Source organism: Humulus lupulus, chromosome 6 (assembly GCF_963169125.1).
Source record: "Humulus lupulus chromosome 6, drHumLupu1.1, whole genome shotgun sequence".
Taxonomy (NCBI): Eukaryota; Viridiplantae; Streptophyta; class Magnoliopsida; order Rosales; family Cannabaceae; genus Humulus; species Humulus lupulus.
The window spans coordinates 32,415,421-32,487,509 of record NC_084798.1 but is presented as its reverse complement, the minus strand read 5'-3'; the positions used below and the strand labels follow the sequence as shown (position 1 = coordinate 32,487,509).

General features: G+C 37.5%; 2 protein-coding genes and 1 non-coding gene across 3 annotated transcripts; 1 reads left to right on the top strand and 2 right to left on the bottom strand.

Annotated features, from left to right (window-relative positions):
- The first annotated feature begins 43,076 nt into the window (after positions 1-43,076).
- On the top strand, positions 43,077-44,157 carry LOC133784939 (uncharacterized). Its single transcript, XM_062224203.1, has 3 exons — positions 43,077-43,137; positions 43,417-43,529; positions 43,684-44,157. Exons 1-3 carry the CDS (start codon positions 43,077-43,079, stop codon positions 44,155-44,157), a joined length of 648 nt encoding a protein of 215 aa, XP_062080187.1.
- A 12,046-nt stretch (positions 44,158-56,203) lies between these two features.
- LOC133787210 (U4 spliceosomal RNA) lies at positions 56,204-56,354 on the bottom strand. The gene has a single exon (XR_009872244.1). It is a non-coding gene; the product is annotated as a U4 spliceosomal RNA (small nuclear RNA).
- Positions 56,355-56,798: 444 nt separating this feature from the next.
- LOC133782014 (L-2-hydroxyglutarate dehydrogenase, mitochondrial) lies at positions 56,799-60,327 on the bottom strand. Its single transcript, XM_062221154.1, has 5 exons — positions 59,981-60,327; positions 59,445-59,726; positions 58,865-59,298; positions 57,962-58,121; positions 56,799-57,163 (listed from the first exon to the last, which is right to left on the bottom strand). The coding sequence occupies exons 1-5, from the start codon at positions 60,245-60,247 to the stop codon at positions 57,053-57,055; spliced, it is 1,254 nt and encodes a 417-aa protein (XP_062077138.1). The 5' UTR covers positions 60,248-60,327; the 3' UTR covers positions 56,799-57,052.
- Positions 60,328-72,089: the final 11,762 nt, after the last annotated feature.

The following is a 72,089-nucleotide window of genomic DNA, read 5'->3' as shown; positions in this document are numbered from 1 at the left end:
TAGGCAATACCATACCAAACCCCACAGAAAAAAACTTACAAGGTCTACACAACCCATCTATAATCCTACTAGTAACAAAGCAGTGCGTAGCACCCAAATCAATAAGAATAGTGTAAAAGTTTCCAGCACTAGAAAGCTGGCCTATAACCACCGAGGGACTAGCCTCGGCCTCTGTCTGGGTCAAAGTGAACACCTGAGCTGGCGTTAGGTTGTCCATTTTCTTCGACTCTTCCTTTCTGGTTCTCGGGTAGTCTTTCTTCAGGTGCCCCGTACTACCACAAACAAAACAGGCCTTCGCCCGACACTCCCCAACATGGTGCCTCCTGCACCTAGGACACTCTGGAAATGCCCTCCATGTCTCACTGCCACCCTGACGGCCCATCTGAATACCCCTGTGGCCTCTTATCTGGCCCTGGAACTGAAACTGTGTCTGGGGTCTTCCTCTTTTGATCACTGGGGCCTCCACCCCTACCAAAACCTGGAAATGGAGGTCCCGACCTCCTAGAATCTCCTCTGGATGCATTATCACGCTAGATCTTGTTCTCAGTGCTCTCAGCTGTAAGCGCCTTCTCTACAACCTGTGCATAGGTAGTCACTGTAACGCCCTGGTTACCCCAAGACAGTTATTGTGAACTTTGAACCGTGCTTAACTCCCTAATCGAGTTCTTTGGTTAAAAACGTGCATCTAGGCGTTATTAAATAGGTTAAGGTGGAAAACCAATCAAAAGGAAATAATATATTTTATTTAAAACATAAAACTGTTCATGAGCCCATAAAAATATTTTCAAGTTATTTACAATCCAAAATGGTCATTATAGTTTGAAATGTACAACCCCCCAACCTAATCGGCAAAAATAGGGTAAACCCCCTAGTTCCTCTGAGAACTCCTTGGCTGTGGTGGTCAAGCGGCCGCATATGTACACATCGCCACCTAAGCTCTTCACTCAAGTCAGGGTGAGCTTTTCTTTCCCTTTACCTACACCACATAGCACCCATTAGCCAAAGCCCAGCAAGAAAACTCAATACTGCATATATATAAAATCAAACGATGACCATGATAATCATCCAAGACTTATAGTCCCAAACTGATGAGTGACAGATGTATAAGTCACTAACATGGGTTCCGTACCTTTTACAATTGAGTGATCGAGTCACTAGCTTAACAGAATAAGTGACTGATGAGTGAGTCACACATGTAAACCAAGTGAGTGACCATGGAGTCACTACTGTGGGTTCCGTACCCTTAGCCATGTGACGATGGGTTCACCTGGGCCTTCTGGCCCTGGCTCTGAGTAACTAGTCATAGAACTAGGCAAGCGCTTTTAGTTTTCATCGAACTTGGGGTCGGTCCGGCATTAATGCTCATGATGAGTCATTCAATGCAAATGTCAGTTAGATCTAATATTTATCGACTTGCATTAAACATGGTAAAACCATCCTTGACTCATAAGTCAATGCCATACGACCAGTGCTCAAAACTACTGTCAAACTTGACTAGTAAGTCACAGCTTCACAGCTAATTCTGACACCATTGCCGATTCTGACTAGTAAGTTAGTGCCATTCACAAGTAAGCAAGATTTGCTAAGCATTTGATATGCAATCCATGTCCATATTTAAACACTCAACATGCCTCAATAATAACCGTGCATGTCATATATGGGGTGGAGTTTCCTTACCTCTGGTTCGAGCGAGAATTAGTAAAAGAACGACCCTTGAGAACGATCTGTCTTTTAGTTCCTTAGTGGTCACCTAGTCATAACCAATTGGAATCCATTACTAAAGTAAATCAATAAAAGGTTCACAATCTAAAACCTCATTCCCGGGATCAATCCCACATTCTCGGAACTCCCAATCCACCCAAACGGGGTAAAGGACCAATCCCCAAGCCCCCAAAGTCATCCCAAACCCCAAAAATATGTTTGCTGGAAAGTGGACTAGCGCTGGGGTGTTGCTTGGTAGCGCTGGGGTGCTGCCCTAAGTCAGAGAGACCCATCTCCCTGCTCTGCCTAGTGCTGGGGGTGCCAGGAGTGGTGTTGGGGTGCCACTTGCAGGACCATATTTTTCTGGTCTTTTCCTCTGCGACTTCCCCTGAAAACCATGCTTCCAAACCAACACCAAACATCATTCAAACATGCCATTTAACCCCAAAACTTCATCCATACCCCAACCTCATCAAAACCCAAGTAAACTTCCTCAAAATCTTCCATCGATTCCCAACTAATCACTTCAAATTTCTCAACTGAAAACCATTAGAAAAATAGAGTATAACTAAAGTTTCATGGATGAATTCTTACCTCAAGCTGGATTTGAGTCCTCTTCAATGGATGAACTAAAGTTCTAAGCTCCAAACTTTGATTTCCTAGCTTGGTTATTCAAATTGGGGTTCAAAAATTGAAAAGAAGAAGGAGGAATGAGGATCGGATGAAGGAGAAGAGTGCTCTGCTTTGGGTAAGCTTCTACAGTCCAAAGGGTTAATATATATCTTAGGGGTGAAAAGAATATTTTGCCCCTAGGTCATTTAAAGGTTTCTAAAGACTCCCAAGGATAAAATCGTTATTTCCCGCCTATTTCGTTAATCATAATTAACACCTTCCAATTCCCGTTATTCTCGATATTCACAAATACCAATAATTCATATTCTGTTACCCTTTAATTCCTGGCAACGATCTAATCACCAAAATAGCCCGAGACTCACCCCGAGCCTCAAACTTAATCCCATTATGACTGAACCACTAATCTGCACTCAAAGATCGTCTCATGCCGAATGGCTCGAAAAAATCCAAATTATAATGTGGCCTCAACAATAGATCACCGGCATGCATACAAATATACAATTACGCCCTCAATGGGCCAAATTACCAAAATACCCCTGTGATGAAATGTGGACCCACATGCATGTATTTAACATTATATTATTTTACAATTCACATCAACATGCATATAATAATTTAATGGCATAATAAATCAATTATGGCCCTCCCAGCCTACTAATCCAGCCATTAAATCGCATTAGGGATTTTGGGGCATTACAGTCACTCCCGACACAGTAGTAATGCGAACATCCCGGGCTATCATAGGCTGTAGCCCCTGCAGAAATCTCTCTCTTCTGGTCCCATCAGTAAGCACCAGATCCCCGGCAAACTTTGCCAGTCTGTCAAATTTCAGGGCATACTCGGTCACTGACATGTTACCCTGAAGTAACCTGCTGAACTCCTCAGCCTTCGCAGCCTTAACTGCGTCGTTGTAGTATTTCTCATTGAACAATGTTCTGAATTCTTCCCACTCCATTGTGGTAACTGCTCCAGTCTGGGATACCGTCTCCCACCATATTCGGCTATCCTCCCTAAACATATAAGTGGTGCAGGCCACTCTCTCATTACCACCTACCCTCATAAAGTCTAGGATAGTGGTTATCATGGTCATCCACTGCTTTACCTTCAGTGGATCAGAATTGCCCTCAAAGACTGGAGGGTGTTGCTTCCTGAATCTCTCATATAGGGGTTCCCACTTATCTCCCAATGTTTGGGGCTGAACAACTGCCGATACCTCAGGTTGTACCACTGCTGGCACCATGGCCTATTAGTTCCCCGCTGGAACCTGTTGCTATCTCAAGAGGCGTATCTCTTCTTCCTGCCTCTCTAACTTGGCTTGCATATCAGCAAGCACTTGGTGCCAACTTTCTGGAGCTGGCAGTGGGGCCTGGCCCTGGTTATTCCCTTCACTAGCCTGTAACTCTTGGACAGCCAGTCTCTCTGACCTTCGAGGATTCATTCTGACACTCTTTCCACCTTATAGAGATCAAATCGGCCATTAGTTACGTCATAACTATACCACTTGCTGCCTGACGGTCCAAGATCATCAGATAACACACATATGCAATGCTAATAAGCATGCCATCACACAATAAATATACTCATTCATTCATAGTGCTAATAAGCCCCTCCTGATATCCATCAGCAAGTAACAATACACATAGGCATACCAAAGTATTTTTCACAAGTCCAACATAGCTAATAAGCATGTTCTTTTAATTCCTGCCAGTAATAACAATGCTAATTAACATTTTCCCCTGGCCTATATACAAATAATAGCGCTAATAAGCAGTTCCCTTGCATCCACAAGTAGTAATGATGCTAATAAGCATGTTCTTTAACATTCACGCAATAGTCAAGGGCCAGGCCTTATCAGATAATCTCATGCTTCCTAAACAGGCATGCAGATAAGGCATTCACATCATGTTTAAGCATTTAAACATATAAACATATAACAGTTACCGAACCCTGAGTCGAGCTTGTCTTTAGTGGCGAGTGTACATGCCCAGTCAGTCTTCAGGAACCCTTAAACCTTGGCAGCTCTGATACCAAGTTGTAACGCCTTCCTAATCCAGACCGTTACACTGTGTACTTAAAATTGTGTCAGACCTGCTAATCAGGTCATTTGGCTTAAATCGTGTAACTAAGGTTAGTGTCAAGGGTTAAGGTTAAAATTTTTGGTCAAAGAACCATTGAATTTTATTTCAAAAGTGTTATACAACATGGGATCCCAAAATATTACAACACAACTGTTTAAAAGGGTAAATACATAACAAAAAGTTACATAAGTCGGCCTAAGCAGCAAAATTGGGCTATAACCTTAGTTCTTATGAGATAAACCCCGGACGTGATGGTCGGGCAATCACATATGTACGCGCCACCACCGAAGCTCTCCAACTCATGGTTGGTCAGGCTTTCCCTTTCCCTTACCTGCACCACAAAGCACCCGTGAGCCGAGGCTCAGCAAGAAAACAAGACGTACGATAACAGAGAATATAACATAAAATAACCATTCAACAAAATCAGCAACATCAATTCATAACCAATATTATATAAGTTCAATCGAGTGATCATTAGATTAACCTAGGGTCGTCCCCTTATTCAGTTGGCTTTTAGGCCAACTCTCGGGCCTATGCCTTAGCTAAGTGACCATAGATTCACCTGGGGCCTCGCCCTTAGCTCTGTCTCACTAGCCATAGAGCTAGCCCAACCCCCATGGTCCACCTTCAACCTTAGAGTCGATCAACGTAATAATACGTTGCTGGTTTAGGCCAATACCTCTCGACCATCGGACAATGTGCTATTGTCGTCCTTGACTCATAAGTCAAGCCTTGATCCAGGATTTCATACCTTACTTATAAGGAACAGATATGGATAGGCACATCCCTACAATTAAGCACATAATCATGCTAATCACATAATCCCATTGGATAACCATTTCCATAAAACTAAAAAAATTCACTTAACAGGGCCACATGCCTTAACCATAGAATTCATGTAACGAATATAAACACTTTAAGCATTTATCAACGAGCATTTAGAAAAATAGCCTAACATATCAAATCATGGGGCCCAGGCCCTAATCATATTAATATACAACAGACGGCCAAGCCCTAATCACATACAACACGTTCCAGGTGCAATTTTCTTACCTTAAGTCCAAGTAAGTGTAAACGAGAACGACCCTAGAGCACGATCCCAGTTCCGAGCCCTTAGCGATACCCTAAGCCACAACCATAAAATAGGATTCTATTAATATCGAGCGATCAAAGGCTTCCAGACCAAGCCCTAGCCTCCGGGGCCTTGGGTTCCACCAAGCCGGGTAGTGGAAACAATCCCGTGCCCTAAGGAAAAAGTTCTATTTTGAAAACAAACTCCCAAGGAAAAACTTCCCAGGTGGGCCGCGAGTTGCCCCCCTGTGGGTCGTGGTGTGCCCCCTCGACCAGCCTCTTCCTCCTCTCAGTCCCGAGGCACAGGCTGCGACTTGGCCTATCAAGTCGCGGCCCGCCCCCAGGCAGAGGCCTCCCAAGGTGCCTGGTTCAAGCTAAGTCGCGACTTGTCAAGAACAAGGTCGCGACTTGACCCCTCGAACCCATAAATTTCTCCACTTTTTGCAACCAAAACCTATCCAATTTAACCCAAAATCATCCCAGCTACACAACTAAATCATCACAAACACTCTAATATGTTCCTAGAAGAAAAACCCAACAGAAAACTAGACTCAAAACCTCTTCAAAACTTCAATTCAATCTTTGAAACTCAAAGGCTCAAGAACACTAAACCCCATCCATGATAACTCAGAATTAAATGCTAAAACCATAATTTAAATCTTACCTCTGATGAAGATTGAAACCCCCAAGTTGTCACTGAGTTCTTTCCCAAATCCTTACCTCCAATTCTTGTGATCCTAGTCCAAAATGTCCCTTGGTTCTTCAAGGACTTATCTTGGGAATCTTGAGAGAAAAGAGAGAGAGAAGGAGTTGGTCTAGGTAGCAACTTCTAGGATTTCTTTTTGTTTTATCTAACTTAACTAACTTAAGCTAATCCCGAGACTTGGGGTACCAAAAACGTCCCCGAGGGAAAAATGGTAAATTTCCCCAATATTCCCTCCTAAACTTTCTAACTTCAAATATATCTCAAATTATTTATTTTCATAACCCAATAACTCAAATAAATGTCTATTACCCAAAATACCCCTTGACTTGCCCCGAGTCGGGTATCTGGTCCCGTTGTGACTTTCCCGCTAACTTGCTCCCTAGGATTTCCTCGTGCCGAGTAACCCAAAATAACCCACATAATAATGTGATCTCTCACATAAATCACATATATGCACATAAATACAGAATTATGCTCGCAATGGGCCAAATTACCAAAGTCGCCCTTCTAATAAGAAGCGAGCCCACATGCATATTTCATACCCCTTAATATGCACATCTAGTCATATTATCACGTAATTCACATAATTAAAATAGCAATTAAACACATATTTTCACATATTGCCATCCCGGCCCCCTAATCAAGGCCCTAAGCCTTATTAGGTAATTTTGAGACGTTACAGTTTTGTTAGCCTAGGCGATTTCCAGGCTTGTAAACTTCATTATGGGCCGAGCACCCCTAGGGCTTCCTTGACTTGTGTGATTCCAGGCGTACAATTCCCATCATAGGCTGACCACCTCTAGGGTTTCTATAGCCTGTGCAATTTCCAAGCCTACAATTCCCATCATAGGCTGACCACCCCTAGGGTTTCCTTGCCTGTGCAATTTACAGGCTTTCAGATACAGGCATAGGCAATTTCTAGGGTTACAAATCCAGGCATAGACGACTCCCAGGGTTACAAATCCAAGTCTAGACTGCATTTCCCATGTCTTAGGCGATTTCTAGGGTTCACATGTCTGGGTGGTCAGTCCAAATCTTAGCATAGGCCGACCACCATACTCCTTGGGCGATTTCCAGGGATCCAAGATCTAGGGTGGTCGGCCCAACCATAGGTCGACCACCCGGGTGTTGGGAATAGTGCCCTTAAAGAATTTTTAGTTTACTAATCTTATAAACAAAATAAATAATTGAATTGAACTATTATATATATAGACTATGTCCGATATTATGTTGATAATATTAAGTAAATATCAAAAAATTCCAAAGTTTATCTATGTGGTCTTAATCTCATATTGGTATGAGAGGATCGAAATTAAGATAATAAACTTACAATAGTTCACAGAAAAATAAAGTTATGAAATCTTTAGATTAATTATTGCTAGTATGGTTCGCTAGTATTATGAATACAAGTGACCTAAGTAGGACACTTTAGTGAATGTACTTTATATATAGTGATATATAGAACTGGACCAGATGTGATTTGTTAATACTTGTTTAAACACAGTTTCATAGTATTAATCAAACACATCAAACAGTCATCATATACATGATGATCTTAATCTTGATGTTTCTATGAACTCCTATATATGTCATCTGATCCTTTGATTCATGCGTTAAGGTTTGTCAGAATGATCAGGCCAAGAACAATTGTTTTGGGGACTCAATGATATATATGGCTGGGGAAATAGTTTAATAGATATGGAATCTATACATTCTTATAGATTGAATAATAGTTCCCTATTGGGTTGACTTTTGGAACTGAAAAGGTTATGAGCGCTCACGTCGCAAACTTGTTATGACATAACCTTCACTAGTAAAGTCAATGGAACTCTAGGAACAAGATATAGCTAAAATGGTAAAACGGTAATGTTATTCCCTTTCAATTATGGACCATTAAAAGATGATTAATGTTGTATGTAATGATTATATCAATGGACACTTTATTCTTAAATAAAGTACTTAGTAAATATATGTCTATAATTATCAAGAGTTCAATCTCATATTTATAGTGGAGTAATCATGAGATTAATAAATATGATTATTTAATCAAAGAACTTTGATTAATAATCTAATATTTATTGGAGCTTGATATTATAGGTCCATAGCTCCCCAGGGTGGCTCTATCAACACCATATCAAGGTAAGAGTTGATACAAGTGTAAAATTGTAATTTGGGTATTTGAGAAGAATTTTATTCTTTGGGTCAAATATGCAATTATATGATAATTGAGGTTGAATAATTAATTTGTAATTAATTATTAATTTTTGAAAATATATTTATTAATTTAAATATATATAATTTTCGAAATTCATATAAATAAATAAATAAATAATGTTGACGCCGTTTTTCGTCAACAGTGAAAGAAGAGCACGTAAACAATAAACAGTGATGGCCAATATAAATATGATAACACTAAACACGATTTTTACGTGGTTCAGCAGTTAAATCTGCCTAGTCCACGAGTCTTTGTTATTAAACTCAAGATTATCTCTGGAAATTCTTTAAGCATGAATTCTTCAGAGTTTTCTCTCCAGATCACAAAAATTCGGTCCTTTACAATGGTGCATGACCTCTCTATTTATAGAGAAGGTTGCAGAATACTATCCCACATATTTTGGGTAGTTACTCTTTTTGTGCAAATAGATTAAATGGCTTTAAATGCCTGTAATCCGATATAAAAGGAAACGTCCCCTGAAGACCAGGGGGCGTATAACTAATCAAATAATATCCCATGATTTTAGGGGATTTACAATAATAAATGTAGAACACGTCTCTTATGGACAACACTTGTAGATGTTCAAGGTTATTATCATATATCTGCAAGGTCTCTCATCAATTTTCGAGCTAATGATACCTCCCGATGTCACATGGTTTTCGAGATCGTACATGCGTCAGGCTCGGAACCCCTGATTCGAGGTCATCCCTGAGGACAGATGCATCTTGGGAGCTACCCTTCGAGATCATGCGGATTTCGAGGCCACCATATTCGAAGTCGTCTCAACTTTTCAGGTTCGATGTCTAGTCTTGGAACATACTTCAGACTTTACGAGTTCATTTGCTGCGAATCCAGCTTTCGAGGTCACTTTTAACATGGCTCGAAATCTGGGTATAACATCTTGCCCCCTCAAAAGTATTTGTTCGAATCCTAAGAGAAGGAAACTTTTGAACTACTTCCTTCGGGAACCGTATCGTCATATACTTGAAAATGGACACGCGTCATTTGGGTATTGCTCATTTTTGGTACTTGAGTACCTTGGAAACCTGCCCACGATCATTCGTCTGCCACCTTTTCGGCACCATCTTGTCATTGGCCCCTGACCGTTGGATTTTATGAGGATTCTAGCCAATGGCCCAGATTAATCCTCTTTATCACTTTTCTTCCTTTATATGTTCAAGGTCTTCTTCTTCCTCTTATTTTACATGCATCAGAAACGAAAAAGGGAAGGGACGAAACCAGAGACCATCCCAGAGAACCTCTTTCTCGTGCATGTTCTCTCAGCCGAAGAAACAAAGGACTTCCGGTTTGTTCGAGTCTGTGAAATCATATTTGCAGCCTCTCCTCCAGTCAGCAATTTCTCTGCAATCGCCATTATTGTGTAAGTGTCCAATCTTTGTTTTCTTTTATCCCAGTTTCTGTTCATATCGTTCTTGCTATGTCTTTGAATGTACTAGTTTATTTCCTTAGTACAAAACGTTAGGGAATTTTTGTCTGATAGGATTTTATGTTTTTAAGTTTCCATACTGAGTTTACATCACTGGTTCATACCCAGATTTGATGTTTGAGCAAGATTCCTGTTTTCTGGGTTTTAAAATTTTAAGAGACGTTTCTTGTACACCAAGATTTCGGGTATAAAACCTTGGAATTGACAGATGCATGATTCCCAAGGTTACCTTTTCTGGTTATTCGCCACTCTTTTCCCCTGATTTTCGGGATTCTAAAAAATAATTGTCTACTCCCCTCCCTTTCTCGTGGAACGCACGTCCTGACTCTTTAGTAAGGGTCTTAGTATCGAGCTTGTTTTATTCTCAAACTCCGAGCTCGTCCTATCGAGCTTGTAATTCTTGCATGCATGGCCCTCACCATTTTTTCTTTCTCACTAGATGTCACAGAATCTGGAAAGACGGTGGGGGTCGTTGCTGGCAATCCCTTATTCGCCAAAAACCCCGAGCCCGGAATCGCTGTTTTCTCGGAATCAACGTCGAATCTGTGAGTACGAGCTTGCACGCGAGCAGGAGGATATTCGAGCTCACTACCGCCGCCAAATAGACGAGGTCATAGACAAGAAAAGGAGAACTCTTCGGGAGGCCCTTTATCCAGAGTCCAACTCAGGGCCTAGGCCGATCCCCCTCGACCCCGCATTAAAGGTCACCGTCGCTTTTAGTCCAGGAGAACTTCAATTTTCGTTGATGGGGGAGCCTCCTTCCTCGCAGCCGAGGAAGGAAATCTTCGAGGCCGAGCACTATTGGAGCTCGGTTAGCTCGACAAGTCAGATAACTGACATTCTGGCCCTCCATGGCCTTAGGTTGTTAGGTTCTTTGAAGTGTCGAGCTCCGGCCGCCCCCGGGGATCGTGACAACAAGCTGAGATACGCGGCATGGAGCCAGGAACACATGAAGGCGGGGGCGTTGTTGCCTTTGAAGTCTTTTTTCAAGGACTTCACGGATTTTGTTGGGTTGGCTCTGTTCCAGCTCAATACCAATTCTTACAGGGTGCTGTCTGCCCTGAGGTCGCTGTACCACGAGCTGGAGTGGGAAGGGCCTTCACCCCAGGAGATTTTATATCTCTTTTGTCTGAAAAGCAACCCCTCCCGAGCTCGGGGAAGAGATGGTTTTTACTACCTTTCGAGCTATCCTAAAGAGAAGAAGGTCTTTGAAGATCTCCCTAATCATCCACTGGATTTCAAAAAAGCTTTCTTCTGGACAGATGGTCTGTCCCCGTCTCGACACTACTCGTTCAGGCGGATTCGTAAGTATTTCAATTTCTCTTATCTTTGTACTCGGGATTTAGTTGTAGGACCCGTGCTTAGTTGAAATGTCTCTTGCTTTCCAGCCAATTTTCAGCGTCCTACTCCTGATGAGGCAATGAAGGGGCATAGAGAGACCTTGCTCCAACTCCCTCATGGCAGGAAGTCTCTCTTGTACCTTTTACATGAGGATAAGCTCCGAAAATGCGGACTTTTGGGAGAGGGCCAGTCCACCTGTGACTGGTCCAATAAGAAGTATGAACATTGGGAGCAGGTGCCTTTGCCCACAGGCGTCCTCCCTTAGAGGAGAGAGGTGAGGCCTCCACTTCCAGTTCGTAGAAGGAGTCCGCCGTTGGGGAATGAGGCTAATGACGAAGCCTCGAGTTCAGATTCGGATGAAGGTAAAACCCTCCTTACCTCGAGAATGTGGTCCCCCACCTTACTAAAGCATAAACCCAATAGGTTAGTCTCATGCCCCTATGATGGATACCACTTCTACATATGGAGTTGGGTAGAAGACTGTGTTCATAGGTTTGATAGTGGGCTTGGGAAGTATGACACCATGTATACTTCGGACGAGGTGTGGAACGGGATAGCTGTCCAATACGGGACCAATGATTATTGGGACCTTTCGAGGTTGACACCCACCTATAGGGAAGGTACTCCCCCCGCCTCTTTTGAAGATGGGAGAATTTCATGGTCCCCGAGCTTTAGTTCAGGGGAGAGTTCCAGTTAGGTCTTTTCTTTACTTGGTTTTTTCTTTTCTTTTTTATTTTCCAAGCTTATTATCATTATGTCTAACTTCGATTGGAACTGTGCAGTTGCCATGGACTCCGACCTCGACAACATCATCGAGAGTGGTGGCGCCAAAAGGAGCAAGCGTCCCAGGGCAGGGTCGCGAAAGGCGTACCGGCCTACTAAAGTTCCCAAGAGGACCGAGAAGACACCTCCCCCCCCAGCTCCTCCTGTTTCCGGTTCCATCGCGGCGCCTTCTTCGCAGGTCGGTGCCTCAACCGTGGCACCGACTTCGCAGGTCGATGCCTCTATCATAACCGGGCCCCAACTTTCTGTCGTGGTTCGGCCTATACTCGGTCCACTTCCTAGAAAGCCTTCTGCTTCTCGAACTCAGAAGCTGTCAGTTTCTACTCACATGGAGGAGTATGTAATTGACAATGCAGCTGGGTCCCATGGGTCTACGCTGGGCTCGGATGTTATGTCCCGAATCGGACAGAGCTTTAGCAGTCTCGAAGCTCCTCAGTGGCAATACTTGAACAATACCCGAGACTGCACTGCCTTCTACGAGAAGAGTAGCGAGCACGCTGCTGCGGTAAGTTTTCTTCTACTTCTTAATTATAATCACACAGTCCTATCACTAATGACGATTTCTTCTTTTGTCAGTCTCTTGCCTTTACTGCCCAGCTCAACTATGAGTTGAACAATGAGATCCATTCGAGCAAGTCTTATGCTCAGGAGGCGAAGGATCTCCACCTCAAAGCGAGTGATGATCTGAAGGCAGAAAATGCAAAGCTTGAGGCAGGAGCTAAGGAGCTTGAGGCCAAGGCATCCGAGCTTGGGAAGCTGAAAGCTAGGGTCGAGGAGCTTGAGAAGGCCAACAAAAAGCTCGAAGAAGATAAGACCGCCACCTTCAATATTATTGAGGGTGAAAAGGCTCGTCTCCTTGCTGAGTATAAAGAGAAGAAGGACCAGGCGGTTGATTCGGCCATGTACAGAATGTGGGCCAACAACGAAGACCTAGATACCAGCTTCTTAGGCCCTCTTGAGGCGAAGCTTCGTGATAAGTGGAATGCTCGGCTTGAGAAGGAAGAGGCTGCTCGGGAGACCGTTTCGGAGGGAGCCCAGAAGGATAGTCATGCTATTCGTCCTGAGGAGTCTGGTGCTGCTGATACTGAGAAGGCCAAGGAGACTCCTCCTTCTTGAATCTGATCTCGGGGAAATCTTGTCTTGGGGCTGTGTCCCCTTATTCCTTGTAATTACTTTAATTTATGCCCACGGGGCTGATACAATTTCTTTTATTATTGACCTATATATGCTTTACATTTCTCAGCTCGAAATATTTTGCACATTTTATATTGATGAATCATTTATGTTTATTTATTCTTACAAACATAGTGTGGATTTAGGCTCGAGACTCGATGCATTCATGCATTGTTTGTTCGAATTATCCGCTTCCAATCTCGTTATTTATCAAGGTTGGATATTACTTTAACCACGAACTTGAAAGTTCTCACATGGTATGTAGCGTGATTGGTTTAGTTATATCTTTTCTACATAGTTACTTTTTCTCTTCCTCAGTTTTTACTCCAAGGTTATGAGTTCGAAACTATTTTCCTTTAAGATATTCCAGCCTCGATATCGACTTATCTCGAAATAGGTTTAGGTTCCTACTTATCGTTGATTAGTTTTTTGGCTGGTTTGTTCCAAACCTGTTAAGTTTGCACATCTGGTTAAATCCAAATGTTATTATCTTTTGATGATTTGGTTGTCCAAACTATTTAAGCGCGCGTATCTGGTTACATCCAAATATTTTTTGTTTTTGATAATTCGGTTACGTCCAAACTATCTAAGCTCGCGTATCTGGTTATATCCAAGTACTTTTATGTTTTTGATAATTCGGTTATGTCCAAACTATCTAAGCTCGCGTATCTGGTTATATCCAAATACTTTTATGTTTTCGATAATTCAGTTATGTCCAAACTATATAAGCTCGTGTATCTGGTTATATCCAAATACTTTTATGCTTTCGATAATTCGGTTATGTCCAAACTATCTAAGCTCGCGTATCTGGTTATATCCAAATACTTTTATGTTTTTCGTGTATGTTATTTTTTATTTTTTAAGCTGATGGTATATGTACCAATGATGCCCCCTTAATATCCTATGAGTGCGACCATAGGTTATTAAATTAAGAGAGATTGCAAAAATAAAAAGAGATAACATATTGAACGAAATAGATCTTTATTTGATGGAATTCAAAAGCAAACAAACTAATACAGATAGAAAATCATGGTTATAGGCAACACTTTTCCTACACTACTGATAGTAAGGTCTAAGGTGTTCGCCATTCCATGCTCGTGGTACCAGGCTCCCGTCCAATCTCGCAAGTTTGTACACACCGGGACGGATGACTGACTCTATCTGGTACGGTCCTTCCCAATTCGGCCCGAGCACTCCAGCTGCTGGATCTCGTGTTGCCAAAAATATGCGTCTCAACACCAGATCTCCCATTTCGAACTTTCGATCTCGAACCCTCTTGTTGAAATACCTGGTGGTTCATTGCTGGTAAGCAGTGTTTCTCAGCTGAGCCTCTTCTCTCTTTTCTTCAATCAAGTCTAAGGTTTCCTCGAGTTGAGTGTGGTTTGAACTTTGATCGTAAATCTAAGTTCGGATCGTTGGGATTTCGACCTCAATGGGCAACATTACCTCGCAGCCGTATGCTAGAGAGAACGGGGTATGCCCTGTTGACGTTCGAGCTGTGGTCCTATATCCCCATAGAACTTGGGGTAATTCTTCGGGCCACCGTCCCTTCGTCTCCTTCAGCTTTTTCTTCAGAGAACTTTTGAGAGTTTTGTTCACAGCTTCGACCTGACCATTCGCTTGAGGATGAGCTACTGATGAAAAACTTTTTATTATGCCGTTCTTTTCACAAAAGTTGGTGAACAAGTCACAATCGAACTGGGTTCCGTTGTCGGATACGATCTTCCTTGGCACCCCATATCGGCACACGATGCTTTTTACTACGAAATTAAGGATCTTTTTTGAAGTTATAGTTGCCAATGGTTCAGCCTCCGTCCACTTCGTGAAATAATCCACGGCGACTACTGCATATTTTACTCTGCCCTTGCCAGTCGGGAGAGAGCCTATGAGGTCGATGCCCCATACCGCGAAAGGCCATGGAGAAGTCAACATAGTCAGCTCGGATGGTGGAGCTCGGGGTATCATGGTGAATCTTTGGCATTTGTCGCATTTCTTCACGTACTCGAAAGAATCCGTTTTAATGGTTGGCCAGAAATATCCTTGGCGTATGATCTTCTTGGACAGACTATGCCCCCCGGTGTGATCTCCGCAGAACCCTTCATGAATTTCTTCAATGATCTTCTTAGCTTCGGGAGGGGTTACGCATCTAAGTAATGGCATGGAATATCCCCTCCTGTACAGTTTCCCGTCCAAAATGGTGTATCGGCGAAGTTGATACATCAACTTTCGAGCCTGGTTCCGATCTCTTGGAAGGACTCTGTTCTCGAGATATTCAACTATTGAGGTCATCCAGGTAGGCTCTGTGTCGATCATACATACATCTTCCTCCTCTGGCTCATTAATGCTAGGTGCCGAAAGGTGTTCTATGGGCACGACATTCAGTTCTTCATTTTCAGCAAATGTGGCGAGCCGATCTAAGGCATCTGCATTTGAGTTCCGCTCGCGGGGAACCTGTTCGATTGTATAAAATTTGAAACACTCTAATGCGGATTTTACCTTTTCCAAATAAGCTTCCATTCTCGTGCCGCAAGCCTGGTATTCTCCCAAGATTTGATTAACCACGAGCTGGGAGTCACTGTAGCAATGTATAGCTCTAGCTTTGAGTTCCTTTGCTATACGGAGTTCCTTTGCTATACGGAGTCCCGCGAGTAAAGCCTCGTATTCGGCCTCATTATTCGACGCTTTGAAGCCAAATCTTAAGGCAGAATGAAATCTGCTCCCTGCGGGGGTAACCAAAATGACCCCTGCCCCCGCTCCATTTTCATTTGATGAGCCGTCGACGTAAAGTTTCCACAGCTCGTGGGCCGGGGTTATTATTTCATCGTCGGCTATGCCCGTACATTCCACTATAAAGTCCGCCAATGCCTGTGCCTTAATGGTCGTTCTCGGGTGGTAGGTGATCTTGAACTGTTCGAGCTCAACATCCCATTTAAGAAGTCGACCTGAAGCTTCTGGTTTAGACAAGACTTGCCTAAGTGGTTGATCAGTCAGCACATGGATGGGATGCGCCTGAAAGTAGGGGCGGAGTTTACGAGACGAATGGATCAAACTGAGCGCGAGTTTCTCCATCAATGGATATCTTGACTCTGCCCCCAGTAATCTTTTACTGATGTAATAAACGGGTCTTTGTACTTTCTCTTCTTCTCGAACGAGTACTGCGCTTATCGCGTGCTCGGTGGTTGAAAGGTACAGATACAGTATTTCTCCCATTTCAGGCTTTGACAGGATGGGTGGTTCTGCAAGGTGCTTTTTGAGCTCCTGAAAGGCCAGCTCGCATTCCTCCGTCCATTCAAATTTCTTACCCCCTTTCAATAAGTTGAAAAATGGAAGACCACGGTCCGTAGATTTCGAGATGAATTTGCTTAGGGCTGCCATCCTGCCAGTCAAGCTTTGGACATCTTTGTGCCTTTGAGGTGAGGGCATGTCAATCAGGGCCTTGATCTTGTCGGGGTTAGCCTCGATTCCACGAGAGTTCACAATAAAGCCCAGAAATTTTCCTGAAGATACCCCAAAAGTGCACTTATGAGGATTTAGCTTCATGTTATACTTTCTGAGCACGCCGAAGCACTCTTCGAGGTCATCAACATGGTTTTTGTTGAGCTGAGACTTGACAAGCATGTCATCAACATAAACCTCCATGTTGTTCCCTATTTGTTCTGAAAACATCATGTTTACGAGCCGCTGGTATGTGGCTCCAGCATTCTTGAGCCCAAATGGCATGACATTATAGCAGTATAGCCCTTTATCCGTGACGAAGCTCGTATGTTCTTGGTCGGGGGCATGCATGGGAATCTGGTTATATCCAGAATAGGCATCCATGAAGGACATCAAGCCGTGCCCCGCCGTGGCATCCACGAGCTGATCAATCCTTGGCAACGGAAAACAGTCTTTCGGGCAAGCCTTGTTGAGATCTGAGTAGTCAACACAGGTTCGCCACGTCCCATTGGGCTTGGGGACCAACACCAGATTGGCTACCCAGTCAGGGTAAAAGGCATCCCTAATGAATCGGTTTGCCTTTAACCTGTCAACCTCCTCCTTTAGAGCTTTCTTTCTTTCTTCGTCCAGCTGCCTTCGCTTTTGCTGCTTCGGGGGGAAGCTCTTGTCTATATTTAGTGCGTGGCTTGCTATGTTCGGACTTATTCCCACCATGTCCGAGTTCGACCATGCGAAGACATCCTGGTTTTCCTTCAAAAAGCAAATTAATTGCTATTTTGTCTCACCTTGGAGGTGTTTTCCGACCTTCACCTTTTTCGTGGGATCTGCCTCCTCGAGCTGAATTTCTTCGAGTTCCTCTAAAGGTTGGAGGTCAAATTTCTCCTCAATCCTTGGGTCAATCTCATCGTCAATCTCTAAGACCGTTTCGTCTTTGTTTTGAATGATGACGAGTGTTTGTGCGCTTGTCTGTTTCTTTCCTCTCAAGGAGATGCTGTGGCATTCCCACCCTGCTAATTGGTCTCCTTTCAATGTCCCGACTCAGCTAGGGGTCGGAAATTTAAGGGCCAGATGCCTTACTGATGAAACTGCCCCCAGCCCGACCAGGGCGGGTCTCCCGAGCAGCACATTGTAGGCTGATGGTAAGTCTACTACCACGAACTCCATCATCTTGGTTGCCGAGACTGGGTAGTCTCCCAAGGTCACGGGGAGCTCGATGGATCCCTTGCAGGCGGTTCCTTCTCCTGAAAAGTCGTACAAAGTAGTTGCACACGCTTTCAGGTCGCGAAGGGAGAGTCCCATCTTCTCGAGGGTTGCTTTATAAAGAATGTTGACTGAGCTCCCATTATCTATGAGAACTCGGTGGACCCTTTTACTGGCCAGCTGAAGAGTAATGACCAGCGGATCATGGTGAGGAAACTGGACATGGGACGCGTCTTCCTCAGTGAAGGTTATTGGTTGTGTTTCAACCTTCTGGCTTTTTGGAGCCCTAGGTTCGGGCTCATAAGGAGACCCATCTCCAGTCGTCAGCTTGTTAACATATCTCTTTTGGGCATTCCTGCCCACTCCTGCAAAATGAGGCCCTCCCGAGATGGTTATTACATCCTCTCCATCTATCGGCGGGGGCCTGTCTTCTTCCCGAGCTCGGGAGTTATTGTTTTGAGTCGTCGGAGGCGCGGCTACTCTCTGGCTCGCGGCCGCCTGACTAGAACTCTAGTTTTTGACATATTTCCGGAAGTAACCTCTCGAGAGCAATCCTTCGATCTCGTCCTTCAGTTGTCGACATTCATCGGTCGTATGCCCGGTGTCTCTGTGAAATCGACAATACTTACTGGAATCCCTCTTGGATTTTTGATTCCTCATCGGGTTCGGACGCCTAAAGGGGACCTGGTTTTCATTAGCCAGGTATATGTTCTCCCGAGACTCGTTGAGCTCGGTGTATACTCTGTATACGGAGAAATATCTCTCCCTTTTCTTTTTCTTTCCTCCCTCGGCTTTGGGGTTACTTCCTTCGTTCTTTTTCCTCTTGGAGGGGTTCTCCGTGACAGGCTTTGGAGCTGCTGGGTCCGCCGAGGTTGAGGCAGAGTTGACGTTTATCGTTGAAGTTTCGGGCTGGGAAGTCGCATTGAGCGTCGACCTTGCTTCCTCTACATTGACAAACCTCTGCGCTCGTCTGTTAAACTCGGTTATGGACCTTACTGGTTTTCTTTGCATGTCATCCCAAAGGGCACTACCCGACATTACGCCGGCTCGGACAGCCATTAGGTGCCCACTGTCATCCACGTCCCGAGCTCGGGTGACTTCCAGATTAAACCTTGTTAAGTAACTTTTTAGTGTTTTGCCCGGCTGTTGTCGAACGTTAGTTAAGGTGGATGCCTCTGGTCTGACCCCCATCATTGCTCTGAACTGCTTCTTAAAGTCTTTAGACAACTGCTCCTAAGAAGTTATTGAGTGTCTCTTATATTTTTCGAACCAACTTTTGGCAGGTCCTGTCAATGATGCTGGAAACAACATGCACCTGAGCTCGTAACCCACGTTACTGGTTCTCATGATGGTGTTGAACGTGCTCAGGTGACTACACGGGTCAGTCTTTCCTTCAAACGTTGGGATGTGAGGGATCCGAAACCCTTGAGTTAATGGAGTATTGGAAATAAGAGGAGCAAACGGTTCGAGCTCCTCGTCAGAGTCTTCATATCGATCATTCATTTGCTCGTTTTTCAAAAGCTTAAAAGCCTTTTCAAGCTGGTCAATTCTTTCTTGGACTGGGTCCGCAAGAGGCACTGTCTGGAATCAGCTGTCATCGATCATAATCCCAGGCTCGCGTCTCCGCAAGGGATCTCTACGCCTATTCAAGCGATCCCTCAAGTCCGGATTTGTTTGGTCACCATTACCCCGACTTTGGTTTAGGCGCTCTCGCAGGTCAGGACGATTTCTGCGGTTTCCAGTATTCTTACGACCTCGGTCATGCTTGTTGACCGACTTGGTATCTCCAGATTCATCACTGGTGAAACTCATCGCCTGGTTATTTCGCGATGGATTATTTCCATGTCGCCTCGTCTCCGCCGTGCGAGACTGAGATGTTTGACTTTTTTCAGATGGGGCGCCTCTCCGCTCCTGGAAAGCCTCCCCGTTTCCTTGTCTTCCTCCCGCACGCCTTTCGCCCTGATCTCGAACGGGTTGAGCATTCCTGCGGGGAGGCGAAGGATATCTTATAGGTGATGGAGGAAACCGTATAGGCGACGGTGGCTGCCATCCATGTTGCGGCCTAGACGGTCCAGAATTTGCCCGAGATGGGTCGGTCGCATTTGGTGCGCTCCCAGGTATCTGAGTCTGAGCCTCTGCAGGGGTTCGGTTGTTCTCAGTTCCTGCAGGCACTTCCACAGGCGGGTTAGCCGGGGCCGGGGCCCGAGCCCGAGTACTCCTCTGGGGCCTAGGTGGAGCGGATGGCTCTGCTGGTGTCGGAGGTTGAGTCGACCTCCTGTGGCAGCGTCTTTTCGTGGACGCCCACGGGGTCTACGGGGAGGAACATGCACGTCCCTTGGAGGAGGGACTTGGTTTTCGCGCGGAGGCGGGGGCTGAGCCACCTGCGCCTCTGCGGCTATCCTTGCCAACTCCTCATTCCGTTTGTTGGCCTCTGCCAACTGCTGCTTCAATTGCCGGTTTTCAAGTTCCACAATGGGAACATACCGCTCAGGATTGTAATACATATCCTCATCCCTTGGTGGAGCAGGTGGTCCCCGGGAATCAGAAGATCCACTTCTCTCTTCAACATCCGGGTTTTCCATTGGCTGTTTTCCAGGACGTCTTGGGTAATTTTCTTCAGGTGTGTTCTGATTATTAGTGGCCATGACTTTTCAGGAATGAATGCTTAAGGCTCTCAATGAAAGCACCAAACTGTTGACGCCGTTTTTCATCAACAATGAAAGAAGAGCACGTAAACAATAAACAGTGATGGCCAATATAAATATGATAACACTAAACACGATTTTTACGTGGTTCAGCAGTTAAATCTGCCTAGTCCACGAGTCTTTGTTATTAAACTCAAGATTATCTCTAGAAATTCTTTGAGCATGAATTCTTCAAAGTTTTCTCTCCAGATCACAAAAATTCGGTCCTTTACAATGGTGCATGACCTCTCTATTTATAGAAAAGGTTGCAGAATACTATCCCACATATTTTGGGTAGTTACTCTTTTTGTGCAAATAGATTAAATGGCTTTAAATGCCTGTAATCCGATATAAAAGGAAATGTCCCCTGAAGACCAGGGGGCGTATAACTAATCAAATAATATCCCATGATTTTAGGGGATTTACAATAATAAATGTAGAACACGTCTCTTATGGACAACACTTGTAGATGTTCAAGGTTATTATCATATATCTGCAAGGTCTCTCATCAATTTTCGAGCTAATGACACCTCCTGAGGTCACATGGTTTTCGAGATCGTACATGCGTCAGGCTCGGAACCCCTGATCCGAGGTCATCCCTGAGGACAGATGCATCTCGGGAGCTACCCTTCGAGATCATGCGGATTTCGAGGCCACCATATTCGAAGTCGTCTCAGCTTTTCAGGCTCGATGTCTAGTCTTGGAACATACTTCAGACTTTACGAGTTCATTTGCTGCGAATCCAGCTTTCGAGGTCACTTTTAACATGGCTCGAAATCTGGGTATAACAAATAAAATTTTGAAATTAATTATTTTATTTGAGTGGGAGAAAATAAAATTGGTATGTAAAAAAATAGTTTTTGATTTATTGAATTTTAAAAGATGATGATAGTGATGATCTTCAATTTGAATTTTGAATTTAAAATTTAAAATTTGAAATATAGTTGTCATATTTTCCTTAAAAAGATTAATACCTTATTTTATGGAAGATTAATTTTAATTAAATAAATATATAAAAGAAAAATAAAATATCCCTGAAAAGGAAAATAGCAGTTCACGCATGACACAGTCCAAGAATTGTGCCATGCGTGTACTACTACAATGATATTGTATCAATGTTGTTTTTATTTTATTTATTTAATTAATTAATACTTTGAAAATAGTTTTTCAAATTTGGTAAGTTAGATATTTACCTAAATCAATTCCTATCATCATTATGATATTATTATTATTAAGAATAATAAGGTAATAGAATAATCTCTATATATGTGATATAGAATAATAAGAAGAAAACACACAACAAATAACAACATAATACAATTCATAATAGTTCTCAGAATTTTTTGTCAGACAAAAAATTTATCATCTTCTTCTTTATTCTAACCATTCTCAGACCATAATCCAAGTTCTCATGTGTTGAGAAATAATTGTGATTCCTAAATTGCAAACTCATGTTCTCTATGTGCCCACAGACATCTTGAGGTGTAGAGAACACTCCGGAAGATCGTGGTTTGAGTGCTCAAAGCATTGGATAGGAAGATCAATAAATATACGAAAGAATCAATGACACTTGATAGGCTTCAAGAGGTAAATGCTTATGTTCTTGAATATTCATATGTTTATGTGTTTATATGTTATATATAAATATATTGTATATTTATATATATGTTGTATGAATAATAATATTGTATGTTAATGTTTTTTTTTGGATGTTTTATTGTTCATATAAACAGTTTATATGAATGGATAGAAATTTTTTGTTGTTCTACAAAATTGGCCCACCACGCCTATTCCCCTGCGTGCTCTGTATGTTTTTCCAATACTGGGACCCTAAATTTTTTTTCCTTTGATTTCTTCACTTTTTCTCCTTAGTAATGGATATGCCTCCAGCCATTGGCCTATATGGTTTGTGGTAGTAAGTTTCATTATGTTGACATACTAACTTTACTTTTTGTCCTTTCTTTGTTGCAGATGTCCAGTTCCTCTTCGTCTGAAAAGTCTTTGAGCAAGAGTACTCCCCAAGAGCTGTTGGAAAGGGTGAAAAAGACTCTCCCCCATTCTGCTCTATATTTATTCAGTGACGAAGATTTCTTGAAAATGTATAGCCTAATGGTGAGAGTAAAATAGAGAACTCGGCAACCTTCCGAAGATAATCCTTACATTGCCAGGCACATCACTCAAGACTCTTTGCCTGACTCTTCTTAGATCTCTTCTCAGCATAGTACTCCCCATCGCTCTCAGGGCACATCTCAGCGAAATCATTCTTCTCAGCGGAGTCTGTCTGGTCAGTGAGACTCCTAACAATGCCCTTTGCATCGGGATACCAGTCGGGTTCCCCATCACTCTTCTTCTAAGCGAGAATATACCGAGGGCTCTCATCACCAGGATAATCACCCTTAGAAGCATTCTATTCATAGGTTCCGACCTAAGGTGGCTCGCCCTTCTCCCAAGAGCAAGACAGTCTCACTAGCTGAGCAACATAAGAAGAGTCGACAAAAAGAGTTCCATTCATCAGATTTTGGGGCCACCTTTGGCAGTGAGATCATATGGAAACCGGTGAGAAGCCTCGCCCTGCTGATTACGAGGTGGTTTGGTTCAAAGGAGCTACCTCTGACATGACTGAAGAGAAGGTAAAGAACTTAAGAAAGGCCTTCGACCTTTCTGGCGTTTCCATTACTATCCTTGGTCTAGATGACAAAGCTAAGGACCCCCATTTGGGTATGTGCGCTTGGACACACTCTGCCATTAAGTCTGGCGCCCTACTTCCTCTTCATCCGTATTTCCAGAGTGTGGCATATTATTTTGGTATTAGTCCCTCTCAGTTGGCTCCCAATGCTATCTTGGTATTATCTACGTTGTACATTATCTATCATCGTAGAAAATGGGCTACTTCAGTACCTTATGAGATCCACTACTTATTTGATCTGAATACGAACCATTCGCAGCGCAACTCAGGGTACTTCCACTTCCACCATTATATGAGCGAGGGTACCAACACCTTCTTTGAAGAGATCTCTAGAAATATCAAGGCGTTTAGATATATCGACAACTATTTCGTCACTAAGGATGCAGAGGCCAACTACTCAAGCCATGACAGTTAGGGCTAAGGCATTGATTGCCATGAACCCTGAGGAGAAGAACGTCAAGGTTCTCGTTACTTTAGAGAACCTTAGGGAGGTCGGGTTGTTTCCTTCTACTATCGCCGATGTTCTGGATGAAGATGGTCCCGAGCCCGTGAACGCCATAGACTCCCTGGAGCCTATTCATTCGAGGAGGTACCCTCTTCGCCCGTGTTATCCGAACAGAAGGGTGATGAGGTGGGTGCATCCGCACACTCACTGCTTGCTTCAGATTACTTTGATAAAGCCATGTTCGAACTTGAATATCATTAAGAAGGTTCAACACTTTTATCATCTTTACTTTATGTTTTGTTTGTGTTTGATATCCTGCTAATATTTGATCTTCTTTTGCGGGTTCAGATATGTTCGACTTTGTTCACACCTGTAATGACCTGACTAACTTAAATACCTCAGACCATTAAAAACTAATAGGACATTACTATTTTCGAATGCATGCATAAAATAATAGAACTTTATTATAAAAATCCAAAATACGGGATCCCATTGTTATTACATAAAACCATATGGAAAACAAAACCTTTAATTAATTGCTCAACTACTAAATGCGGAAAAAAATAAATACATAATTAAAAGACTCAAAACATAAACGTCGTCCTTGATTTTTCCCATCAGTCCATTCATTCAGTCCTCTCCCAATACACATGCCAAAGCTACCATGAATCCATCCCGCTTTCCAAGCTTATTTTCCTGCACCATCTAAAACAAAAAGGAACGAGCCTAATGCCCAGCAAGGAAAAACTACTAAAACATATCATATGTCATAAAACGTAAAAACATAAATCATAAAACGTATGACGTAAAAATGTAAAAAATAGGACTACAATATTAATGGCCATTAATTCATTACCATAGTATGTGATTGAAACCATCTAGGTCCTCTTGCTACTATTCGAGGTAGATTTAAACACAATATAGTATATGATAAACCATCTAGATCCTCTTGCTACTATTCGAGGTAGGTTAAATCATAACTATAGTCTACGATAATGATAAAATCTTGAGATTTTCTTATTTGCTATCTAAGCAACTACATTTCCCAAGTGACTACAACATAAAACATATACATATATATACATACATACACATAGCATATAAACATAATCATAACACATAAAATCTAACCTATTTTCCTTACCAAAAACCTGGATATTGGAGACAAGAACGAGATTGAAAACTCCTAAAACCAAATAGTAAGATCCATAAGTTTTCTAAAGAAATGAAGATGAAGAGAGGATCTAAACCATCAAGATAAGAACTTATCGAAAACCTTAAGTTTCAAGAAACTCAAGCACCTAACCAAAAGCCATTATAACAAGTTAGGATTTTGAAGAAAATGAAAAGAATAAGAGGAACTATAATGAACTAAACCTGAGGATAGAGAATACATTGGATAGATTAGAACTTCGATCTACACCTAAATACTGAAATATCACTCTATCTTCCTCTCCAAGTGTTTAGAAAAGCTTAGATTTGAAAGCTTTCAACCCCAAAACCCTAGTGTTTCTCTCTAGAATAAACTTAGCAGCTCGGAGGCTCTGAAGAATGCTTGAATGATGATGCAAATGGTTGAGTGAGAGGTCCTATTTATAGAGTTCAAGGAGTGAAACTATCTCCTTTTAAAATGAATAAATAATTGAATAAAATTGAATTTTCTGTTCAATAGATGCCCAGAACTCGGTCAAAAATGTTCAAGAGCAAGTCCAAGTTGTTGAGGGTTGTTTCTAGCTCGGATTCCACAAACTTTCAAAATATGTGTGTGGAGCCGATATATCGCCCCCTATAGGCGATATATCGCCATCCCCTATATCTCGAGCCTCCGTGGTTTTGTTTGTGCGAAGTCGAAGTATTTTTCGTATCACCCATAAGCGATATATCGACCCCTATAGCTGCGATATATCGACATACGCTGATATATCAAACACATTTTTGCACACTTTTAGCACACTTGAAGTTTGTTTAAAAAAATATTACTGAGTAAAACGTAATTCTAATAGCTGAGGGAAGGTTCTAGACTTCCTAACTTTATCCTTTATTAATTTATTCATCTAAACTCCTTAAATCCTTAAAAATCATACATGTGACAAGTGTCACGTTCTTAATTATTCTATCTAAACCTTAGGTTATAATAAATATCATTTCTAGGACCAGTTATATTAATCAAACCTTATGTTAAAATTAATATTTCTAAACTATAGTCTAAACTTATAAAATCCATAACTATCTCTACGAGTTTCCAACTAAATCCCTTCTTGAACCAATAACCACAAAAACTAGAATACTAAGCTGCTACTACTACTACTATCTAGCTCAGTAAAATTCTAAGACACAACAACACCCAACAAAGGTTGACTCCAATCAAGACTAGCCCTTCCGTCTGAGTAGCCAAGAGGGCCAGGGTTGAGCTTAAGCCGATAACGAAGGTCCATCCCGAGGCACCTCCTTCAGATCCTCTGCCATCTAGTCATGTCGCAGAGGTAGAGCCATCCTTGCCCATGCTGGTTCCTCCCAGTATCACCGATGTGGGTGCCTCCCTATCTGCACTTGCTCCCTTATCTGAGCCAGACCAGTCTACTTTACAAAATTTAGGTGCCATTATGGACCAAGCGTCACATCTGGAGCAGACGACAACAACCTTTAATGGGATTAAGAATGAGGACTTGAGCACCATCCTCACGAAGTCACTCCTTGACATTCAGAGTGTAAGTCCTTTAAAGTTTTCTTTTTGTCTGGTTAGCTTGTGTGTTGATGTTATCTAACACTTGTATGTTTTTTGCAGGCGTTGATGTTGGTCTCCCATGTCCGAGATAGGCTTGTGGAGTATACCTCTACGTTTTCCAACCTTCATTTTGAGTGTGAAGCTATCCACCAGGAGGTACTGGACCTTAGACGCATTCTTGGCTCTAGGGATGCATACATTGCTTTAAAATATGAAGAGTTAGCACTCTCCGCAGTACCATGGAGCTCAAACAATAGGAAGTGACTTGGTTGACTCTCAGGGTAACCCAGGTGGAGGGGAAACTTTCCGATCAGCTTAAACAGTCTGAAGCTGAGAAAGAGAAGTTGATTGCTGATATGGACCAACTGCGGAAGGATGCTCTTGTCGAGAAGGAGCGAGGTCAAGGCTGCCCGGGACAAGGCCTGAGAGGAGTATTCAGAGACTGCATTCTCTTGCTTCTACTTGATCTGGAAGTCCACCAAAAATTTGAAATTGGATTTCCTCCTCGAGATGACGCGAGCGAAGGAGCTTAAGAAGTGTCTAGCTCGTGAGGCTGCCGAGGCTCAGGGTGGTCTTTCAGATGATACTCCTCGCCGTAGTTAGTCTTCTTTTGGTCTTTTATTTTTTGTTTTCCCTTTTGTGCTGTTGGTGGGGCACCTTGTACTTGACAGTTTTTACATATGGCATTTTATGCCTTTATGCTTCTTTTGTTATGAGTACTCAGTGTATTGATTGAAATTTTTTATTTCCAATTCTTACTAAGTATATCAACTCACAACCCTCATTGGTTCAGGTATCAGTATACTCTGAACACATGTATTTCACACGCCATACTAACCTTACTCTGTTACATTTTTCATGCTAACAACCATGGGAATGTGAGTAGTACGATACTTCACCAAGTACCATGAACAAAATGGCCAGGTTGACCACCCCATGGGTGATAGGCCGACCACCCTATAAGGGACATAACTAGGAGTCTCCCTACCAATGCCTTTTTTGTTTTTGGTTTTTGCACTTTCATAACATATGTTAAAAAAATGTCCTAGAAAAACTTGAGCTTGCTTAGTACTTAGGGTCACGTCCTCATTGCTTGTGTATACCCCGATCGATATGTACTATATGCCCCCTAAGTGATCATGGGTTTAAAAGCCTTGGTCACTTGCTACTTGACCATGCGTTGCTTTGAGCGTTTAGACACATAGTACTATCCTTTTCAGCCAATGATGCAAGCAGCAAGTGCTTGTCCCTCATTGGTAGTCGGGTGATGGTTTCATACTCAGGAGTAATGATACCTATACACAGATGCAGATTGTGTAGCAAGTGTCGATCACAATCTATGTAATCTCTCGTGTACTTGTTATAATGATTGTAGATAAAAGTGTCTAAGTTGGACCAATCGGGTCTTGATGGGCTAATCGAGCTTGTAACGAGTCTTAGATCAAATTATCGATCGGTCCCTCAAGGACCAGATTCGATTATGATCCGATGATGGCGTCTAGTTTTCGGACCAGTCTCTTTTTTGATCGTATGGGTCGATAGGTTCCTCAAGAACCATGATCGAACATGATCAAATAATGGTGTCTGGTCCTTGGACCAGTCTCTTTTGTTGATCGTATGGATCGATAGGTTCCTCAAGAACCAAGATCGAACATGATCAAATAATGGTGCCTGGTCCTTGGACCAGTCTCTTTTGTTGATCGCATGGGTCGATAGGTTCCTCAAGAACCAAGATTGAACATGATCAAATAATGGCGTCTGGTCCTCGGACCAGTCTCTTTTGTTGATCGTATGGGTCGATAGGTTTCTCAAGAACCAGGATCGAACATGATCAAATAATTTGGCGACAAGGTCCTAGGACCTGTCTCTCTTTTTGGATCGTATGGGTCGATAGGTTCCTCAAGAACCAAGACCGAACATGATCCATAATGGCGACAGGTCCTCGGACTAATCTCTTGTTTGGATCTTATAAGTCGATAGGTCCCTCAAGGATCAAAATCGAACATGATTCGTAATGGTGATAGGTCCTTGAACCAGTCTCTTGTTTAGATCTTATGGGTCGATAGGTCCCTCAAGGACCAAAATCGAACATGATCCATAATGGCGACAGGTCCTCTGACCAGTCTCTTGTTTGGATCTTATGGGTCGATAGGTCCTCAAGGACCAGATTCGAACATGATCCGACGGGGTTGACAGGTCTAAAGTGACCAGTCCCTTGTTGAAATAAATTGATTGAATTAAGTGAAACATTAGAAATTAAATTCATTCATTCATTGAAGCACAATTGTCGTTACATAGATAATTAAAAAATAATACATTTTCCTCCTGCTCGGCTATGCTTCTTTCCACCAAGTATTCGAAGGGAACGACATTAAGGATGTCTGTGTCTTTGGCACTGGCAAGCTTGGCTAAGGCATCAACATTGGCAGTATGCTCCCTCGATACTTGTGTAATCGAGTATCTCTTAAACTGTGCCAACAAGTCCTTCACCTTGTTCAGGTATTGCACCATCCTAAGTCCCTTGGCTTGATACTCCCCTAGTACCTGGTACACTACTAGTTAGGAATAGCTGAATATCTCCAGGGATTGTGCATGCACATCCCTAGATAAGCGTAATTCTGCTAGCAATGCCTCGTACTTAGTCTCATTGTTTGAAGCGTTGAATCCAAATCTGAGAGCGCAGTGGATTTGATTATTCTCTGGAGTGATCAGTATGATTCCTTCACCTAAGTTGTGTTCATTGGATGCTCCATCAACATATAGCTTCCATACGGCAGTATCTCCTTCCTTCTCGGTATCTTCATTCTCTGATTGGTAGGAAGGGTCTTCAAGGTTGGTGCCCTCGGCTATGAAGTCTGCCAATGCTTGTTCTTTTATCGTCGTCCTCAGATGATAAGTGATATCAAACTGTCCTAACCCCACCACCCATTTGAGTAACCGTCCCGAGGGCTCCGGATTCTGAAGAACTTGTCGTAGCAGTTGATCGGTTAGGACTCGGATCGAGTGAGCTTGGAAGTATGGATGCAGCTTCTGAGAGGCGATTACTAAACCATAGGCTATCTTTTCAAGAGGGGGATACCTAGACTCCGCACCTACTAGCCTTTTACTGATATAGTACACAGGGTATTGTACCATGTTCTCTTGTTTCACCAAAGCAATGCTGATTGCATGCTTGGTGATTGCCAAATAAATGAATAGCACTTCACCATCTATTGGTTTAGATAGTACGGGAGGTTGAGCGAGATATTCCTTCAAGGCTTGGAAAGCTTTCTCACATTCCACGGTCCATTGGATCTTCTTGCTTCCCCTAAGTAAGTTAAAGAATGGGATACACTTGTCCATAGACTTCGATATGAACCTACTGAGGGCAGCTACTCTCCTTGTTAAACTTTGCACTTCTTTGATTATGGTAGGTGACTTCATGTCGATCAATGCTTTGATCTTCTTGGGGTTAGCCTCGATTCCACGTGAATTGACTATGTATCCAAGAAACTTACCAGAACCAACTCCAAACGAGCGCTTGAGAGGATTTAAATTAATGCGATACTTTCTAAGTACTACAAAGCATTCCTCCAAGTCTTGAACATGCCCTCCAACTTATTTGGACTTGAACAACATGTCATCGACATATACCTCCATATTTTTGCCGATCAAGTCTCGGAACATGACTAAACACTTGTAGGTGGCTTCTGCGTTCTTCAAGCCGAATGGAATTACCTTATAACAATACAATCCTTTGTCTGTCTGAAAGCTGGTATGCTCCTCGTCAGGAGGTTGCATACTTATCTGATTATACCCAGAATATGCATCCATGAATGAGAGTATTTCATGTCCTGCAGATGCATCGACTAGTTGGTCTATTCTGGGTAGTGGGAAGCAGTCTTTGGGGTAGGCCTTGTTCATATCTGTGAATTCCACGCATGTCCTCCAATTTTCGTTTGGTTTTCAGACCAGTATGGGGTTTGATACCCAGTCTGGGTAGTAGGCTTCCCTTATAAAACCATTTTACTTGAGCCGCTCGACCTCCTGCTTCAGGGCTTGAGATCGGTCTTTGTCAAGCACCCTCCTCTTTTGTTGCACCGCTGGGTAGCTTTTTTCCACATTGAGGACATGGTTTATAACAGATGGAGAAATTCCAACTATGTCCTTATGTGACCAGGCAAAGATGTCCTAGTTCTTCTTCAAAAATGCTACCAACCGTGCCTTAATTTCCACCTTTAGTTCCTTCCTGACTTTGATTACTCTAGTCGGGTCCTCCTCATCTAGTAGAGCTTCGTCAAGATCTTTGACTAGTCCTACCCCCATGATGTCATCCCCAAAGCGAGGATCGATGTCGTTTCCCTCGCTTTGGGAAACTTGTTACAATAACAAATCTTCGTTAAAAGGAGCCCTCGACTCCAATAGAGTGTTTCTTTCAACGTCAACTTCCATGTTGACAACCTCATCGGTTCCTTCATTCTCTTCGCAGCAGGTCACTACCATATTTTTTACGCATGGTCCTTTCTTTTCTTTGACCACCGGCGCATTATAGCATTCCCATGCCTCCCTTTGGTTACCCTATACGCATCATTGCCCTGCGCTTGTGGGGAACTTCAAAGACAGATGCCAGATGGACATTGCCGCATGTAATGCCATCAGGAGGGGTCTCCCGAGCACTGTGTTGTAATCCGATGAGCAATCTACCACAATATCGTGTCAAGGGGCATCCCCCACAATGATCGGTAGTTTGATAGATCCTACTGGTGCCAAGCATTCTTCTGTGAACTCATATATCACTTGGGAACAAGGTGTCAGGTCCTTGACCGTGAGCTTCATCTTCTTCAAGGATGATTTGTAGATGATATCTACTGAGCTTCCCGTATCCACCAAGCATCTCTTCACTCGGGCATTGACGATTTGAATGGTAAGGACCAGAGGGTCACTGTGGGGGTACCTCACGTGCCTGATGTCATCCTCTGTGAAAGTGAGAGTTTCACTTTCATACTTCGAATTTTTTGGAGACCGCTCCTTGATTACCATGCACTAGGAAGACTCCCCTACCTCATGTCTTAGGGTCCTTGCATATCGCTCATGAGCGTTGTTACTATTTCCTGTTATGTGGGCCCCCCCACATATGGTGTCCAATGTGAAGTCCACGGTCGCTGGCTCCAGTGGTGGACTCCTTTGCCTTCGGAACTCTGGATTCCTGCTCAGGGTTTCAGTCTTGACTCGGTACCTTGAGATTTTTTCTAATCAGAGGAGAAACTCTATCTCATCCTTCACCTGTTTTCACTTATTTGTGTTGTGTCCATAATCATTATGGAAATGTAACACCCTAAATTCTAACTTTAATTGTAGAAATAAAGATGTTGAAAAATAAAAGTAATAAATCGTAAAAAGTGTTGCCTTCTTTATTGATAATTTAAAATAAACATAACCCGGGTTTAGGAAAAAAAAATAATAGTCTTTACAATAAAATAAAAATAAAACTAGGCAACATTTAATCATAAAGTTCATAATTTCCCAAGAAAAATAACACGCAGCTATACGACCCCCACATATTCACACCAGTCTTGCTATTGGGAATCCGCTCGCCACCGGTCATCTAAGGTTACCTTAATCTGCAAAAATCAAATAAAGGAATGAGCTTCTAAGCCCAGTAAGGAAAATACACAACAAATCATACATAAATCAATTACAATATCATAACAAACAAATTCACATGCAATTCTAGAATCATAATAGAATTTAAAGTCACAATCTACCCTATAGCATAGTCATACAAAAGATCACACAGATCTAGATCATAAATTATATTTTGTAATCATAACATTAGTCATAAACACAGAAATAACAAATCAGGACATTCAAAGAAACAAATAAGAGCTATAATGGTTGGACATCTCCACAGTCCATTATACCACAATGCCTCCATGGCCTAAAATAGAGCGCTAGTGCTCCACCCTTACCGTTTCCATGTACATGAAATGTTAGCCATATAAAATAGTAGATCTAACATCTACACCACCTAATTTTCCTTACCTTGAGTGTGGTGAACAGAAACTATACTTGAGTCCTTTATATGTTAATCCCGCTTAGAACCCTATTTCATAAACATGATATCTTTATTTAAACATAAACTAAAAGATCTAAAACTAAAAAAAAAACAATCAAAACTTAACTATACCTCAACCTTGATCTTGAAGAAAAATCCTAGATCCTTAAATGCTTGTTTGTAGGGTTTTGACAATAAGAAAGATAACCTTAATCAGGGAGAGAGAGCATGAGGGTCTCAAGAGGAGCAAGAATGAATGAAAAAAAAATGAGAAGGAATAAGCTCTATTTATAGGCTCTCAAAAATCTTAATTTCATTCTAACTATAATCCAAATTTAAATTTAAGTAAAATAGAATCCTAACTTCTGTAGAAAATATCTCTAAATTATCTTATTAATATTTTTATTAAACAATTGAAGAATAATCTAACATAAAACTAACTAGGAAAAAAAATATCCCAACCTCTAACTTCCTAAATCTCATAACTCTAAACTCACCTGTAGTAAAATCAACATAACTGGAGCTGTAGGATTTTGATTTAGACCATCTTTATACCGTTAGAAAGATAATTCAATTATCTACAACTTTATAGGAATAATATTTTTCTAAATTCATAATATAACTGAGTCAAAAATGGGTCGGAAGTTACTGTATCCTAAAGTTACGAAAAATCTATTTAATTATCTAAATAACAACCTAATCCACAAATATCTTGACTAACCATAAAATAACAAACTCTAATTCCCTAGGCTGATTTCGAATTTACTCTTATTGGGCTTTATGTAGACTCGATCCATAACACTTTTTAATAATATCATAATTAATTTATTCTTATGCAATCACCCCATTTTCCACAAACAAGGCTACTAATATCATAAACCTATACTATACTATAATAATCATAACTACTAAAAAAAATTAAACCTTATTCTATCACCACAACTCAAGCTAAATCTATTCTATAAAAGTAAGACAACCTACAGTCACAAAAATAAAGAGGTCTAAGAGAAAGGTAACCTCGGATACTATAGGAAACGACAAAACTTGTTCTTGTCCCTCTTTCCTTCTGAGCGCAAGGGTGGTGACTTTCGGTATGGTACCTCCTAGTATGTTTCCAAGTAAATCTCAACCCTTGTTGCAGTCAGGATAGTATAGTTGGTGAACCTGTCTGGTAGGGCTAGTGCTTAGGCTAATTGTCGGTTGGTGCCGACTTTGCCTTCTTTTCTCCATTCTGCTCGGTCCTTGAGGTACTCCTTTTCCTACCGTTGCCCCTATTGCTGCCCTGAGGGTCTGCAACGTTCTTGCTTGTCTTGATACTGGTCGGATGGTTTATGCCTTTTTCTTCCTTCATGATAGCGTTATCTTGCTTCATGTATTTGTCTGCTCGGTCTAGGAACTCCTACAATGTGTTAATGGGGTTCCTGTGGATGCTATCCCACAAGGGACTACGATAAATTATTCTTGCCAAGATGGCAATGAACTTCCCTTCATCTCCCACCATGGATGATCGGTTTTCTTCTCTCATGAATCTTTGGATGTAGTCCTTCAGGGATTCATCCTTCCCTTGCTTGATGTCAGCTAGCTGATTGACATAAACTGGTTGAATCCGTCTGGCACTGAAGACCTTGCAAAATTCCTTCCTGATTGCTCCCAGGAAGTGATGGATCTAGGTTTGAATTTTCAATACCATTCCTGTGCTGAGTCTGAGAGAGTGGTAGGGAATACCCTGCACCTATAATCAAGCTCCACACTGAGTAACTCCATTTGATCTTCAAACTTTCCAATGTGTCGCATTGGGTCCTCATTTCCAGTGTATGTTGGAAGTTTTGGGGTCTTGTACTTCGGTGGTGGTTGAGCAGCTTGGGTCTTGGCACTAAAGGGACTCCCACTTCTATGAGCCAGCTCGATATCGGAAGGTTTCTTTGTCAGGCCCTGAACAGCCATGGTGAGTGCATCTATCTGAGCCTGCATTGCTGGTGGGATCGCTGCTCCGGTGGGGTAGACATCCTCAGTACCCCCTCCTGAGCGCTGGTTCTCCTGTTGATGACTTCCCTCAGATCCTGCGGTTGTGCATATTTCTTGAGCCTATCGAACACGGTATTGGTGTTGTTCATCGGTTCCTTTCCCTTGTGAGACTGAGGGTGTAGGGGTGGTAGGTCCGCCTTGTTCTTGCCGGTGCGATGCTGCCCCCGAGCCTCTCCTCCTACATAACTTTGAGACTTTGAGTGATCATTTCCATTCCTGTCACCCCTCTCAGATGTCTGAACTTCCTCTCCTATGCCATTTCATCTGTCCCCCTAGGAGGGGGCCTTTGGGTTGGTAACACTCTTACTCCGAGAGGAAGTGTTATTCTTCTTAGTCATGGATGAGGCAATCTTGGACTGCACCTCTTCATCTCGTCTCTAGGAAAGTGGCTCTAAGAGCGCCCTTGGGGTTCCAATCCTCCCATGGGACTCCCTGTTACTGCTGTCACGCATCCCTGCTGCTTTGGCCTAAGCCTTCCTCATCGCTTAAGCAATAGCTTTAGCGTTTGCTCGGGCTAATTGGGTATCTGCCTCTAGGGCCATGACAACCTCCTAGTGCCTCCGGTCAGCCTTCTGCTCCATTTGGATCATTTTCTAGACCTACTCATCTAGCTCCCATCGTTGTCATTCCATAGTCACCCGTTGAAGGGAAATTTCTGCAGCAAAGGCCTCCTGCCTCACCAGAAATTGTGCCATCTCCTCCTGGTGAGCGTCTTGTGGATCCTTTGCATCAAGTTGATCTCCAACCTCCACTTGAGGTTCGTTAACGGGATTGACGGGATCCTAAGTGATGGAATCCCTGGGAGTTGTCTTCTTCGTCTGACTGGGTTTTGGAGGCATCGTAAAACTGATAAAAGTGTGTTTCTTGAGTTCAACTCTCAACGAAAGCACCAAAATGTTGGCCTGTTAAATTGGCCAATGGTCGTATGTACGATATGCAACCCCCTTTGATCGAATATAAATGTAAATATACGATATAGTACCAATATCTAAACAAAACACACAGAAATTTATAGTGGTTCAGCCCTGGTCTGATGAACAGTAATAACCTAATCCACTTAGTCTTTAGTATTGAATCACTCGATTGAAAATTACAAGGATGAATTGAAGAGTTCACTCGTCCCAGATTTTCCCAGAGTCTCTCCCCAAAAAATTCGTCCTCGAATCATCCCCTTTAAATGAAGCCATGGGTCCTTTATTTATAGTACCCAGGGGGTGTTACATGATCAGCAAGACCGGAGATCGTGGTTTGGTACACGATCATTGGGAGTGGAGATACATGTCGACCTCCCCATGATTATGAGATCGTGGGTCTTCTCATTGTTTCTCTGGATCGTGGTTGACGATGCACGATTGAAACATTCGGGAAAACACTAAGTCTTGGTTGGTCTATGAGACTTTGGTGCTAGGCCCGATGACACTTTAGAGCTTGGGTGCTAGGCCTGATGACCCTCTGGGTTCTAGGCCTATTGGCCTGTTGATCTTCTGGGTACTAGGCCTCTTGATTTCGGCATGAACGAGCGAAAAAACTTTATCCAGCGAAGTGTATTTGGGGATTTAGGCCGACCTCCCTATGAAGAATAGGGTGGGCCGACCACCCCATGCAGTTCTTGAGCATGCTAGGCCGACCACCCCTAGGGGTTGGGGTCAGGCTGACCACCCCTAGGGAGCTAGGGCCAGTCTGACCACCCCTAGGAGGTTTAGGCTTGGTCGACTTCCCTATAGGTCCTAGACCTATCCATTTTTGTTCAACGGTCTTTTTCAATACTTTGTCATTTTTCTATGACTTGTGATGCCACGTGCTGCTTTCTCATTTGCCACATCATCTCTTGAATTTTGAGGGATAACAAGTAGTACTCAAATTATAGCTAGCATATGAGATATGAGTACTAGAGTATTACCAAATGAGGGTTAAAACCGGAAGGTTTTTAATATAACTCAGTCTTGAAAAGACAAGTTTTTTAGGGTAACAAAATACTATAAGAGTTCTACCTGTAAAGACCTAGGAGTTGTGTCACCCTTCATGAGAATTGGGAGTCATTCTTAAGAAAAGTCTATGAATGAAATATGCACATGGCCATTAATGGTGCAAAGCGAGACATTGAGGTCTCAAGTGAACATAGCAAATGTGTGTTATCACCAGTTTGTTATCAAGGAATATTGATTCAATGCTTTGACAACCAAAATTTCAACAAACTTTGTGATAATTACACTAAGGTAAAATTCAAGTCGAAAGACATTTTACTCTATGCACTAATGCAATGACTACTATGGAGAGAGTAATTATTTAATCAAGTTGGGGGATATTATATTTTAATATAATGTTTGATTGGTTAAATAAGTGTTACAAAATGTGATTATTTAATCTGAGTGGGGGAATGTTATATTATTTTATATAATATAATGTTAGATTAAATAATGTGACAAAATGTAATTTTTCACACAAATGTGATTTGTCACACCTTGTAACATAATATTGAGAGTTACATCTTTTGTAGGAAGATCCCCTTCTCTAGTCTTGGGAAATTGAAGCGACCCATCCACATAAGCACAAATTTTTTTCCCGAGCAAATCATTCTTCATTGCATAAGCCCATGACAAGTCATTTCCAGATGCTTCTTTCGGAAGAGCACGAGAAAAGCCTATGGAATCTAGTGTACTAAGACCCTAAAGATCATCCAAGGACTTCAAATCGAGACTCAAAACTAGTCAAGAAGGCTTAACTCAAGAAATCACTCAAGAGAAGAAAGGATTTTCGCTTTCCGGATTCGTAAAAGAAAGAAGAAAAAGTCGAATCTTCTTTTTAGGGCAATAAAAGGGCTTCGAGATAAAGGAGAATGTGTGATCCAAGTGGACGTTCCCGATTTCCATGGTCGACTGCATCCTGAGGACTTTCTTGATTGGATAAGTAGCGTGGAGAAGTTCTTTGATTGGAAAGAATTATCCGAGGTGTGCGAAGGTGAAATTCCTGAGCATGGGTCATGCCTTAATTTGGTGGGATCAAATCCAAGCAAGGCGTGAGTAGAAAGGCAAAGGGAAGTACATGAGACAAGATGCGATTAAGTTTGCGGGGAAATTTCTACCCTCTGCTTAGACCCAAAGCTTGCTCAAAAGGTTGCACTTTGCTTTAAAGGATAAGGGGGAGAGAAGCGTACAAGAAAGCGCCCACTCCTAACAAGTTGCGGAGTTCTACCAATTGTTTATGCGCAATGGCTTGAACGAATCTGACGAAGAATCCCTTGCTTGATAGGGCTTGATGTTAGAAATCCAAGATGAAATCTTGATGCATCGAATGTGGAAAGTAGCCTATCACTAGCTCTAAAGGCCGAGGGAAAGCTAAAGAGAAGGACCCCAAGGAGACACCGAAGGTGATAGGGGATCAACCTCTACCATCGGGCGAGGAAAGAGACCCCCCTTTTCCCTTCCCTCAATATATATGGCACACTTTACTAATAGAATATCAAGCCAATGCTCCATCCTCCTCGTAGCCTAGAGCCTTGACTTGAGCATTGTACAAGTGCTTAAGGCTCCTTCGGGCCATGGCCATAACTATTATATAAGGCAAGGCTTGGAAGCAAGCTACCAGCACCTATCAGCGAGAACTAGGCTTGGCTTGGTTAGTAGTGCTCGCCCAACCTCAAGAAGAAGCTTTCTTTTCTCACGAGAAATCATTTTATTCGAAATGGACAAGGGTCGCCTATAACTGTCCATGTAATGTCCCTCTGATAGTCGCTGCAGGATCACACACAATTATTAGAAATTTGTTTTTTGAACCCCTAAACGAGTAACTACCAAATTTAGGAACGAGATTTCTCACTGAAGAAATGATTTAAAAAGAGCCTGAAATTGGCCGACACCTTCGCGCACATATGTAACTTATGTCAAAGTGATGCGCCAACGTCTGCGTTGAGTTAAAACTAGGTTTCAATCAAAATTTGATATCAGGATCCAGGAAGGCAATCACTCGGATGTTCCCCTAACCCAACCTAGGAACGGATCGGAGGGAACTGCAGCATGGGGAATGTCCGTGTCTCGTTGCAAGGCTCATAGGTAGGGCATTTTCTCGGGGAAAAGATGATTGCCGAAATCATCAGAACACCAACCATTAGAAGTGAAAAGCGGGAGAAAGTGTTGGATTTCTATGAAAGAGTCTCGGGAGTCGGGATGCATGCCAGTTTCATACGACCACTTCGATTAAGGCCTACAATGATCACTATGGTGGCTTGCAGACCTCTAATGATGATGAACTAAATTCTTAGAGCAAAAAAATTTCATCAGTCTCGGAAATTATTCCCAATCTAAAAAAAAGTAGAGGTAAAATAGAAAAAATAGAATTTTGATAAAATATTTTGAGAGTAGAGTAGCTGGCATCTTATGATTGATCATAGAAAAAACAAAAACATTAACATTTTAAATGACATTTTTTTAGAAGAACAAAGAACCCACCAGCAAAAGTGGTTAGAAATGGATTCAATTAAATATTTTGGTATCTAAGGTCCCAGTCTTGATAAAAATTCACTAAAGTTGAAATTAAGTAGGTGGTATATACAATAAGATTGTTGCATATTGACCTAATTTAGCATTATTTGGCACCAAACAAGATTCAAACTATACATTCCCAAAAAGGACGTTGGAAAGCCCCCAGGAATTATGGCTAGAGAATTTATAACAAATGGCCCAAATTAATTGCATTTGAAGCCCAATGTCCCCATTTAAAAAATGGTAGAAAAATAGCCTTTAGATGATTAATTTACTAAATTACCCCTACTGTATCATTTATATCATGTTTCTCAGCAACACCACGTGAATGATGAGAGTGATACAACCAAAAAAAATTCTCAGCAAAAAAAAAAAAAAGAGACAACCAGAAGGAGAGGGAGAAGTCGATTTACAGCATTTATTCCTCCATTTTTTCCGGTAAAGAAGAATTTTGGTTAACTTTCACTTGTTTCATATTGCCCTCTCCATCTTTACAACATTTTCCATTTTCTTTTCAGTGTTTTGAAACAAAAATTGAAGTATATTTGCTTTCTTTAGGCCATCATCCAATATTTCGGATCATTCTTCCATTTTTCCACAAATCTAGAGGTATTTCTCTTCCTTTTCATTATTTTTTTTTTTCTTTTTTATTATTAGTATACCCATTTTCCTGTGTAAATGGGTTAGAGACTATTTGCAATATTATATAAACTGAAGTGTTCTTGCTAAATTAATTGCTCAAATATATATAACTTGATTGGTGATATTATATAAATTGAAATAAACATTTTTTTCTCTTCCTTATATTCTGAATTGCTTATTCCCATTCATGTGATATTATATATACTGAATTGCTTAATGACATTCATGCGATATTATATTGAATTGCTTATTCTCATTCATGCGATATTATATAAATTGAAATGAACAATTATTTCTCTTCCATATATTCTTTGTACGGTTCAGAAACATTTCTGTTTTAGGTGGCCATCAATCTAGCATTGATTGATTTTGTCTCTGGTATTGTTTCTATGAAACCATTGTGGCCTAGAACTAAATACATTTTTAGAATTGTATATTTTTAATTTATCTCTACATATGTTGTATGTAGACAATAAGTGATAGCATACAACCCATTATGGATAGCAATTTTGATGAGGTTCAACAAATTTGGTTTTAACTTTGTATTATTGTTATAGCCAAAGACTTAGATGTGTTTGCAATGAACCCTCCAAGGAGAGTTTAAAAGAAGTTCTTATAGCTCTTCAAGCATTTAGTTTGCATCTCAAAGCTAAATGAATAAGGCTTTAATTTATGTGCAATTTTAATATTTTGTCATTTGGAGTTACTATTTAGGATTCTTATAATTTTCTCTTGGAATCTATATTGAGATATACTAATGAATGATTTCTAGTTATTTTTTTTGTTCCCTCTGCATCTATGTTAGCATATGTATTTTATATCCTTGCATCTAATACAAATGGACTAATTTCTTGTGCCACCATTAGCTTTTTTGTTATTATTATTAATTTTAAAAGTTTTATGTGTTAAATATTAATGGGGTCCTCATTACAAATTGGCAATTTAAGTCACTTGGCTTGAAGTCTTTTGCACTCCCAGCTGTCCATTTTTTGCTGATTTGCTTCTAAATACAAGACTATTAATTTTGCCTCACAATTGTTTATGATTATATTTTAATGATTTCCTTGGAAGGGTATATTTGTTTTTGAGAATCTTTGCTTTGCTTATATGGTTTCTTTCTGAGTTCATAAAGTGCCAAAATACATGGTGGTGTTCTAAATGCTAGAGTGGTCAAATAGTTTTGTGAAGCAAATATAATAAGACATGCCAATTTGAGTTTCTTTTCCACAACTCATCTCTTCCATCAATGAAAGTCTCTTTTAAGTTGGTTTTGTCATCTTATATTTGATCAAAATTCTGAATTAAATAGGCTATTTAACCATTGGAAGGTGCCCATGAAGTTTAGTTGCAATATAAATTATTAAATGTGCTTGTTGAAATGTATTAAATGGGTTTGTTGAAATGTATTTGATTGGTATATCTGTTTTGTGTGGTGTCATATACCACACTTGGTTTGCCAATATTATTCCAAATTTTTTCTCCTTTTTATGTTGTATATGGTTTCATAATTTTGGTATATTTATTTTAATATCTTATGTTATTTTATTTTCTAGCATATGTAATAATGTTGTGGTATACTAAGTTGTGTTTTCTAATCTTCCTTCTTTCTTATAATTTTTTTTCCATTTATGGGAAAGGTTCTTATTACAATATTGTATGATGGACATTGGAATGACAACAAAAAATTCGTGGGTTATAGGTTGACAGCTATGTTGCTTAACGACAATGCCACATTTTTAGATGCTTTACAACTATTGTATAAAGAGTTGCCTCTAAAGTTGGATTGTCATCGCCACTACATTAAGATTTTTGTTGATATGAACCTTGGAGAGAATGGAAATAATATTTTAGAGGTTATGGGTGATAGTGGTATGGGTTGGTACCTACATATGGAAAAATCTGATAAAGAAATGAAATACCCACTCATTGTAAGTTTTGAGGAGCGTCCAATGGTTGAACTAATTCAAAAGTCCATTGAGAATAATTGTTTGTTGTTGGAGTCTGTTACTGATCACTCCTCTATAATGGAATCAGGTTTGTCTTCAAAGTTTGGCACAAACTTTGAAGTAGGTTCATCGTTAAATTCTCATGGTGGGAGCAGTGGTAGTTCAACTATTCTAAGTACCAACATGAACAATTTTCCAACTTCAGAAAACGTAGACTCTATATTTTTAGATCCCATTGGATTGGAAGATCTGAAAGTCAAATACCTCTTTGAAAATAAAGAAAATTTGAAGACTGCATTAGGGTTGATCTCAATTAATAAATTTTTTGAATTTGTGACTATTAAGTCTAACCAAACTAGATTGGTTGTCAGATGTGTAGTTCCAAATTGTGAATGGTACATGAGGGCTTCAAAGTATGGAAATGGAGATTTTTGGATGGTAAGGAAGTATGTCAAGGATCATACTTGTCCAATTGATGTTGTGTTAAATGATCATCATCAAGCTACTAGCAAATTAGTGAGTGATTGTGTAACTAACTTGCTAAGAGATGATGCAACAACATGTCCTAAAAAGATAGTAGCTCATATGTTGAGAGAATGTGGGGTCCATATTAGTTACTTCAAAGCTCGTATGGCAAAGGAAAAAGCATTGGAGGCATTACAAGGATCTGTTGATGAGTCATATGCTCTATTGCCATCATATCTCCATGCTCTAAAGTCTTCTAATCCTAGTATGTGGTTGTTTGGTTTGTAATTTTTTGTTTTGTTTTTGTGTATGTCTTTATGGTGTAGTTTTTTTTATTGATATATCTATATATTTTTCTTTAATAAAATATGTTTATGATGTACTCAGCACATATTTCAATAAATAACACATATTTCTATATAGTTTTTTTGTTATTTATTGTTCATCATGTTTAGTATATCAGTTTTTGTCATCAGTACATATATTTTTTCACCTATAGTATATGTGTTTCCTGTACTGAGTGGGAAAAACAAATCATCTTTTTATATAAATTGTGTTTATGATTTGTACAATCATTTCCATTTGTAGGCTCAGTGGTTGATTATCAAACTGATGATGAAGACAGATTCTTGTATATGTTCATGGCATTTGGAGCTTCCCTTGAATGATGGAAGTATTGTAGGCCAGTCATATCAGTTGACGGAACATTTTTAACAGCTAAATTTGCAGGAACATTGTTCATGGCATGTGCCATGGATGCCAATAATCATATATTCCCAATAGGTTTTGGCATCGGAGATTTTGAGAATGATTCTTCTTGGATTTGGTTTTTCCAAAGATTAAGAGGTGCATTAGGAACTCGAGATAATTTGGTTATTGTTTCAGACAGACACAGGAGTATTGAGAATGCAATATCTACTGTGTATCCAAATGCAGAACATGTCCTATGCACCTATCATTTGTTGAACAACCTAAAATCTGCATTGAAGTTCAAGGGCCATGATGTGCTATTTGAGAATTGTTCAAGAGCTTATTTAAAGATTAACTTTGAGTTTTATATGCGCCAAATGGAGTCAATCAAACCAAGAATTCGTGAATACCTTCTTCAAGTTGGATACGAGAAATGGGCTTGATCATATTCTACTAGAAGAAGATACACCATTATGACCTCAAATATATCTGAAAGCTTAAATTCTGTTTGGAAAGAAGCTAGAGCCTTTCCTGGTATATGTTTGATTCAGATTTTTTTTTCTGGTTTTCATTTTTTGTTTGTTATCTATTGTTTGGTATATTCATTTTCTATTATGGTATATTGTATTTTGTAAATGGTATATTGAGAAATATACAAGATGCAGCAAAAAGTATTGCTTATTTTATTTGTTAAACTAGAAAAAAAAATTATAAAGTTTATGGTATATGATTTCCATTAGCATGTATATGTATGTAATATATATATATATATTGTTTTTGCATATTGATCTAATGTTGTTTCTTAACTATCAGTTGTAGCTTTATTGGAAAATTTAAGGCAAAAGGTTCAAAATTGGTTTGATACACGTCGTTTGGAAGCAGCAAGCACATTTACAAGGTTGTCAAAATGGGCAGAAGACCAGCTTGTTGAACAAAATCGTCTAGGTAGAACTATGAATATAAGTCAACTTTAGCTATATCTTTTATTAACCTATGTGTATATTTTTTTACCAATGACAGTATATATATAGTACCCTTAGTGCACATGTTTCAATATTGATTAATGTTTTTCATACTCAGGTATACTCTGTTGGTCATCAAATTTACCAAGTTGTTGATGGTAACTTAGAATTTGTTGTTGAAATTCTAAAGCGCAGTTGCACTTGTCGCAAGTGGGGCTTAGATGAAATCCCTTGCTTGCATGCATGTGCTGCCATAAGAATAGAAAACTTGTGTCATTATACTTATGTCTCTGACTTTTACATGAAGGATGTTTTTGTGAGCACATATAATGGAATAATCCATCCAGTGGGAAGTCAAAAGTTTTGGGATATTCCTGATATTGTCAAAGATTATGTTGTGCTGCCACCCATTGTAAGGAGAAGAGCTAGCAGACCAAGAAAGAAGAGGATTCCTTCAGCTGGTGAAACAAGGAGGCAAATCAAGTGTGGTAGGTGCAATGAAAATGGACACAATCGTAAAATATGTAGAAATGCTATTCATGTGAAGATGAAATCTATGAAGAGGCTGAAATCTTGTGTTCATCCTCATTAAACATTCACTTTAGTTTTACCACTTTTAGTTTACTATTTGTTGGATTTGGAACATCAGGATGTTTTCCACTAATAATTTGGCTACATTCAATTGGTTATAGGTCATGTTAGAAATATGAGTGTGTTCAATTAATTGATGACATTTATCTTTGAAAGTGTTATATCTCAATTAGATTTGATGTTTCAAATACATTATGGTATCTTCTGTAATCAAATTTAAAATGGTATATAAGTTTAAAAGTATATTTGTTATTTGAACTATGGTATATGACAGTGGCTATTGCTTATGGTCTATTTAAAAAAAAAATAGGGTACATATATTATTATTTATTGTAGTATATCACAACACCTGTTGCTTTTGATTATATATAAAAAAAATTATGGTATATAAGTTTATCATAACGGTATATATGTTATTTGTGTTACAGTATATCAGATTTAGAAATATCTGAAGAGATTTTTTTTTTGTACTTTTCATTAGCATGGTCTATCTTCTATTTGTATTACGGTATATGTATTTTGTATGTATAACTTGCAATAGAAAAAAAATCTGGTATGACACATAAGTTTATAAGATCGGTATATCTATTGTGTGCTTTACAGTATACCACTGTTATTGTTTTCTTACAATACCTCTATATATATGTATGTTGTGGTATAGGAGTTGATTAAAATAGTATATCTATAGTGAACACCAGTATATTAATTTAGGCTAATTTTAATTAGCTATGTTATATAGAGTGAAAAAAAATGGTATATTTATTTGTGGTATATAAGTTTAAAAGTGTAGTATTTCTGATATTTTTATAATGGTATATCACTGTCTCTATTACTTATTAATTGTTTGTTTTATTGTATATTAGAATTAAAATTACTTTATGTTAAAATAAAAGTTCACAAAGGAAACTTGTTTCTGGCAACTTCCAATAATAATAACACTATTATTTATTTCTTAAAGTATATCACTTTGTATATGTAACGACCCACTAATCTAGACTATTTGGACCATTAACGAATCTATACATAACACTTACATTTTTGCGGAAATACCATAATTTTATTGAAACTTGTGGAAACAAAGGTTACTTTCATAAAATAAGTAGGATATGGGTACCCATTGTCTTTAAAACAAAAATAACTTAAAAACTAAAAAGAGTTACATAGAAAATGCGGAAAATACATTTAAAACCATAAAAGCATAAACAAGACTACATCCTCGAATCGAATAACGCTCGGCCCCTTGACTCCATTCACCATCGATACACATCCTCTAAGCGTCACGAATCTTTCCGCCTCTAAAGCTTATTTCCTGCACATAAACAGAAAGGAATGAGCCTAATGCCCAGCAAGGAAAATCTAACACATAGTCATAAACATAAACATAATTTCATAATAACGTAAAGACATATCATAACACATAATTCACTTATTATAATGGCCATTATTACTTGGGGTCCCATAGACTAAACAAGCATATGCCCATGGGATTAGTGGGGTCCTACTAGCTAAGTAGGTCATATGCCCATAACCCATTTGGGGTCTTGTTAGTCATATGGGTCATATGCCCAAGCCTACAAACGTACATACATATCATAACACATTAATAACATAAATCATATAGATAACATAAGCACATAACATATTGATTCTAGCCTATTTTCCTTACCAAAGTTACCGAGATTATGGACTGAGTTGGGACTTTTGGAACACTCCTAAAACCATAAGAAAGAGTGAGTCTAAAGAGAGGAGATGAAATGAAAGAGATGGAAAGACTAAACCATAAAAACATACTTACCAACTTATATGCTTAAGAGCTTGGATTCCCTAACCAAAATAAGAATAAGGTTAGGGGACTGAGTAGAAGGTTTTGAGAAAAGAAATAACATAAAATACAGAAAGGAACTAGAGTTTTGGGTTTACCTCAAAGATTGCAAGATCACTCTAACCTTCACCGAAATACTATAGAACTCACTTCCCAAAGTGTTTGATAAGCTTATGATGTTTAAGCTTATAGTTTTTCCCCAAACCAAGTGTTTACACTCTCACACTCACTTAACACTAGCAGCCTCTGAACTTAGAGCAAATGGTGAATAATGGCTGGGTACTAGGTCCTATTTATAGAGTTTGGGAATGAAAATATCTTGATTTTACTTGAATAAAAATAATAGCTTTTTAGGTGAAAATCATTTGAATAATCGTTCAGCAGAGGCTGAAGACTCGTTCAGAAGATGCTGGACTGTTGAAGGAGTTTGAATGGCTGAAGGGAAAGGAATTCAAAAGTATTTGAATTCATGCTGGTGGAGGCGATATATCGCCCCCTATAGGCGATATATCGCCTGGACCTTTGTTCCCGAGGCGACCGTGCATCGATTCGTGTTTTCCGTATCTACGTGCTGCAATATATCGCCCCCTATAGCTGCGATATATCGGCATACGCTGAATATTTAAACACGAATTTACACATTTTTAGCTGAGTTTGAATGGAGTAAACAGCCTTGACTAAGCCCTCAACGTGCTCAAAGCTGCTGACTGACCCTATACATTCAAACTTTTACCCTTATTTAATTTAATCCTCAAAAATACTTAATCCTTAATTACCATTCAAAACATGTGCTTAAAATCCTATTGGTTGATGTCTAAACCTTATAATATAATAATATAATCCTTAATATCAGTCACATTAATCAAACCTTAGGTTATACTTAATATTCTTAAACTATAGGTTAAACTTAGAAAATCTATAAGTACTACTATGAGTGTCCAAATAACTCCCGGTCTGAACCAAAAATCCAAAGTAACAAAGATAATGCTATAAATACTATCATACTACTATCTATCTTAGCTAAGTAAAGTTCTTGGACTCTACAGTATATATATGTTGTGGTATATGAGTTTAATATTATAGTATATTTGTTTTGAAAACTGGTATATTAGTTTAGGTTAATTTTATTTAGCTATAAAAATAAAAGTATGGTATATATATTTGGGGCATATAAGTTTATAAGTATGGTATATATGTTTTTTGTATAACGGTATATTATCGTTTCTATTGCTTCTCGTAAATTAAAAAAATTAGCTTATGTCAAATATAAATTAAATAATTTCATTGGTATATAGTTTTAAAATGATTATAAGAATGTTTTTTTCTATGGTATATTAGAACTCATGAATGGTAATTTCTTTATGGGCTATTTAGGATTTTTACCCCCCGAACTATACTACTACCGTATCGTGCCCCCTAATTTTTTCAGGCCGTTAAAAATTCCCCCCGAAATATTCACAGTAATGTAAAGAAGGACTTCCGTTAACTTTCAACACATGTGGCTAACAGAATGCTGACATGGCTCTTTACATGCTGATGTGTCTTGGCCATGTCAGCGCCATGTGTGTAATTTTAAATTAAAAAATCTATAATCATATTAAAAATTAATGAATTAAACACTAAAAAATAGAATTAATAAATTAAGCTATTTTTTATACATTAAAAAAAATAAAAACCATATTTAAAAACAATAAAATTACACACATGGCGCTGACATGGCCAAGACACATCAGCATGTAAAGAGCCATGTCAGCATTCTGTTAGCCACATGTGTTGAAAGTTAACGGAAGTCCTTCTTTACATTACTGTGAATATTTCGGGGGGAATTTTTAACGGCCTGAAAAAATTAGGGGGCACGATACGGTAGTGGTAATAGTTCGGGGGGTAAAAATCCTAAATAGCCTTTCTTTATGTTATGGAGAAACATTTTTTTTAACTATGGTTTTATTTGCATGGTATATATGTTATTTGACTTGTAGTATACCATATTCAAGTATCCATATTAATTAATTTTGTTAAAAATAAAAAAGATACATTTATATCTATTATTTATACCATGTTTTATTTATTATTTGTTTCATGTTATACCATATGATAAAAAATAAAAAGTAAAAGCTTTTGGCATATACGTTTAATAGTATAGCATATCTATAATTTATATGACAGTATATCATAATTATCAATAGCTTGTCTTTTCATATATTATAGTATATAAGTTTACAACTTTGGTATATCTTTGGTTTGTCTAATGGTATATAAGTTTACAACTTTAGTATATCTGTGGTTTTTCTATATATGTTGGGTTATACGAGTTTATTAAAAATAGTATATCTATAGTGAACACCAGTATATTAGTATAATTGAATAACATCTTTTAACTAAGATATCTTTTAATTACATATGGATATCCAACTTTTTGTACAGAAATATTAAAAAAAAAAAAAGTTGTTTGTATGTGGTAAGTTTACAAAACCATTTCTGTATCGCTATCAGTATTTCTCCTTTGTTTTTCCTTCCCCCAAGCATAAAGCTCCACAGCTAACTTTTCACGAAAGAATCGCATTTTTTGGTTTGTGATATCTTTTAAACTATTGTTCGGCATCAAAGCTTCAGCTCTCTTGATGACAAACATTCCACAATCAAATCTGCATTAGACAATAGACACAAAAAAAAGTCATATTTTTTTCTAAAAAAACAAGATATACCAGATGACAAAGCATATATACAACAAACAAAAGTGATATACCAGAGCTTTTGTACTAGAGACAAACATCCCCATCAGTTTAGCAAAGCTAAAATGTAAAGATATATACTAAAAAGTTTGGCATACATCCAATAAGATTCATTTTTATTCAAAGTTTGCAAAAAAATAACTTACCCATTTCCAAGTCTTCCACAAATTCCATATCAAAATCTCCTTCTTCAATATTTTTCCTTTCCTTGTAAAAATTTATAGATTGTAGAAGCATGGGTATCATCATTGAGTATGCAGTTACAGCTGTCATGACATTCTTCTTGTGCCCTTTCCCAGCCATGCTATCATATATTTTAATCTTTTTGCTCTTCAAGACGACTTCAACAAGCACCCAAAGGTACATATCGCGTATGTAAACAGGGCTGTAGATAAAGTCCACATTAATCCATGGTGTAGGAATTCTCATTTTCTTCCCATTTGCAGAATTCAGTAGGTAAGCATAAGGCTTTTTTTTCCAAGAGAACTGTTCGCTTGGATTGTTGATATATGTCTCCCAAGCTTTGTTGATGTAGCGATCACATATGGCATCCATTGTTGTGCACCTTGTGTTATTATGTCTAAATTTTTTACGCAAATAATACAACACAACATCCATACGCTGAAAGAACAATAAATTAATATTATTAAATGCATCTATTAAGATAGATGCATGGAAGAAAACATGACAAATATACCATTCTTCAAAAAACATATACAAGAAAATAAAAAGGAGCAAGACAAATATATCATTCATCAAAAGACATACAAAAAAAAAAAAGAGCACAAGTAAAATATACTATCTTTCAAAATACATATACCAGAAAATAAAAAGATCACAAGACAAATATACCATCCTTCAAAATACATATACTAGAAAATACATATACCATTATTCAAAATATATATACAATTATTCAAAATACATATACTAGAAAATAAATACCATCCTTCAAAATTCATATACTAGAAAATACATATACCATTATTTAAAATGCATATACCAGAAAATAAAAAGAGCATAAGAAAAATATACCATCCTTCAAAATTCATATACTAGAAAATACATATACCATTATTCAAAATGCATATACCAGAAAATAAAAAGAGCACAAGAAAAATATATCATCCTTCAAAATTCATATACTAGAAAATACATATACCATTATTCAAAATATATATACCATTATTCAAAATGCATAAACTAGAAAATAAAAAGAGCACAAGAAAAATATACCATCCTTCAAAATTCATATACTAGAAAATACATATACCATTATTCAAAATATATATACCATTATTCAAAATGCATATACAAGAAAATAAAAAGAGCATAAGAAAAATATACCATCCTTCAAAATTCATACACCAAAAAATAAAAAAAGAGAATAAGATAAATATACCATTATTGAAAATACATATACCAAAATATACAAAAGAACAAGACAAATATACCATTATTCAAAGTACATATACTAGAAAACAAAAAAGAGCACAAGACAAATATACTATTATTCAAAATACATATACCAGCAAATAAAATAAATAAACTAATGCAGCAGCAATAACAAATACTCCAGTCCAAAGGATAAGTTTTGCAAATAAAAATATACATTATATGAGGCAAAACACAAAAGAAAAGAAACTTACATAATCACTGATACATTTTATCGGTGACCATATATCATAGAACCACATTTTGTGCTTCACAACATCTTCCACAAAGTTAAATGGTGGATCAATCGCTTCCTTTCTACATATGTCCTATAAAAGAACAGATAAAATGATCATTATATGTAATTAAATTTTTAATATTTCTTAAATTAAAATAGTGAATAATTTTACCCTTTTCGTTCATCAAAACCTTCTTTCAGCCACTTTGCAAAATCCTTACATAATGTTAGTGCTGGTGGTTTGTCGATCTCATCTGTAAATGGGTGATTTATTATGTTTTGTTCTTCTTCTAAAGTTGAGGCTTGCTGAAATGGTGAGGCTTGTTTCAGTGGTGGAACTGCTTGAAGTGGGGAGACAAGCAATGGAACTTGCTGAAATGGTGAGATTTCTTCAAGTTGTTGGACTGCTTGAAGTGGGGAGACAAGCAATGGAGCTTCCAAAGGTGATATCCCTAAATCAGAAGAAGGTTGAGAGTGTTTTGGTGTTGTGGGAGTGTCTGGCTTTGCTTTCTTTATTCGTGTACTCTCTCCTTCAGCTGTCCCAAACTTCGTAGTGTATGGTGACTTTTGAGCAATTCCAGGTTTTATTGTCCTTTTTCCAAGCTCATTGGGTTCTTCAAAAACCTACAGCAATAAAAGAAAATCAATATACATATTTTCATAATAGCTAGTATATCATTTGATATACCAATCTTATATTTACATCATAAAAATATCATGTATATATATATTAATAGCTTAAGACATTAGAATATTTTAATAATCATCATATTTCATATATTATAAATATGAAATGAAGTTTATAGATTTACATAATGTTATAAAAAGTGTAGTGCAGCTACTGAAGTTAAACAACAAATGATCTGAAGATTTTCTGAAATTCAACAACAATATCTATTGACATAAAGTTAAACAACAGATATTATTAAAGTATTCAATTATTAGTCTTCCTCTTCCTCTTCTTCTTCAAGGGACCTGCCTTTTTTTCTTCTATTTTTTTTTTCTTGTGTACACTCCTTGCTTCTTTTTATTTTATTTTCAGCAAAATTAACAAAAAAAAAAAAAAAAACTTATTTTTGCACTAATATAATAGAGATATATGTATTAATATTGCAAAGGCAAAATTAACTATATCATTGAAATATTTCAAAAACCAAATAATTATATAATATATACTGATATATACCAGAATTTGAAATTTTGTTTCTATATTTTCTTGCTCTTGTTGATATTCTTGTTCTACAATTGCAGCTGATTGTTCCTAAATAACAATTGATAAGTTTAAATATTATTTTAAAAAAATAATGCATGTATATAAATATATATATACCATAGGTTATAATAGATATACAAGAGGAAAAACGGATATATCAAAACAAATATAAATATAAATTTATGCATATATATATATAACAAAAAATAAATGAGAAACGATAGGCAAATTACCAAATAATTGTATAACATATACCTCAATTTCAACTTGTTGTTCAATATTTTCTTGTTCTTTTCCTTCAACAGTTGTTGATTGTTTCTAGGAACAATGGCAAAATTTAGTATTTTAGAAGAAAGTATATAAATATATATATCATAGGCTACAATTGATATAAGAGCAAAAAAGATAATTAAACTAAATGAAAATAAATATGTCCTATTAAAAAGGTATATATCACATATACCTGAACTGAAATTTTCCCTTCAAACACTTTTGTTTGTTATAAAAGTAAGTGTTTAACGCCCAAACGTGACTTCCACTTAGCGGTTGTCGTAGTATAGATCGGGCGGTCGATTCCACAAGGAGGCAAGAAAATAAAGTTAATCAATAAATAAAGTTTAAGAGATAAATAATGTGAGGAAAATAGAACAAGTAATATTTTTGTTGTTTTTGAAATTCAAAGATTAGAAATAAAGATAGATTAAAATGTGATGTAACAATAGGTAACAAGTAGGAAGGATCAAGAATCACCAATATGCATACTTATTTATTTGGATCTTTGATTCACAAAAATTACACAAATGGATAGTTCACATCCCAACTATTCATTTGGAAGATTTAACATTGAAGCACAAATATATTTCACAAAAATGTATTCAAGTGATTATTATTCTTTACCATGGAAAGATGAGATAAATCTTATGAGAGATCTAAAAATGACATTATACCATTGGCAATAATGCAATAAAAGATTGGACATAAAACCTAACACAAATATTACTTTTACCATTTATAAAATACATAGAAAGAGCATGACTAATTCTATATAGATTTGAGCAAAAGTAAATATATATGGATGAGATGGAGAAAATGATAAATATATTATCTATATTATTTTCACTAATTTGATAATACATAGAAAGTGCATGACAAAATCTATATACTATTAGTAAACATAAATATAGATAATAAGATGAAGAAGTAGAGATGAAAGAAAATAAATCACTCAAATATATAAACTTTAAGTACATGGTGAATCAAAAATACCAAACAAAGTCATAGTGCATATAGGATCATCCTAACCTTCCTAAGAAGGTTAGCCTATTATGCTAGACATTCTCATGAAATTCTAGAGAGAAAATATGATAAATGAGACTAAAATTTGGTAGAGTTTTGCTACCTAAAAATTACATACATCATGTGAAATGAGAGTCCCTATTTATAGAGGGAGAAAAGGACTAAAAAGAAATTAAACAACAATTTGGGGTTTACAAAATAAATCTGAAATATTAATAATAAAATATGATTTTGAAAAATCAAATCTTATTATAAATATTAATCTAGTTATTTTGGTGTATGGTTAAATGCCCCTTTTTCTAAAATACCACAAAAACATGAACTTTAAACCTCAAAATAGCAATTTACAAAACTCAATACCCACAAAACATGGCTGGTGACACAAGAGGGTTTTGACCCATTTTTAGCCAATGAGGGAGTGCCACATAGGCAGGCTGCTGGGAAGATTTCAGATTGGGCTTGCTGGGCCTTTGGGGTCTTTGGCTAGGAAGAGGCAGCTTGGTGCTTGGGCCTTTATTGGGCTGGTGGTCACGTTGGAGTGAACTGAAGGAGTACATGGGTCAAGGCTGAAGTAATATTGAAGGGAGGAAGGAGCTGGTCACGTTGAAGGAAAGGAGCTGGACACGTGGCGCGCACTGGGTTGCTCCTGGGACGCGTGGCAGGCTGGGAGCGCGACAAGTGGCTGCTGGAGAGAAGGGAAAGCTTTGGGCCTGTGGTGCTTTGGGCCGAATTTCTGGGCTTCAATTTTGCAAAAATGCCAACTTTTCCTCCTTTCTTCAACTTTATTTCTTTATTTCTTCTTTCTTTTCTTTATGACAAAATGCATCTTTAATTCCTACAAAATAACAATAAATTAAATTGTAATCAAATATTTTCATTTATAAAATAAATCATATTGATTCTATGAAAATTTTAATTAAAACTTAATATATTTTGACAATTAAAATCAACAAATATGCATTTTTTGGCACTAATCAGTACGTATAACATCAAATTATATATATATATATATCAAAGGTAAACTATGAAACAATTACCTCAATTTCAACTTCAATTTGTACTTCAGCAGGTTCTTGTTGCAGTGGTGATGGGCTGGTCATTATTGGTGATTCATCCTACAAAATGATTTTCATTTTTAGTATTTTAGAAGAAAATTTACATTAGTATATAAACACATATACTTTAACCCAAACTAGATATACCTAAGGTAAAAACATATATACCAAACACAATTATAAATATCTGTCAAAGATAAAAAAAAAAAAATTTAATATTCTATATTGCATGTTATATATATATATATACTTCATATACCTCCATTGGTTCTTCTTGATCATATGTTTGTGCCTCTGTTGTTCTCCTTGCTGATGACACATTTGTATTGCCTGTGTTTTTTTCCAAGTTGTCTTCAAAAAACTTCTTATGGATGGCATAAATGATCATCTTCATGTCATTTATTTCGGATTCCAAGTGATCATTTTGTCTCAAAAGCTTCTCATTTTGTCTAAGAAGCTTCTCATTTTGCTTGAGAAGCTCACTGATGTCGAAATTGTACTCAACTTTAGAAGATTGTCTAGCTTCTTCTTGAATTTCCTCATTGAATTCAGTATCTCTGAATTCAACCATGTAGCTTTTCCTCATCTCTTCATCAGTTGGTATCATTTGAAATAAAGAAACCTGAAAATGACAAATTATATTTCAATTAGTCACAGAACATAGTAGACCGAACTATATACCAAAGTTGAAGTTTTATATACCAAAATAGAAATAGCATAATCTACTAAATATACACATTTATTTGAAACATCATAAGAGTTTTAAGTTTGGATTACTTACATTGGGAGCCTGAAACACCTTGGTGGAAATGTTCTCAAAAGTCGGTTGCTCAGTAGAAGACCAATTTGTTATTCTACGGATTTGGTCTCCTATTTTGTTTGTATAGATATGGGTAGTTCCTATGATCTCAAATGCAAAAATTTGTAAGGCAATTGCACATCCATCAACAGGATAATTCCCCCCATCACTTGTCCTATGTGGTGCCTTTTTGAGCCCTTTAAAGGTGAGATTAAATGATACTCTCCCCCAATGATAATCATCAAAAACAAAATAATTATCCACCATATCTATGTGTTTTATTTCAATAACTTTTGTTGGTTGGCTCCCAAGAAGAAAATTTTCTACTAAATGTAACCTAGCAAGCTTCAACAATAAATCCTCATCACATCCATCATAATTTATAAAAGTCTCTTCTAATTGTTTTTTTGTGACCGATTTATTTTCAGGAAATAAGTTTGTCCAAATAGAACCCCGCTTAAATGTCATGCTTTCTATAGAAGGATCTATTTTTGTTTTCAATCTCATGATAATACTAAACTCTTTCAAACCAAAACTATATACATGGTCATTCACCATGTATTTTAATTCATCATCTCCACTCTCTAGAGTCCTAAGCACCATATGGTGTACTAGTGCATTCATGAGTGTAATCTTTGAATCTAATAAATGTCCTAGAGAGCCTTTCTTAAAATACTCATTAAACCTAGCACCTAATTTTGTTTTTATTGATTCTATAACTCCCAACTTTCCTAGAAACTGAAGCTTCTTTTTGTTCCATTGATTTACAGATGTAATATATTCAATTTTCTACATCTATTCAATTTTCTTGTACTCCTGTATAAAACACGTCATACCGTAAGTTAATAAAAATAATGTCATATGTCATACTGGAGTGTAGAAAATATATATACTAAAGCACAAAACATACACATGAATAAAAATAATATACCATAATTTAAAAAATACGTATACTAAATCAAAAAACATATATATATATTTATATTAGTTCATTATTTTCAAGACGGCTGAGTTGACAAAGTAGATCAAAGAGATAAAATCTCAAGAGAAAAAGGAAAGTTAAAAATTATACCATGAACTAATTAAGCATTCCTAGTACTAAGCAATTAGATCAAATATATAAAAAAAATTCAAATATCTCAACTAATAACTCCTAAAAATGCAAAAATCTAAATTGAAATCTAAAGTAAATGATCAAATAAGAGCCAAAGAGACAGAAATATAGGACTTACAACGGGCTTAGAGGATTCAACAATTATGATGGTTGTATGGGAAAGGTCGTGAATGTTAAAAATTAGGGATTTTAAATAAAGGTAATTTTCGTAATTTCAAAGACATCTGTCTAATTAGTATCTAAGTTTGGGTCTATCATTCTCCAAGCCCATTTTGGCCTTTTGGGTATACAGAAGAGTTAGGAACGCCTTCAAAAGAGGGAAAATAATAGAACTAAATTTGTAGGGCTTTACCCCAAAAGGAGCCCTTCCAGAAATTCTCGAAGGCCTGAGCAAAACCCAGGCCTAAGAGGGGGTTTGGAAATAGTTTTCAACCAGCAATAGACGCGCCTCGGTTAGAACCTCACTAGCTGCGTCATTGCCCCAAGCGCAATGATGCTTTTGCCAAGGCTCTTGCAATTGGTTTTATATTACGACTCCAGCAAAACATAACTCTCTCTAATCCATGTGGGACAAACAAAGAAAAGTAGCTCAAATTAAGTGCGAGTGCGTGGCATATTGTTCAGGTTCAAACAAAACAATACAATCAATACTCGATTCTTAACTTGTTCTCTTCAACGCTTTGCTATATTATTATTTATCATCTCAGTATACAATAACTTCTCAATTTGGACCTAAACTTTAATCTACACAGATTATTTTGGCCTCTCAATAATCCATTCTGAATGACATCGATCAATATATAATATTTTAACATCATTTTTCAATATATAATAATATTATTCTTTATTTTTATGCTGGAATGGTGGATAGATTAAGGCTTGCTATTGACTCGTTGAAAGTAATAATTAAAATGGGGAACAATAAAAAGATCATGAAAATAATAACAATATGAAAGTGCATATTATAATATTAAAATGATTTTTAAGAACGTTTTTACAAAAATAAAATAACATATTTATAACATAGATATTCTTCTCATTATAAGTCTGACATCCGAGTTGGAATGAAAATGTACAAATTTACTTGTTCATACAACTAATGCGCTCACTGATCTTCATATGTTGAAACAGAGGGTAGTATTTCAATGTCCTACATCAGAAATCTTCAATACACATTAAAGATTGGTTCTCCATCATAAGAATCTGGTTGCAATGTGTTCTGCAATAGCTAAACTTGACGTTAAACCCGGTGACTCGATTCCGAAGAGGTTAACAAGATTAGCTACACCATGGGTATCCGCCCCCTGAATGAAGAAAATCAAAGTAATAATTTTGTTTTTAATCCAACAAATTTACCAGCCAAAATCTTTAGACAAAGCACATTGAAAGCTGAATAAAACCAAACTAGGAAAGGAAAATCAGTTTGGCTAGATTGCGTTAGAACATCCCTCTAAATGGTATATATAGACTGTAGAAAAACAAATAAACAAATGCTAATGACTATTCCCAAAATCATGGCAAACCACAAACTGATTCTACTGCTAGAATATAATACAATTAATATTGAAATCTATTTTGATTTTTCTTGATTTCTGCCAATACTCTCCAAGCATATTTGTCTTGAAGGTTTAAGCCAATTCCACACAAACTATTGATGCATTTTCTAAGTTGTAATTACTTCGTTTAGTTTATTTCACAATCAAATCACCAAGCTATTACACATTATTTGAATCTTCCTCGCGATGGTTTTTTTACTCAGACATCTCCCAAACTTGCACAGCAGGTCCAAATTAGAAATTGGGCTCCCTGCCTAAATCTCCAATATATGGATAACAGAAAAATATAGAAATGGCTATGTACCTCACAATTGGACACAAAATAAGATAAAAATTCAATTATAAAGATTCTTCAAAGCATTGAACTGAGAAACTATAAGTAAAATATGCTCCCTTAAGAAGTACAAATATAACAATACAATAGAAGATGCTAGCACTGGCCCTCAACTACGGTACATGTTTTCTGATCAATATTAATTACAGATAGTCTAGTAAAAACACATACTAAGAAATAATATCAGGCATAAGAAAAGCACAAGAACTGACCTGTACTACAAAATCGACGGGTGGCTGTCCAGGACCTGAAAGTTTTGGTCGAATTCCTGCATATCCGGGCTGAAGAGAATCATCCTTCAAATTTGGGTAGTACTTTCTAATATCCTGGTAAAATAGCTCAGCACGAGTGGCATCTACAGAGTAGTCAAACCTGAAATCAATGTTTATTTAAGCTTTTAAGCATGTGTGCAACAACTTTGTACAGGAACACTAAGAAAGTAACAGCCGGAACCACTAAGTCTATCCAAGTGATTGAGTGGGTATGTTGTGAGTAAGAGATACAACTACCTGCTTCTTAATTTTTTTTAATTCTTAAAAGGAAAGAAACAACAATCAGAAAGGGAAACAATTGACTGAAATGCACATATCAATTATTATGGGTTACAATTGACCTTAACTCTCTCCCTCGGAAAGCTAATTGAGGAGTCTAATGTATTTTTATATCATACATACTCCATATATCAAGATTTTCTATCCAATTTCAATTCATGTAAACCAATGAATGTATGTTACATCATTTAAAATACTTGAATAAAAATAAAAAATTGAAAACTAATTTAAGATGAGTTGTCATGCATTCATCAGTTAGACATGAATTGAGACACTAATATTGGACAGAAGATTTTGATTCATCCTTTTCATATGTTATCAGCATTCAGCACAGCAGAATCAAAACATGGAAAGCCTAACCTAATGACATGTAACTTTTATAAAGTAAGTGACTTTCTGTTCAAAAAACTCCTACAAATCTTATGGACTCATGAAACGTCTAAAACTCAGGTGAAACAGAAGCTACTATGGCAGCCAATTGGCGTTTCTCTCATTTGGAGAATAATTCTCTCAATTAGTAATGAAGGGTTAGATGGACAACAAACAAGGACAAAGAAACATTACTTGTTTAGAAAGCTTGAAATTTCATCCAAACCATCAATCCATTCAACGTCTGGACCAAACTTCAGCTGACCATCCAAATCAAGGGTAACGTGCACCCCAAAGCCACCCTCTACTGGTATAGGGTATATCAAATGTTTAAAAGGAGGGCTCTTCGTTTTATTCAATGTGAAATAGCAACCACGAGCATAATAAGCCGGTGGAATTACTGCATTATGTATGCCATCAAACTTCTTAGCAAGGACAGGGGCACTCAAGCCTGTTGAGTTTACAACCAGATTAGGAATGAGTACCACTTCTGGATGAAATAAAGACCTTGAACCGTTGTCAAGAGATTTTGTTTCAGCAATGTGAAGGCAAATTCGAGTTTCATTGAGATGGCCACCAATAACAGTAGTATTATATGAGAAAGTTGCTCCATTAATTTCAGCCTCCCCCTGGTCCCATAAAGGGATGACACCCTTGTCAAAATGGGTTTTTAACTCTAAATAGAAACAAATAGATAAATCACAATATTAGCTCTCCACAAGAACATGTTAGATAGATATGCATCTACTCTAGATTCAAACAAGGAAATGCATACCACTAAAGATAGCATTAATGAGTGTGTATCAATAATCCCAGTAAGAGGTGATAGTATTGCTTTCGAACATTGCAACTCAGGTTCCATATTCATGGCTTCAGAGCCCTCCATCATCTGCAACCCGAGAACCCCATTTTGGATTCCACGTCTCATTATATCATTCAGCTTTGGAATCTCTGAAGAGCTTGTTGCAACTATGAGCTTACCAATTTGTTCATGAGGAACATTATGTTCAGAGCAATAATTATATAATAAGTCTCTTCCTCTTGCACAAAATATAGCCTGAAGATCAGAACGAATTAAGAAGACGAATAATCTTTAAACATAAAATAATTTGCAGTAGTGCCAGCTAGCTTTTGTTAGTGTTTTAACTAAACCTTCAGCGATTGAAATGGAGATTTCTCCTCTTGTTTTTTTTCATCAATTTATAAGAGAGTTCGATATAAAAGTTGCTTCAATCTCAAAACCAACACGACCGGTCCTTAACTAAGAAATCTTGAAAATTTACAGAATACTAAAAAAAGAAATGGTTTGACCTTGAGAGAATTGCGAGGGTAGTAGATTCCGGCATGAATGACTTCGCTGTTGCGAGAAGTGGTCCCGGTGCCGAAAGTGGAAGCCGATTCTAGAACCAGAACCTCTCTGCCTCTCGCGGCCAGCTCTCTCGCCGTCGCGACTCCGACGACGCCAGCACCGATCACTACGCAGTCGGCTCTCTCCGACGGCTGGCTCGTGAAACTCCTCGGCGCCAACGGCCATGAAAGAAATCTCTTGACACCTCGCAGTGCGTGCTTCTTCAGCATCCTCGGATTCTCTAATGGCAGTTGAGCTTACCCACACTCCTAGAAAATAGAGTTTTAACCCCTCTCTCTCTCTCTCCTCTTTTATTTTTTTTAATCTAATATAAAGAAAAAGAGAAATGCTATAGGGAAATTTTAGTATTTATCAAAAAAAAAATATATATATAGGTATTTAAATCATTTCAATAAAATGTTAATTTCTTTCCCAATACTCAAAATACTTCTTTCATAATTTTTCTCTTTCATTCCCTTTCTCTCTTCCCTCTCTCTTCCTCAACACATTCTTCTCAACTCTTTCTCTAGAAAAAAAATTCACGGGTAAGATAAAATATCATAGAAATCAATGTAATGGCAAGTATTCCTCACTTAGGACACTAAAATATTACATTTCGAATAGATTTGGGCATAATTTTTGGGTTTTTATTGCGATTTTTTTCAGATCTGAAACTTTGAAATCTGCAGAAAATCGACGTGATTCGATGGTGCTCGATGCCAACTCGATGGGACCATCAAAATCAAGATTTTCATGAAAAAATCGATGTCGCTCGATGGTGGTTCGATGGTATTCGATGCAATTCTTGCAAGATACGTAATTTTTCACTCGGGTGTCCGTTTGGGGTGATTTTTTTTTATTTTGGGTATTTTTTCAAGATCTACACATTTGAGATGTGTATATACACATTTGTGAAATGTAAATCTTGAAAAAAAAATGACAAATGCAAAACATACCTCATGTTCGAGATATGTTTTGGTATGTTTTCAAGTTCTAAACTTTGAAAATGTGTATGTGAACATCTAAAACGTGTAGATCTCAAAAAAATACCCAAAAAAAAAAATCATCCAAAACGGACACCCGAGTGAAAAATTATGTCTCTTACAAGAATTGCATCGAACCACCATCGAGAAATCTCGATTTTTTCATGAAAATATTGATTTGAAGGCCCCATCGAGCTGGTATCGAGCACCATCGAGTAACAATCGAGCAAAGTCAATTTTCTACATATTTCAGAGTTTCAAATCTGAAAAATAACTCAAAAATCATGCCCAACTCGATGGTTGCTCAATGGTGTTCGATGCTACCTCGATGGGGCCTTCAAAATCAATATTTTCATGAAAAAATCGACTTTGTTCGATGCAATTCTTGTAAGAGACATAATTTTTCACTCGGGTATCCGTTTGGGATGATTTTTTTTTATTTTGGGTATTTTTTTGAGATCTACACGTTTGAGATATTCACATACACATTTTCAAAGTTTAGAACGTGAAAACATACCAAAACATATCTTGAACATGAGGTATGTTTTGCATTTGTCATTTTTTCAAGATTTATATTTCCCAAATGTGTATATACACATCTCAAACGTGTAGATCTTGAAAAAATACTCAAAATAAAACAAAATCACCCCAAACGGACACCCGAGTGAAAAATTACGTATCTTGCAAGAATCGCATCGAACCACCATCGAACCTCCATCGAACCACCATCGAGCAACATCAATTTTTTCATGAAAATCTTGATTTTGAAGGCCCCATCGAGCTGGCATTGAGCACCATCGAACCATGACGATTTTTTGCAGATTTCAAAGTTTCAGATCTGAAAAAAAAATCGCAAAAAAAACTCAAAAATCATGCCTAGATCTGTTTGAAATGCAGTATTTTAGTGTCCTAAGTAAGGAATACTTGCTATTACATTGAGTTCTCTTATATTTTACCTTACCCATGAATTTTTTTCTAGAGAGAGAGTTGAGAGGAATGGGTTGAGGGAGAGAGAGGGAAGAGAGAAGAGGAAGTTGATGGAAAAATTATGAGAGGGGTATTTTGAGTATTGTCAAAAGATTTGGCATTTTTTTGAAATGATTAGAAATGCTAGCATTTTTTTGATTAAGTACATCTCATTAAGCATAAAATCTCAAATTTCCCATGCTATATAACCCGGTAAAATTTTCTCCCGAGCGTATGTGGCAGTACACTTAGCTTCAGTTGAATATTTTTTTAATAATAAACAAGTATACAACTGTATTATGCTTACTTAATACCCTTTTCAATTTCTTTATTATTTGACTTTGATTTAAACGAAAAATAGAAAAACAAAAATTTATTTTCTTACTCCGTCTTCTTCTTCTCTACCTTTACCATCTCTCTTAGTCTCTTTAGCTCCAACTCTATATTCCAAATTCTAATTAAAAAGCTATAATCATCTACAAAATTTATCATTTCTCAAGTTAAAGAGGAAAAAAATTGAATTTAAGGATTAGTTTCTACGAAAACCTTCTCTCTCTTTTTTTTTTTTTTGGCTTTGTAGCTAAGAGGAAGAAAATGTGGAAATAGTAGAAAAAAGCTTGGTGATTGAATGATATTCTCCATTTCTATGTGTATATATATGGCTTGGCCCTTATTTCTTCTTCTGTCCTCATATATATATTTTTTATAAAAGAATATCTATTTTGAACTTTCATTCTACTCTCTAGTTGGAATGTAAAGAAATGAATCTACTTTTATTTAAAAATAAAAATAAAAAAAATAAATTATGAATGTAATTTGTAGGAGAAGAATTTATATGATGAAGAATATGAAATTTTTTAACCCGAAAAAGATAAAGGTGATGAATTTTATAATTGAAAAAAATAAATTTTGTAATAAGTTTAACATGATATTCTATATTGGGGTAAAATGATGCATAATTTTAGGCATAAATTTTAATGAGCTAATACCTTAAGTGTAACGTGTTTGCACTCTTTTTTTTTTTCTTTCTTTTCTCCTTTTATCTTTTGTTCATATTTCAGGAGGGACTACTGAGGTGGTATATATGTCACTTGGAGAAATACAAGTATGGTGATATTTTGTAAAAGAATGAGTTTCTTTGCTTTACCTCTATCATTTGTGAAATTCTATGGAGAGTAAGAAATGAGAATCATCATTTAAAGTTACTCATAAGGGTTGTTGAATCGTCCTTCCATCCTTCTAGTGCTACGTGAGTCACAAATATGGATATGGATTTGGATAAAGAGAAAAGTGGGAGAGTTTCAAACATGCAAAAAAACAAGGATAAAATAGAGTATTCAGAAATTCTAAAAGCCCCTGATCCTAGAATGTATTTTAGCTCATTTGATGATCTTTATGAGTATTATAGAAAATATGGAAAGCAAGAGGGTTTTGGAATTAAAAAGAAAACATCACGTGCTTCAGAAGATAGAAAAACAAAATTCTTAACTTTGTCATGTTCGTGAGCAGGGAAGTCAAAATCTCACAAGAAAAATGATCTTAATCCTGATCCTTTGACAAAAGTGGAATGCAAGGCTAGAATTAATGATACCATTCTTGAGGATGGAAAATGCAAGATTAATTCAGTTATACTTGAGCATAACCATGGATTGAGTACTCAAATGTCAAGATTCTATTTATGCAATAGAGAGATAAGTATTAGTGCTCAAAGAAAACTTGAACTAAATGATCGATCAGGAATAAGTGTTGCAAAGAATTTTCAATCATTTGTTATTGAAGCTGGGGATCATGATAATGTTCCATTCTTACAGAAGGATTGTAGAAATCTTATTGAGAAAGCAAGACGATTACGACTAGGGGTTGGAGATGCTGAAGCAATTCATCAATACTTTGTTCAAATGCAATCTAAGAATTCAAGTTTTTTCTATACAATGGATTTAGATGCAAAATCAAGGATAAAAAATATATTTTTGGCTGATGCAAGGAGTAGAGCGATATATGAAGAATTTGGTAATGTGGTTACATTTGACACTACATATTTAACAACACAAGTATGATATGCCATTTGCCCCTTTTGTTGGAGTAAATCACCATGGTCAATCAATCTTGTCAAAGATACATTTTCGGCTGGAATGTCAACTACTTAGCGTAGTGAAAGCATGAATGCATTTTTTGATGGATATGTTAACTCAAAGGCAACACTTAAGCAATTCATTGAGCAATATGAAAGTGCTTTAAGAGACAAAATTAAGAAGGAGAATCAAGCTGATTTTCAATCTTTTAGCACTTTAATTCCTTGTGTGACTCATTTTGCAATAGAAAAGCAATTTCAGGCAGCCTACACTAATGCAAAGTTTAAAGAGTTCCAAAAAAAGTTGACTGGAAAGATTTATTGTGAGGTTTCTTGTGTTGATGAAAGTTCTGGATTATTTTATGTATGTGAGGTCTTATTCATTGATGAAGGAAGCAAGGAGGTTCATTTGACAGTTCATTTCAACAATGAAAATAATGAGGTTCAATGTTCTTGCCGGCTGTGTGAATTTAAGGGAATTTTATGCAAGCATGCTATATCAATTCTCATTAGAATGGGAGTTTCGAATGTTCCAATGAAATACATTTTGTCACGATGGAGAAAGAATTTGAGAAGGCGTCATACAAAGATTAAACTTGCTTATGATGATTTACATAGCAATCCTGAAGCACAACGATATCACGAGCTCCAAAGAAAATTTGACAAAGCACCTGATTGGGCTACTGTCTCTGATGAAAAGTTCAAATTGTGTTTGGAATGTGATGCATGAATTTGAAATAAACTTAGCTAAAGATGAAGCTAATTGGGTAGTATATTTGACCAAGTCTCAAATTTCTCATTCTAAGAATTCTTGTGATGAAATGATTAGTGAAAGTAATGAATCTCGCTCTCCTATTGTTGTTCGAAGACATGGGCGTCCACCTAAGAATAGGAAAGTTCCAATGGTTGAAAAACTAACAACTATGAAAAAGAAAGGGAGTAAAAGAATCAAAAAAGGAAGAAAGAATGTGAATGTAAGGATTCTCTGTTGTTGTATACTATTTTATTCTAACACTGATTTTCATTTAAAAAAATTATGTATGTATTTTATGTTTTTACAGGACACAAACAATGAGGAAGGAGGCATAAATAATGAGAAATTTGTTGGTACATTAGACCAGGTAAAAATTAGCAGCTGCTTTTTCTTAATGGATTATCTAAAGATTTGTATAATTTTTTCTATTTATCTTTTCAGATTGAGGAAGCACAAGCAAAAGTGTCCATGCCATATAATCAACCTAGAAAGCAAATTTTAGGTTTCCAACCTAATTTTCAAACCTTACCTATGTCCTACTTCCATTATCCACCACCATATAATTTGAATCATTTTATCTATGCTAGTAACATGCATAATGCTCAAGGTAAAAATAAAACTGATTGCAAAAATTATTAGCGTCATCTGTGTATATATGAATATATTTATATTGTTTATATCACTGTTAACTTATTAGCTTAATAGTTTTTTTGAATTTACAACCAATGATTATGAAGAAATTCCATGATTATGAAGAAGTTCCCATATGAAATTTATAATTGTGAGTATAGTTTATTTTGGTTTATTGGGAAGTCACAAGTTCATTTACAGTTTAGTTTGTTTTGGTTTATTGGGAAGTGTCTCTTTTGTAAACACTTATGCCCTTTTGTTGTGAGAAGTATGAATGAAAGAATATTGTAATGAAATTGATAAACTAGTATTGGTTTGGAATTATTTATGAGATAGTTTGTACGTGGCATGATAAATCAACACAAGGACTATATATGGACCATTGAGGAATCACTATTTTTATTTTCATTTTCTTCAGAAAGAAAAAGACTTAATTAAATAAAATGTGAAAGAGTTTGACATCCACAAATGGGGCTCTTTCCCAAAATAAACGGTCACTTTGCAAGAAATTGAGCAAACTCATTATTTTGTATTGAAATCCAAACAACATTAGCATTTGAATTACAAGAGAAAGTAAACAAATATTTAAAAAAAAAAAAGATAATTGCCACATGAGACATTCTTAATACAAATAACATAACCAACTCAAAAGAGTCTTTAGTATCAAATAAAGATGCTTGGATATATCTGTGACTCACGCAACACTTGAAGGCCGGAATGATGATTCAACAACTCTTAAGAGTAGCTTTAAACTATGAGATGATGCTTTTCATTTATGGCTCTCTATAGAATTTCACAAATGATAGAGGTAAAGCAAATAAACTCAATCTTTTACTAAATATCATCATACTTGTATTTCTCCAAGTGACATATGTACCATCTCAATAGTCCCTAAAATATGACCAGTAGATAAAAGGAGAAAAAAAAAGTATGCAAACACGTTTGGGAACACTTAAGGGATTAGCTCAATAAAATTTATGCCCAGAATTATGCATCATTCCACCCCAATCTAGAATATCATGTTAAACTTACTACATAATTTACTTTTTCAATTAATAAAATTCATCACATTTATCTTTTACGGGTTAAAACATTTCATATTCTTCATCGTATAAATTCTTCTCCTACAAATTACATTCATAATTTATTTTATTTATTTTTATTTTAAAATAAAGGTAGAGTCATTTCCTTGCATTCTCACAAGAGAGTAGAATGATAGTTCAAAATAGATTTTTTTTAATAAAAAAAATATATGAAGATAGAAGAAGAAATAAGGGTCAAACCATATATACACATATATAGACGGAGAAAGATACGAACCTGTAGAAATAGAGGATAGCAATCAATCACCAAGCCTCTTTCCACTATTTCCACATCTTTTTCCTCTTAGCTACAAACCCAAAAAAAAAAAGGATTTTCGTTGAAACTAATCCTTAAATTCAATTACTTTTTTCTTCCTCTTTAACTTGAAAAATAAGGAAATTTGTAGATGATTATAACATATGAATGTTTTGGAATATAGAATTGGAGCTAAAGAGAGATGGTAAAGGTAGAGAAGAAGAAAACGAAAGAAGAAAATAATTTTTTCTTTTTTTCTTTTTCATTTAAATCAAAGCCAAATAATAAAGAAATTGAAAAGTAGGTATTAAGTAAACATAATACAACTGTATACTTATTTATTATTAAAATAATATTCAACTCAAACTAACTGTACTGCCACACACACTCGAGATAAAATTCCACCGGGTTATATAGCATTTCTCAAAGAAAAATGCTATTCTATCCATCACGCTTGAAAATTATCACGATCTGACGTGGACATATTTATTTTTCATTTCAGTGGGTCCCACGTTTTATGGATTTTTGGGATGCACAGTTCTAAGGCCGAAGTCTGCACTGCACTACAGTCTAACTATTCAAAACCTGACAAAATCACCAAATTAAAAAAACAATAAAATCGACAAACGGTAAAAGTAAGTTTGGTTTCGTGGAATGCACACATGGAATGGAGGAATGAAAGTTGTTATTCTTTTGTTTCTATTTGCTTTGGCTTTTTTTTTATTTTTTATTGTAACGTGGAGAAATTCATTAAATTAGGGGAACTATTCCTGGTCATTACACAAAATGCTTCTTCGAATAGAGTTAATATCAATAACTTTGAGGACTTAGATATTATGGGCAAAGAAGTTAGAAAGTCTAGAAATAAACATAATAGTACACCATTCTCACCAGCCGGGAATCTCCTTCCAGTTGGATGTATTGGTGGTGTGAAAGTTTGGCAATGTAGAGGCCAAGTCGAGCTGCGATGGCTTCTCCAACAAGAGCATTAGAAGCAGGCACATGCTCAGTGACCACTCGAAGAACTTCCTTAGAAGAAGATCTAGCAATCACACTGAGGACCATGGTCTAGGCCAACTGCTACATTGAAATTGATCTTAATCCATCCCTCAGGAAGGGGAATCCAATTACTGATCGTGGAGATCCTCGATGTGGAAACAAAAGGAATGATCACTTCCTGGTATTCAACAAATCTTCTTTTCAGTTCCATAGCAGTGTCTTGCGGGTTGGGTCTAGCATTCTCATGCACCATCTTATTCCTGCAATGCCATATAGAATTCATCGTGATAGAAGCAAATAATAGGAAGTGGTCAGCGTTGATTCCTACCTTGTTCAATCCCCAAATAAAGTCCAGTCATTTACTGCAATTCAGAGTTGTATCAGTTCTTGGCACAATGTTCCAATGGTTAGAGAACCAAAGGCATCTGGCAAAATTGCAAAAGAGGAACACATGGTTTACCACAAAGAACTTTAGCAGCCCATTCTAATGAAATTTTGATTCCTACACTCGACATGTTTGGTTTATTAGAATTTACATTGAAATGGAATCACAAATCCAATTCATTTGTTTGCTTTTGAGTATTAGCTCTAGAAATAGCTTTCCAATGGAATCAAAATTCCATTAAATGGTGGAATTTGGATTCATGTGCTCCACCAACAAAGGCGCATCATCCTTTCCAATATAATATTCAAAATAAAAGTGAAATGACCATTTAACCAAACTTTTTTCTCCATAAATAAAAAGTTTTAGTCTATCATAAACTAAGTAATAATTTTTATTTATGAAAAAATTAATTTAAATTATCTATAATAATTATATTATTTTATTTTGAATTTAAATCATAAATATCTTTCTAAATTACTCAAATTTTGAATATTTTAAAAAATATAAATAAAATAATTAAAGTGGAGACATTTTTGTCAATTTATCACTTATTTTGTTGCATTCCCACACCAAATCAAACAAAATAATCATGATTTCAATGTTCATTCCAACAACAAACCAAACATAGTAATCAATTCTCATTACCATTCTTATTCTATTCCATTACTATTCTCATTACCATTACCATCACCATTCCATTCCACCAAACCAAACGTCTTCTTAGTGGAATAACAATTCAAGTCTCTTTCCTTAGGAATCCTTCATTACTACATTTATTTGTCCATTTTGCCCATACTAGAAAATAAGGTTATTTATATATCATATATATAATATTTAATATTTTTTTAAGATCATATTATATGTACACATAAAACACACACTCAATATATACACCATCTCTGTTGACATGTGAAATTGACTAACGGTCGTATGTACAATATACGACATCTTTTGAACGGAATGAATCTAATATATGACAAAGTACAAATATCTAAACAAAAATACATAGGAATTTAGTGTGGTTCAGTTCTGTTCTTCTGAACAGTAATAATCTAATCCACTTAGTCTTTAGTATTGAATCGCTCGATAGACACTTACAGAGATCAACTCAGAGTTCACTCCTCACAAGTTCGTCCAAAAGATCGATCCAAAAAGTCCAGAAAAAGAGATCTCTTGAATGAAGCCATGGGTCCTTCATTTATAGTACTCAGGGGTTGTTACATGATCAGTAATACTAGGATCGTGTTTAGTACACGATTATTGGGCAGTGGAGATACGTGTCCACCTTCCCATGATTATGAGATCGTGGATCTTCTTGTTGTCTTCTCTGGATCATGGTTGATAATGCACGATTGAGACCTTCGAGAAAACGCTAAGTCTTGATTGGTCTATGAGACTTAGGTGCTAGGCTTGACGACCCTTTAGAGCTTGGGTGCTAGGCTTGATGATCTTCTGGGTGCTAGGCCTGATGACCTTCTGGGTGCTAGGCCCGATGGCCTTAGTTTGAACGAGTGTGAGTTTTATCCAGCGAAGTGCATTTGGGAGTTTAGGCCAACCACCCTATGAAGAATAGGGTGGGCTGACCACCCATGTGGCTCTTGAGCATGTCAAGCCGACCACCCCTAGGGGGTTTTTGGCCTGGTCGACTTCTTTATAGGTCCTGGACTTATTTTTTTGCTCATCAGTTTTTTTTCAATACTTCATCATTTTCCCCTGATTTGTGATGCCACGTGCTGCTTTATCATTTTTCACATCATCCCTGGATTTTTTAGGGATAACAAATATAAATTTAAATGTTATAAAATTTTATTATGATAATAATATATAATCCTAATTTTTTAATAATTATACTAATATAAATTTAAATATTATAAAATATTATTATGATAATAATATTTAATACAAGTCTATATATAATACTTATATTAATATAAATTTAAATATTATAAAATATCATTATAATACATAATTTTAATTTTTATTAAAAAAAATCATTTATGTTTAAAAAGATTATCATATTATATATATATATAAAATTATAAACAATATTTTTGTTTAATTTTTCATTTAATATGTTTTTGTCATTTTGTTATATATAATATTGTTTATTTATTTGAAATTTACATGACAATGATACAAATTTAATAAAAATAATTAATAAATTCTATAAATAAAATTAAGCAAACATGCATTGTACGTTAATTGTATCTAGTATATATATGTGTGTGTGATTAGTGCCCAAAAATACACATTTATTGATTTTAATAGTCAAAATAAATTAAGTTTTAATTAATATTTTCATCAAATTAATATGATTAAATTTATAAATGAAAATATTTAATTTTAATTTAGTTTGTTTTATTTTGTAGGATTTAATTGATATTTTTGGAACTTGGAAACAAAGAAGAAAGAAATAAATAAAATTGAAGAAATGAGGAAAAGTTGGCATTTTTGCAACTTGAACATTGAAAAAATTGGCCCAATTCAGCCCAAGCCCACTGGCCTCTTTCTCCACTTCAGCACCATGTGTGTAACGCCCTACTTCCTTAGAGGCGTTACTAAGTTAGTTTTAAGACAAAACAGTGTGCAATGAACTCGCTAACCGAGGTTTTGAAACAAAAGTGTGACTAATTAAAACTTAGGGCTGTAATCTTTGAAAATGCGATGTTTCATTAAAAAGCTTCTATTATTAAACACTTGGGATCCCAAAATAAGGTTTGAAAACTATTTACATATTGAAATAAGTTTACAGTTGATTAATCATAAAATCATAGATTATTACAGCCATTTTCGAATAAACCCCCAACCAAAGCAGTCGGGCAGGCCAAACATGTACGCGTCGCTTCACGCTCTCCGTACTCATGGTTGGTTGACTCAGCCTTTGCCCTTACCTGCAACACGGAGCACCCGTGAGCCGAAGCCCAGCAAGAAAACTCAAGCATTTCATAACATATGCAAAATATACAGTTAATCATATCAGATAATCCACAGATAAACAAGTCAACCATTAGACTAAGCAAACACGGCCCTGCCACCCCAGAACCCTTACCGCAGCCTGGGGTCTCGGTCCTCACCGCAAGGATCTCACACATATCCTCTGGGTCCCGGGCCCTGCCCTGACCATAAGCATCCCATGTGCTTAGTGTTACTTTCGGCCCCGCTGCCGTTCTCGGCCTTGCCGCCCTCGGCCATAGCCGTTCATTTCACCATAATCATATATAGCATAAATCAAACAACATTCAAATAAATAACAATTCATTTAAATCTGCACCCTAACATGTAATGCAATATAGGGTCGCGCCCGGCAATCATCTCATCATGCAACATGCAATATAGGGCCGTGCCCCGCAATCACACTATGGGCCCATGCCCTATCCTATGGGTGTTATAGTTTTCTTACCTGTTTCCCGAGCTTTCCGATGCACCAAGGCCACGAGCACGGTCCTCTAGCACGAGCCCCCTTGAAATCCTAGTCACAACACACATACAACACTTTTAATACTAACCAACCCAAAACCACTTCCCGGGACCAATCCTGCACTCTCGGGACCTCTAAAACCTTAAAACAACACCCTGGGGACATCCCCCGAACCCCCGGAGCAAAGGCCTAAAATTGCCAAAAATGATATCCTGAAATTGGCCTTGTGCCGCGGCACAACTTTCTTGTGCCGCGGCACCCATCAGTCAGGGGCTCCCTCGCCGCGGCACGAAAAACCTGTGCCGCGGCACGCCTTCGCAGACCCAGAATTCTGGGTTTTCTCTTGCGTTTTCTCCGAGCTAAAACCTTGCCAAATCATACCAAACCAAAACCCAAACCCCAAAATCAATTTCAAACATCAAATAGACCATCTAACAACCCATAAACATCATCAAGGACATCTAAACACACAATCAAATCCCCAAAATCCACATCCTTGATTTCAATTTCAGAAAAATAAAACTCAAA

Bases quoted from the DNA above. Each gene is read 5' to 3' on its own strand.
- LOC133784939 (XM_062224203.1), top strand. From the start codon at position 43,077: ATGACCTCAAATATATCTGAAAGCTTAAATTCTGTTTGGAAAGAAGCT. The intron at 43,138-43,416 runs GTATATGTTTGA...CTTAACTATCAG, and splicing joins AGAAGCTAGAGCCTTTCCTG to TTGTAGCTTTATTGGAAAAT. The intron at 43,530-43,683 runs GTTGAACAAAAT...TTTCATACTCAG, and splicing joins AATGGGCAGAAGACCAGCTT to GTATACTCTGTTGGTCATCA.
- LOC133782014 (XM_062221154.1), bottom strand. From the start codon at position 60,247: ATGCTGAAGAAGCACGCACTGCGAGGTGTCAAGAGATTTCTTTCATGG. The intron at 59,299-59,444 runs GTATGCATTTCC...TTATGGGACCAG, and splicing joins CATTAATGCTATCTTTAGTG to GGGGAGGCTGAAATTAATGG. The intron at 57,164-57,961 runs GTCAGTTCTTGT...TTCTTCATTCAG, and splicing joins CCGTCGATTTTGTAGTACAG to GGGGCGGATACCCATGGTGT.